A 70529-nucleotide genomic window follows, 5' to 3' on the forward strand; every position below is an offset into this window, starting at 1 on the left:
GTGCCCAGATGCGGGAATTTCCCGGTGCCGGCACAGCCCGAGTCGAGGAATTTTCTGGTAAAGAAAGCCAAAACCTTGCAAATACCTGGTGCTGGCCCCACCCAGATCTGGTGTTTGCTGGCACTGCCAGTGCTCAGATCCAGCAGTTTCCCAGGGGCAGCACAGCCCAAGTCCAGCAGTTTGCTGGCACAGAAAGACAAAACCCAGCAATTTTCTGGTGATAGCACCAGCAGCACCCAGATCTGCGGTGAGCTGGCACCGCCAGTGCCCAGATCTGGCAATTTCCCTGTGCCAGCACAGCCCAAATGCAGCAATTGTCTGGCAAAGAAAGCCAAAACCCGGCACCTCCCAGATCTGGTGTGTTGGGGTTGGTTTAAAAGAAGAAGGAGACCTTGGCTTAAGGCTGTGGGAAAACCCTCTTTAGCTGGGGTCAGCAGGAGCTCCCGCCCATAATCCTCTTGTTCAGTTATGCAGATTGTTACTAGAAAGTTCTGAGTTATCTTTGCTACCATTGGTTAATTTTACTGCAAAAATTGTAATATTCATAATCCTTCCTTCCTCTTGGATCCTTCCCTCAGATCCCACCTTAACCCCTCCCCATATATAAATGGATAAATATCCCTGCAGGACCCTGGGCCCAGGCTTTTTTCTGCTTTGCTCTGCGTACTGTGCACGCCGTCCTGTTTGTTGTGTTTGCCTGCATTAAAGTTCTGTTTCCAGACAAGCAGATGAAAGCAGTCTCTGTCTGTAAAGTGGCCAGAGCTGGTTCTCAGGGAAACCACTGGCCAATGGTCCGGACGAGGACCAGAAGGTTTCACTGGTGTTTGCTGGCACCGCCAGTGCCCAGATTTGGAAATTTCCCTAATCTGACACAGCCCAAGTGCAGCAATTTGCTGGCACAGAATTCCAAAACCCGGCAACTTGCTGCTACTGGGTCTGGCACTGCCCACATCTTGTGTTTGCTGCGCCAGTACCCAGATTTGGAAATTTCCTGGTGCCAGCACAGCCCAAGTCCAGTGATTTGCTGGCACAAAAAGTCAAAAGTTGGAAATTTGCAGGTTCTGGCTCCAGCACCATCCAGATCTGGTGTTTGCTGGCAGCGCCAGTGCCCAGATTTGGAAATTTCCCAGTGCCTTCACATCCCAGGTCCAGCAATTAGGTTTTATCTTGCTTAGGCAGAGAAGTTCCTGGGACTGTGACTTTCCTTTTTCTTGCTCTGGACTGAAAACCCAGAAAAACACCTGCAGCTCACACCTGTGGCCCACCGAGGTCTGGGACGCTGCATTCCAGCACCAGAGGGACTTAGAAGAGACCGAGTGAGCCAACTACAACCCACAAGAAAGGACTTTCTGAATTTGCCATCTCTTCAGCACTGTCAGAGGTTTTATTTAGTATTATTCATTTTTCATGCTTGTGAATACTTTACTTGATAAATAAACTGGGGTTTATTAACTTTTCCCGAGGGAAGTCTTTTTCTGAACTAGTAGGAGGAGAGGCCACTGGAACTTGCTTTCTAGACTGACCCTTTTTGGAGGTTTCCTCCCAAAATTTGCCCTAAACCAGCAAAACAGTCACAATGGAAACTTCACCAGTGGCATAATTCCCTGGTGGCAAATCGTGTGACAGAAGCTTGACCTTGTCCTCCAGGAGAGATTCTTGGCAAGAGCAGACAGGAGAAGATTCCCGGAAAACTGAAACAGCTTTCCAGAAGCGAAATTAAAATGAAAGAAACAATCCAAGATATTTTTCTCTATTTATTTCTATGCTCCCCTTTTCCATGGGGCACTACTTCTCCATCCCAGTAATTCCAGGTGCACTGCACCTCTAAGATCAGTGGCTTAGTGATTTTTAGACACTCTAAAATACCATGAGCCACACACAGTTTTCCTTCCCCTGTTTTTACTGGAAGGCAACACTGGAGATTAAGTGCAGTGCTGGGCTCAGATAGGAATCCTAGCCCAAGGGAAGGTGTCCCGCCAGTGTTTGCCCCTCAGCCAGGCCAATGCAGAGCAGCAAGCGAGGGGATTGCTGTGCCAGTGTGCAGGAGTCAGGGCTCTGCACCTGGGCTCAAGGCTGCAAAGTTCCCGTGTTTGGACGGACTCAGGGGCTGTGCCCGGGGCGCGCGGGGCTCGAACGTGGGGCTCGTGGGGCGAGCGGGGAACGGACACGGGGACGAACGGCCCCGGTGCTTCAGTTGCAGCGGCGGCAGCGGCGGCAGCAGCAGCAGCGGCAGCAGCAGCGGCGGCAGAAGAAAAACAGATAGCCTAGAACGATCTTTATCGTTCTCTCTTTCTTCCTCTTTTTCTCTTTCTTTCTCTGTGTCTCCCTTTCCCGCCGTCGGGCACCCTTCTCCCGGGGTCCCTTGCCCGGCGTCCCTCTCCTCTCCCCGCCTCCCTCTCCTCTCCCCGCCTCCCTCTCCCCCTGCCGGGCCGGGCCATGCCCCCGGCCCGCCCCCGGCCCCGGGCGGGGCTGCCCCGTGCCCGGCCCCGCCCGTCCCGCCGCGGTCTCGCCTCCGCCCGGCTCTGGCCCTACTGGCGGTGGCGCTGCTGGGCGGGCATCAGTGCCGTGTGCGGGGGCGGCATCGCCGCCCTTCGCCTCCGCCTGGCCCGAGCCCGGCCCCGGCCCCGAGGCAGGCTCCAGCCCCGAGCCCGGCCCCGGCCCCGGCCCCGGCCCCGGCCCCGGCCCCGGCCCCGGCCCCGGCTCCTCCCGAGGCCCGCGGAGGACACAGGCGGCGCGGCCGCTGCCGCCGCCTCCGCTGCGGCTTCCCCGGCCCGAGCTCCGCCGCTCGGCAGCGCGGCCGCCGGCCCCGAGCCTCCCGTGCCGCGTTGCGAGGAGCGAAGGCCTGGGCATGGCCGGCCCGGGGCGGCTGAGGGGCGCTCGGGGGCCGTTGCTGGCCCCGGGCCGAGCGCTGACAGCCGCGTCCCGCCCGCAGGGACGGCGCCCGAGGCCCTGCAGGAGCGCTACCGCCTGGGTTCGCTGCTGGGGCGCGGAGGATTCGGCAGCGTCTTCGCGGCCACGCGGCTCTCGGACGGCGCCCCGGTGAGCGGCGGGGCCGGCGGCGGGCGCAGGACTAGGGGGCGGAGGAGGAGGAGGAGGATGGGGCTGGGCAGGGCGGGCGGCGAGCTGAGCCCGCTGGTGTCCTTGGCTTGCAGGTGGCCATCAAGAGGGTGCCACGGAACCGCGTCCGGCACTGGGGCGAGCTGGTGAGTGAGCGGGGCCAGCGGCAGCAGCCGGGGCTGCCGGGCGGGGATGAGCCGAGGCCCGGCACGGTGGAAGCCGCCAGGACGCCTCGAGGGGGAGCGGGCGTGGGCGCAGCGCAGGGCGCAGAGCATCCCGGGCTGGCTCAGGGCTTCCCCAGGCCTGGCACGGCATCGGCCCCACTGAGGGCATCGTGCTCCTCCCGCAGCCCGACGGCAGCAGGGCCCCGCTGGAGATCGTGCTGCAGGCCAAGGTCTCCACTGGCTTCCCCGGCGTGGTGCAGCTGCTGGAGTGGCTTGAGCTCCCCAACGACATCGTGATGGTGCTGGAGCGGCCAGAGCGGTGTCAGGACCTGCATCGTGTCATTCGGGCACGGCGGTTCCTGCCCGAGGAGGTGGCACGGGAGCTGTTCCGCCAGGTGCTGGAGGCCGTGCGGCACTGCACCAGCTGCGGGGTCCTGCACCGCGACATCAAGCCAGGGAACATCGTGCTTGACCTGGCCACCGGGCAGGCCAAACTGATTGACTTTGGCTGTGGCACCTACCTGCAAGAGACAGCCTACACCCACTTTGCAGGTGAGCCCATGTAAGGGTGTACTCCTGGTCCCGGGATCTCATGGCCCAACATCTCCCAGCCCAAGCTGGCTGTGGCAGTGGGGATTCTCCCTTTTGCTGCCAGTCAGGGGACTGAGTCTTCAGCTGAGTTGCTTTAGAGCGGGGCTGGGTGGGGAGCCATCTTCCAGCCCTGCTGGCAGCCTTTGCCAGCCACTCTGCCCAGGACTGGGGCTGGGCTGGGGCAGCCAGCCCGACCAAAACCCCTGTGAGTAGGGGTAGCCGAGAGGGGGGTGGAACCTGTGCCCCAGCCAGTTTGGTGTGCAGGCAAGAGGAAGGGCTTCCACTGCTCCACTCGCTCTGTTTGCCTTGGCTTCCTAATATTTTTGGGGCAATGCAGACATGGAGGATAAGGGCATGTTTTCCCCAGCACAGAGAGGGTTTTTCCTTTGCATGTCATGGTCAGGCTTAACCGGGGCTTCCTCTGCCCTCTTCTGACACCAGTGGCTTCTTTTCCAACCCTAAGTTTGTGCACAAGTCCCAGGTGCTGGCAAGAGGGCAGTGGTCACCCTGTGTGCCACTGATGCAGCCCCCGCACACCCAGGGGTGCTGGGGCCAGGCTCTGGGAGCAGCAGCATCCCCCTGCTGAACTCCATCTGTATTCCATAGGAACACCGTCCTACAGCCCCCCGGAATGGAACGACTTTGGCTGGTACCATGGCGAGGCAGCAACGATCTGGTCCCTGGGCATCCTGCTGCACCAGATGGTCTGCGGGGAGCACCCTTTCAGGAGGGGCCGGAACCTCAGCTGGGGCCAGCTCCCGCTGCCACAAGGGCTCTCTCAAGGTGGATCCTCTTCTCTGGGCACGGGGGGAATCCCAGTGCTGGGAGCCAGCAGCGGGCTCGTGAGCATCCTGCTCTGGCAGCTGCTGAGGAAGTGGCACATGTCCTGCTCTCCTCCAAAACAGGGAATGGATGGGAAAGTTTAGGCCCAGCCCTGAGCGCATCCAGAATGGCCTGGGCATGGCAATAGTGGGGCAAAGCAGACAGGAGCCTTCTCTGGCTGACCGGCAGTTTCTGCTTTCTCTGCCCAGAGTGCAAAGATCTGATCAAGTGGTGTTTATCCGTGAACTCCTTGGAAAGACCCACATTAGAAGACCTGTTCTCTGATCCTTGGGTGCAGGATATTCCTCGGCCGTAGAAGAAGGGAGAGAGCCACAGGCACACTTTGATCCAGGGCCCTGGTAAGCTGCAGCTCCACACATGCCTTGGCAATCAGAAGCAAAGGAACCCAGACCTTTTTGTGCTGCCTGTGTCACTGCACAGGGTCATGGGATGGGCACACGCAGCCCTTGTGCTGCAGCTGAGCTGCTCTGCCCAGCACTGGTGGCCGCCATCCAAGCTGGTTTTGCTTGTGCTGGTTCCCTGACAGCTGGGGCCCTGGGCAGAGCCCTGAGAGCCTGGTGTCCCCCCAGGGAAGGAGCAGGAGCTCCTGGAGAAGCTGTACCGGGTGGGGATGCTGCTACTACTGCTGCTGCTGCTGCTGCTGCTGCTGCTGCTGCTGGAGACAGCCAGGATGGCATCAAGGATGAGAAGCTCTTCCTCAGCCTGGCCACTGGAGGCTGAAGGTGATGGACTTTGATTCTGGCACCTTCTTCAAAGCCAGACTCCACAGGGAATTTGCAGGTGAGTCCCCACGCGGGGAAATGCTGCCAGATTTGGGCATGGCCCAGCCTGGCTGGGAAGCAAAGGTTCCCCCTGTGCTGGGGCAGATGCAACTCATTCTTCAGTCGCTGCCCAGCTGCTTTTTGGCAGGGCTGGGGCATGGGCTGGGCTGGGTACAAATGGGAGTGGGCTCCTGTCCCTGCCAACAGCCCCCAGCAGCCACCGTGGCCTGGGCTGGGGCTGGGGCTGGGGCAGCCAGCCCGACACAAACAAAGCCCCATGGTGGGAGCAGAGGTGGGACTCCAGAAGCTGTGCAGGGGCTGCTTTGCTCTGCAGGCAAGGAAGGGCTGGGCTGCTGCACTGCCCTTGTTTGCTTTGGGATGACCGTGATTTTGGGGGGCAGTGCAGGGTGGAAGTGAGAAAGTGTGGGCTTCCCTCAGCCATGGCTGGGTTTTCCCTACCATGTAGGAGTTGGGCCTTCCTCAAGGCCCTGACAGAGATAAGATTTTTTCCCGTTTTTCTTGTTTTCCCTTTTTGTCTCTAATCTCTTTTCAAGAATGTGTTGTTTGTTTTTCCAGAGGAAGCGTTCCAGGTGGTCCAGTGCAGATGGGGAAGTGCTTGGGAGCAGCTGTGGCGTGGATGGGCGGTGGCCTTGGAGAAGGCTGAGGCTGTGGTTTGGGAGCAGCTTTTCTTGCAGCCGTGGCTGGCGTGAGGTGGGTCCCTGTGTGCTTGGCAGGGTGGGATCAGAGCTTTTGGGAGATGGCAGCGAGCACAGGAGCATCCTGCTCTGGGCAGCTGCTGAGGGCTGGATGTGCCGTGGCTGGCTGCAGGCTGGGCACATGTCCTGCCCTCCTGCTCTGCTGCCAAAGGCAGCAGGGATGGGCAGCTCTGGGCACAGCTCTGGGCACAGCCAGCATGGCCTGGGCACCGCAGGCCTTGGCACAAGGGCACAGGAGCCCTCAGCTGACGGGCACTTTCTGCTTTCTCTCCTTGCAGCCGGGCTCTGCGGCTGCTGAGGCTGCTCTGGGCTCTGCCAGGGCTCTGCTGGGCTCAGCCCTGGGCCCAGCTGGGCTGGCTCTGCCCTCACATTGCTCTGACAGCTTTGCATCAGACGAGCCCCTTGCGAGCACAGCGCCTGAGCTTTCTGCTTTGGCAGCTGAGTGAGACTCTGCTGCAGGCCCAGAGATTGCAGCTGGGGACACACATCCAATTGGCAAGAACCCAAACCCTCCACAGTCCCAGCTGAATGCCTGGATCTGCACAGGGTGTTTGTCTGTCCCATTCTTCCTTCTTGATTGGCTGGAATTGTGCAATTGCACTTTCTTCCTCCTCTAGAAGTGCCTGAGTGGGCCAAAGCTGGCGAGTGGGCCGTGTTCCTGAGGCAGTGCAGTCTGGAGCTGATGGATGGAGAATTGCCCTTCTGCACTGCCAAACCAGAGCAAAAAGCCCTAAGTGGCACTTTGTGTCTCTAAGAAATCCCTGACAGTTTCAAAGGGAATGTGCAGCTCCTTCCCAGGCTGAGAAGGAAGGGCATCTTCTAAAGGATTTGGGCTTTGACAGAGTTTCCATTCCCAGTCCTGCTTGGAGCGGGAAGGGCACAAAGCAATTTCCTCTTGCTTTGAGCACAATTTCAAATGGCAATGTTGAAACAAAGCCCAAAATCTTTTAAAAGGCTGCTGGGGTCAGGAAGATGGATCCATGCCATCAGCACATTTACAATGTAAATAACTGAGTTCCCCTTTAAAAAAGATCGTTTACCTCTTAATGCAAAGTTTCAGAAGTTTTTCACTAACACTTGGGTTTTGTTTTAATCTTTCACATTTTATATAGTTTTTCTTCTTTTTCCTTTTTTTCCTTTAAATAGAAAACATGTCCTACAAAAGGAGTGTCCTTTGCTCCTGGTTCCTGTGTGGAGCAGCTCCCTTGCTGCTGGCTGAGCTGCTCAGGCAGAGCCCGGCAGCTCCTGGCCCTGCAGGGCTGAGGCTTTTCCCCGTTGCTGGGCACAGACTGATGGAGCAGCACTGCTGAACACGGGCACACACAGAGGGCCCAGCAGCAGCTGCCTTTGGCCACCTGAGGCTCCAAGGCCCAACCTCTGAGCAGCCAGGGCTGGAAGAGACTGGCAGCATCTGATCCCTGACTCTGGGCCAGGGCTGCACAAATGACCCCACAGCAGCAGCAGCAGCAGCAGCAGCAGCAGCAGCAGCAGATGGAGCTGACTTTCAGCACAGCCCCTGGCCCTGTTCCCTCCCGTGTGCAGCGGTGTCAGAGCAGCCTGAGGCACCTGGGAGCCCCCAGTGCCAGCAGGGACTTGAGATGGCAGCCCTGGGCTCCTGGAGGCTGTGCAAGGAATGGAGCTGGGCACTCCCTGTCCATGGGGAGCTTGCAGATGGAAAAGGCTGCTGTGCCCAGGCAGCTCCAAGGGCACAGAAAGGAGGCTCTGGAGCACTGGATCAGTGCCAGTGCCACAGTCCTGGGCAGCAGCCAGCCAACCCTGGGGGAACAGAGGGCACAGCAAGAGGGACAGAAGCAGGCAAGGGCAGAGACTGGGAAGAGCCAGGCCCACGAGCAGGAACAGCTGCTCCATTGCACTCTTGGAGAAAGCTCTTGGCTGCTTCAAAGTGCTGAAAGGCGTGAAGGGCAGAGAGGAGGCCACAGCAAACAATGCTCCTGTTTGCACAGCCTCCCCTCTGCGTGTCCCAGAAGGAATTGGATGGACTGGATTCGTCTCTCCGAGTGCTCTCGTTCAGCATGAGCAGCTCAGCACCAGGAGCTGAAGGAGCTGAAGCCTCAGGCCACAGGAGCTGGGCAAGAGGGAACTTCTGGAGCAAAGTAATGCTGCTGAAATAGCCCCAGCTGAATGCAGCCGATATCATCATGGAATCACAGAATCCTTTCTGTTGGAAAAGCCCTCTGAGCTCACCCAGTGCAGCCGCTCAGCCAGCAGTGCCAAGCCCAGCACTAAAGCACGTCCCTGAAGTGCCAAGGCCTGGACAGCAGCCCTGAGTGAGGCCTGGACAGCAGGCCCTGAGCCCAAGGTGGCCTCTGGAGGAACCTTCCAAGCAAAGGTTATCTTTGTATCTGCTCCCTGCTGAGATATGCATGGTCATTAGCACTGTGATAGATGTAGCCACTCCTTAGTGAAACATGGATGGCCCTTTGTGTATTTAGAAGCCAGAGAAGGCCATGAAATCTGACATCTGGCCTTGTGTGGGGCTGAAGGATCAAAGTCAGCTGCCTTGGCTCCTCCTTGAGGCCTGGCCAGGCTTTGGGAGGGAGCCAAGAGGAGGATGAAAGCAGATGTTGGCACACTAGCAGTGCTGTCAGTTTGTTCATGCAGCACTGTCAGAGCTGGGCCCTCTCCCAGCAGGCTTGGAGCCTCAGCTGGGGCTGGAGGCACCTGCAGGAATTGCCAGTGCCCAGGAGTGGCTCTGCAGCCCTTGGCTGTGACAGCTTCCCCAGCTGCTGTGTGCATCTGGGGGATGGCAAAGGCTGAGGGTAAATGCTGCTGCATCTTTCTTAATCACTGCAGGCAATCTTTGGTGGGGATGATTGGGTGCATTGCTGAGCTGCTCCTTTTGTGATTCTTTGCTGCTCTGAACTGCAGGAAATGACACTGATTCCTCCAGTTGGAGTCTGTGTCTTTGGTGCTGACTTTGGCCACTGGTCAAACCAAACTGGCCCAGTCTGGCCAGATCCCAACCAAATGTCACTTGTTCAATGTCAATGTGAGGCATCAGTGCCATCAGAAATTCCCAGATGGGAAGCCCTTCCCTGGAGTTCCCTGGCTCTGGAGTGGGCTGAGGTGGGAGCCCCGTGGGAGCAGTGGGGCAGTCGGGTAAAAGAAGCTGCAGCCCTGGATGTCTTCAAATGCATCCAAAAAGTGCACATGGAAAAGGAAAAGGACTTGTGGGTTTGGGCAGACAAAGATGAATTTGTTAAGAGTCCATTGGAAACAGCACCTTCAGAAGGAACAATTATTGTTGGAATGCTCCCACATGGAGCAAGAGCAGAAGGTTTTAATCTTGAGCTCAGCTGCATTTGTACCAGTGAAATATCAATATACTAAATAACTATATGTATTTATTGTATAATAAGACCTTAATATACTTATATATAGTTGTGTATTTATATATATATATTATATATATATGTCTGTATTTATCTGTCTATATGTATATCAATATATATATCTACATATGAAATAATAATAATGTGAAATAGTGCTGACAATACTAATTTGGTAGCTTTGGCTGCTCAGGGATGTAACACTAAATACCCTACAGAACAGGATTGGCCAGGACCCTACTGTCAGTGGTCAACTATGTGAGATTGTATACAATGTAAAAAGGAGGAAGGGATGAAATTGGCTATTTTCCCAGGGTTTGGTGATACTGTGATGCAGAGGGCTTTGTCTGTTGCTGTGAAAAATACAGGGATGAAGCCTGCAGGGTTTTCCATGTACCAGACTATGCACAAGCTGCAGGATTGGTTGAACGGGTGAAGGGGTTGTTAAAAGAGCAGTTGAAAAAATGAGGAGATGGGAACCTTTGCCCATGGAGAACCCATCTCCCAGATGTGCTCCATGCCCTGAACAATGGCCCACGGGGGAAATGGAAACCCCCTGGCTGTGCACGGCTGCCCCCAATTTGCAAATCCAACCATGGGCAGTGAGACTTGGACTGCCTGGGAAATTGTTCTGGCTGTGATGGCCCCTGGCAGGGCCAGCCCAGAGGCTGCAGGGCTGGGCCTTCATGCATTGGAATTAATGAGGATGAATTCAAAGCAAATGAGAGCCATCAGTACTGAAACAGGAATTCAGATTCCTCCAGGACACTTTGCTTTGGTAACTGCTCCCTTGGAGCTTGGCCTTGCAAAGTGTTCATGTCATGGCAGGAGGAATTGATGCAGAATATCCAGGAGAAATTACAGTAATTCTGTGAAACAATAGTGACCAGGATTGGATTATTCAACCCCGTGACAGGGTAGCACAATTATTGATATTGCAATTTTGAGAACGATTGTGAAAAAAGGAGCTCCAGCTGCAATCACCACCGTTTGTGGAGATAAAGGGTTTGGATGCAGCAGTCCTAATAATGGAGCCAGAGTGTGGGTCCGGAGGCCAAATGGCCCTCCTGAGGCAGCTGAAGGAGCAGCTCCTGGGAAAGACAACTCGGAGTCCTGAAAGCTGGGCAGGAACAATGGGAATGTGTCCCTGCAGCCAAGGATTGTGTGTGAGAGCAAGTAGATGTGACAGGATATTGTTTTACACATGCTGCCAGACCAAATCTCCCTGTTTGCCCCAAGGGCCCCTTTGGCAAATGCTCTGATCCACGGGGCTCCATGGGAAGGCTGCTGTGACACTGAGGGACTTGCACAGGAATTGCATCCAGGAGCCTGGGAGCCCCTCAGGGACTGGGACCCGGCCCCTTCCAGCCAGAGGGGAAAGGGCCCCCCAAGCCTTGTTAGCCCCAGACAACATGGTAAAGCTGAACAGCAAAGGGCCTGGGGGCATTATTCTGGAATTAAAAAGGCGCCAGCTCCATGGACAACAGAATTCTTGTTCCTAACTCCAAGGAGATTGAGAAAAAAGAATGAAGAAGGGTGTCACTGAAGTACTGCTGATGTCTGTAAGGTGTACCTTGATAGTCAGCCAGAATCTTTGTCTGCCACAAACACCTCTAGTGTTTGACCAAGGGGTTAGTCATCAAAATGTAATGATGAGTTCTGATGGATTGCTGAGCTTATCCTTTTGTAATTCTTTGCTAATGATGATGTGCTTTGCTGAGCTTATCCTTTTGTAATGCTTTGCAGCTGTGCATGATATAAATGCCACAATTCCTTCAGTTGGTGTCTGTGTCTTTGGTAGTGACCCTGCCCGCTGGTGAAACAGGGCCCCCTCTTGCCTAAGTGTTAGCTGGGAAGGCAAAAAGCCTCCCTCCAAAATTCCCCCCTTGCTCCTTGTTCCCCCCCTTCATAGCCTGAGCATGATGTGCTCTGGTCTGGGCTGTGCCCGGGGTCAGCTGGGGTCACCTGTCCTGGCTGTGTCCCCTGCCAAGCTCCCCCGCAGCCCCAGCCCCTCCCCAGCGTGGCTGGACGAGGGGCAGGACAGGCCTTGGCTGTGCTGCAGCTCAGCAAGAACAAAACCATCTCTGCGTGCTCAGCGCTGTGCTCAGCACCCGGCCCAGCAGTGTCTCAGTGCCAGGGGCTGTGCCCTCAGTGCCTGCCAGGGCTTTCCATGGCAACTGCCAGGCCAGGTGCCCCAGGTGTCCCCCCCAGTGCCGGTTGCCATGGAAACAGTGCCCAGCCCTGCCCCTTTCTGTCTGGCTGACCTGGCCTTTGGCCCTGGCAGTGCCCTTGGCTGCTGGTTCCTGGTGCCTGAGCAGCCAGCGCGGCACAGGGCAGGTGGCCATGGCACAGCCCCCAGCAAGGGATCCCCTCTGGCTCTGGGCACTGACACCAGCCCTGAGCAAGGGGCCCAGGCCAGCTTTCCATGCCCACCAACCATCACAAGGCTTTTGCCCAGAAAAAGGTACTTGGACATCCATAACTCTTTGTTCTTATTGTCTCGTATTCTCCTAAATCCTAATTGTCCAAATTTTTATTACTTTAATTATATTGCTGTTTTATAACAATTTAATTACTATTAAAATTTAAAAGTTTAAAAACAAGTGATTGGTGTTTTTCACACAGTGCCCAACACACAATATCCCATGTACTGATGTTTCTGGGGGTGCCATTTACAACACCGCGGGGTCACATGATGTGAAAAACGCCAATCACTTGTTTTTTGAATTTTTAAAAGTTTCATAGTAATAAAATGGTTAGAAAATAGCAATATAATTAGAGTAATAATAACTTGGATAATTTGGATTAGGACAATATGAGGCAATACCAAGAAAAAGTTACGGACATCTGGTACCTTTTTCTGGGCAAAATAAGCCTGAAAAAAGACACACTTTAAGAGAGGATTCACCCTTAAAAACAATAACCTGTTGCATATTCATACACCTCATACATGATGCATAAATTTCATTCAAACCAAGGAGTCTGTTCAGTGTCAACTTCTTCCTCTGAATCCTGACAGCGTCTTCAGGGCTGGTCAGGCAGGAAGAAGTTCGTTTCCTCTGATAGGAAAGCAATAAATTCTCTTTCTCTGAAAGATTTAGGTGTTCTGTGGCTGCTATCTCGCTGCAAGTCCTTTCTTTAAAAAAAAAGTATCTCACATAGCATAGTTTTTATTTTAACATTATGTTATACCCTAAAACTAGATTTAACACACTACTTAAGAAAATTAATACAGCATAACTTTCTGACATAAACACATATAATATTCATTTGAATATTTGCGAAAAGCCAATCATAAAATACACATTTTTCACACAGGAGGACTGGGCTCCCCCATTTATTCCTTGTACAGACGGGACCTCCCCTTCCCCTCAGACCTCTCCCGCCTTCCCCGCGACGGCCAAAGTCCCGCTGTGCTGCCCCCGGCCGGCGACCACGGCGACATCGCCAACCCGCCCGGGCCCCCGGGCTGCCCCGAGACCTCTCTGGCGTCCACGGGCGACGAGCAAGCCCCGCCGATGGCCCCGATGGTGCCGATGGCCCCGCCGATGGCCCCGCCGATGGCCCCGCCGATGGCCCCGCCGATGGCCCCGCCGATGGCCCCGCCGATGGCCCCGCGGCCGCCGCTCTGTCCGGCCGGGCCGTGCCCGGGCCGTGCCCCGCGAGCTCCGCTAGGCGGCGCCCCCGCCCCCGCGCTGAGGGGCCGCTGCCGCTTCCCGCCCTTCGCGCCCGCCCTCAGCGGCCGCCGGGAGCTGGGGCCGCTCCGCCCGCCCTTTTATCGGAGCCATGGAGAAGGAAAACCGCTTTAAATTGTTCATGCCGCCGCGCCTGAGCGCTGGGCAGGTGTCTGCGGGCAGATCCCAGGTGAGCGCTCGGCCGCGGGGCCGCTGAGGGCGGCCCCAAAGCCCCCCTCCCCGGCCGCCCCCTCGGGCTGTGCTGCTCTGGAGGCCGCGGCTGAGGAGGGGACGGGGGGAAAGCGCTGGGGCCCTTCCCCGGGGACACGGGGACCGTGCTGGGCCCGGGGAGTGCCCGGCAGAGCCCCGGGCTGGAGCACACACACACCTGCCCCTTGCCCCGGCACAGCCCCGGCCTGGAGCACACACACACCTGCCCCTTGCCCCGGCACAGCCCCGGGCTGGAGCACACACACACCTGCCCCTTGCCCCGGCACAGCCCCGGGCTGGAGCACACACACACCTGCCCCTGCATGGGCCGGGACGGCTCCTGCCTACTCATTTCTGGTATATGCACAGACATCTTCGGTTTGAATTTCAAAGACTTCTGTTGTTGTTTTCTATCAAAACTGAAGGGAATCATCTTCTCGAGCATCTGCTCTGTGCTGTAAGTCCGCGTTTGATGTGGGTAATTGAGCCCAGAGAGCGAGCAGGGCTCTATCGCCGGCCGGGCTCTGTGTACAAATCACAAACGGGACGGGACTGCTGAGGAACTGCCTTGAGCTGTTTTCTTTTCCAGCATCAGTCTCATTACATGGTGATGACAATGGGAAGATGCCAGCAGCTCACATCCCAGGCAGCAGACCAAGAACTTAATGTTACAACTTACTTTCAAAGTTTTTTGACCAATCACACAAAGCAAAAGCATATTGACAGTAGTTCTATCCAACCACTGTAAGCACAGGTACCTTTGGTTCAAACAATGCTTGCCTTTTTTGAATACAATACCTGCTGCTTGTAAGCCTTAAAACACAATGCACAGAGCTCCATTATTAAGCTTAGAACTTCCTAATATCTCCCTAGATAAACTTTTCTGTAACTTAGGGAGTTATTCTAGACAAGCGTTAATACACAGACCATTGTTCTATTTGCCCTTTTCTACTTTTTAAATAATTTTTCTGCTGACCTATCTCATGGCTACTGCTTGGCTCTAATCACAGTTCTGCTGTCTCTGAGGCTGCCTTTTGCAGCTTTCCCAAACCCCTCTGATTTGATGGATTCCCACAGGCCCTACTGAGATGCTCACACTGGTGTTGGTGTCTTGGTCTCACCAGATCAGGTGTGCAGGGAAAATGTTCTGTCCCCACACTGAGTTATGGGAATTCAACAAGTTATTTTTTCATGTTGAAGCTCCTTATGAAATATGTTGAGATTCAAATGGGACATTCTGACAGCAGATGAGTTAGCTGTTTACAGGATGAACCTCTGTGACTTAAAAACCTTGTAAAAGGGTATTTTCATGCTGAAACATAATCAAATATGGTCTAGAAGTGCCCTTGGAAGCAAAGCAAGAAAGAAATGTCAACTGCTGGTCTTCAAAAAAGTAATTTGTCTCCTTGAGTCCTTTGCCATGCACCAGGGCCCAGCCAGGCAGGAGCTGCTGAGTTCCCTGCATTGAAAGCTCCCCTTTGGCCACAGTCTATAAATCAAACTGCAGGACACCAACAGTTTGATCAACCACTGGGCAGGAAGAAGTGAGTTCCAAAGCCATTACCAATACCTTGGGCTTTGAAATTTGTAGGCAGCTGTTTTATTAATGACCAATTCTATTTTCACATCATCTGTAGGGATTTTTTATGGATTTTATAATTCTTTCTTTACAAATCTACCCATAAGGAACTAATGTTTAAATTTGTGCAGGGTTTGAACAGATGCTCAGATGATGACTTTAAGCTGCCATTTGATGTGTCGAACCGTGGCGAAATCACTGATTCAGGTACGATTGGAATATTTGCCATGCACCTTCTTTAGATTTTTATATCTTGTCAAGGTTTAATTTTCATGAGTAGTCTCACAGTTTCATATCTGTAACTGTTAAATACAGTTTCACTGTTACTTTTATTAGAAAGACATTGATCAAAATCTCTTCATGTTTCAGATACAATTTCACAGCAAGTGAAACTTTGCTCTGAAGTAGATGAAGAGGTCAGCTAAGTATCAACTCTGCACATCTAATTCCTTGGGGTCTTTTGAATTTGTTCCCAAACAGTGCCTAAAGCATAATTCAGTAGATATTTCAGGGCTAAAGGAAGTAGTTAAAAGGGAATAATGTTTTCTGTCTCCTGTTTAAAGCTGAATCACTTAGAGGAGATATTTGTGATTTAGTGAACATGCCTGGAAACAAATCTTTAAAAATTAAGGTGATTGCAATATTGCTGTTGTTCTTTCTTTGTTTGAAGTGCCTGTGAAGTCCATGAGCTTTAATTAGAGTAAGATTTAAACACTTAAGTACCCTTGTGGAACTGGTTCTGAATATTCTGTTGAGGGGCAGAAGGGTTGAAGTCAGAGTATTCTTTGGAAAACTGAAGTAGATTATCCCCATTGCCTTGTCTGGCTTTGTTTAATCTGTAAAACAATGAATTCAGTGGTTTCCTCAAGCACTGGATTCTTTTGACAGTGTCTTTACCAGCAGATCTCTGCTTTAGCACAACTCAGTCCAGCTCATTTTTTTTGCAATAGCTTCTGTACTTTGCAGCTACAAAACACTCTTTGCTACCACAAAATAAAACACATTTCTTGCACTCTCCCTGCTGATTTTCATATCCCCGACAACTTTTTAGACTTTTTTAATCCTAAGCTATTAAAGCACCATCAGGACTGGAACAAAACTGTGATGCAGCCAAAACAAGGATGGTGTTTGGGGGTGTTGTAAGTGAACCAAAGGGCCCTTTGGGCTCGTGTGTTGCTCCCCCTGCCTCGACCACTGGCCCAGCACTGCTTGTAGGACACTTTCAAGGTGTTCTAAGGGCACAAGGGTGGTGGTTTTCCTTCCTGCTGCGTGTGTGAGCAGAGAACTGCTGGGACACTTGGGTATTTGTAAATCCCTGGGTCCAGATGGGATCCATGCCAGGGTGAGGAGGGAGCTGGCAGATGAGCTTGCCAAGCCTCTCTCCATCATTTATCAAGAGTTGTGGCTCACTGGTGAGGTTGCAGATGATTGGACACTGGCCAGTGTGACACCCATTTACAAAAAAGGTAGGAAGGAGGATCCTGGTAATCACAGGCCAGTTAGCCTGGCCTCAGTGCCAGCAGGTGAGATAATGGAGCAGTTCATACTGAGTGCTATCCCACAGCACTCACAGGATGGCCAGGCTATCAGACCCAGCCAGCGTGGCTCTACGAAGGGTAGGGCATGTCTGACCAACCTGGTCTCCTTCTGTGACCAGGTGACCGCCTGGTGCATGCAGGAAAGGCTGTGGATGTTGTGTATCTGGACTCCAGCAGGGCCTTTGGCACTGTCTCCCCCAGCACACTCCTGGAGAAGCTGCAGCCCATGGCTTGGACAGGAGCACTCTGTGCTGGGCTCAGAACTGGCTGCATGGCCGGGCCAGAGAGTGATGGTGAATGGTGCTGCATGCAGCTGGCAGCCAGGCACCAGTGCTGTCCCTCAGGGCTCTGTACTGGGACCAGTTCTGTTCAATGTTTTTATAGACGACGGGGATGAGGGCATCGAGTCCTTCATGAGTAAATTTGCAGAGGACACTAAGCTGGGAGCTTGTGATGATCTGTTGGAAGGAAGGAAGGAAGGAAGGAAGGAAGGAAGGAAGGAAGGAAGGAAGGAAGGAAGGAAGGAAGGAAGGAAGGAAGGAAGGAAGGAAGGAAGGAAGGAAGGAAGGAAGGAAGGAAGGAAGGAAGGAAGGAAGGAAGGAAGGAAGGAAGGAAGGAAGGAAGGAAGGAAGGAAGGAAGGAAGGAAGGAAGGAAGGCTCTGCAGAGAGACTTAGATCAGTTGGATGGATGGGCAGAGTGCAGCAGCATGAAGTTCAATAAGTCCAAGTGCTGAGTTCCACATTTTGGCCACAAAAATCCCCCACAACGTTCCAAGCTGGGGACAGTGTGGCTGGACAGTGTTGAGGCAGAAAGGGCCCTGGGGGTGCTGCTGACAGCCGGTTGAATATGAGCCAGCAATGTGCCCTGGTGGCCAAGAAGGCCAATGGCTCCTGGCCTGCATCAGGAATGGTGTGGGCAGCAGGAGCAGGGAGGTCATTCTGCCCCTGTGCTGGGCACTGGTGAGGCTGCACCTTGAGTGCTGGGTCCAGTTCTGGGCCCTCAGTTTAGGAAGGATGTTGAGGTGCTTGAGCACATCCAGAGGAGGGCAACAAGGCTGCTGAGGGGTTTGGAGCACAAGCCCTGTGAGGAACGTTGGAAGGAGCTGGGCTTGTTTAGCCTGGAGAAGAGGAGGCTTAGGGGTGACCTTATTGCTCTCTCCAACTGCCTGAAGGGAGGTTGTAGCCAGGTGGGCTCGGTCTCTTCCACCGGGCAGCACTGACAGAACCAGAGGACACAGTCTCAGGCTACAGCAGGGGAGGGATAGGTTGGATATTTGGAGGAAATTTTTCACCAAAAGAATAATGAAGCACTGGAATGCTCTTCCCAGGGAGGTGGTAGAATCACCATCTCTGGATGTGTTTATAAAAAGACTGGACATGGCACTTGGTGCTATAGCCCAGGTGTTGGGGCAGAGGTTGGACTCGATGATCTGAGAGGTCTCTTCCAACCTCATTATTCTGTGACTCTGTCATTCTGTGTGTGTTCATGGCAAGATCACAGGTACTCTTGGGCAAAGTCTCTGAAGCTGCTTTTACTTAACTCAGCAGTGTCTGTCAGAAGGAGAGGACAGAAATGGTGTGAAGAACCTGCTAGAAGGAATTTTGGCTTCACTGATAATTCTGGCAAAACTTTTATTGATTTTGGTGGACTGCAGTTATCCATGTCTTTAAGCCCATCTATTTGGTGATGTCTGAAGGGGGTTTGGGATATTTCATTGTATTTGTTTCTCCTGTGTGCTCTGTAAAGCCTTTTGATACATACATAGAGGATGCACAAAGATTTGTGCATCCTGTGCATAAACTTGGGCTACTGATCATATATCAACTTATATCACCATCTGTAGAAAAATATTACTCTTGTGATGTTTCTAAGAGATAAATCCATTATCTCCAACAGTATTAATTAGATATTATGTACTATTAATTAGATAGTATTTGAGATTAAATTGTGGAACCTGTTTCAATAGAATACAGGAACAATGAATGAATTGTTCTCAAAACTCTACAAAGAGGCTGAGAAGATCAAGCACTGGAAACTGACTGTGGAAACTGAATTAAACCAGAAAGAAAGAAAGCTCCAGGAAAATAAAAAGACTATTGAAGCACAGAATAAAGCCATTCAAGAACTGCAGGCCAGTATTGTATAGTATACATTCAATAAACAAAGTTAAGCGCTTCCTGATTCAGTATGACACTATTATTGATACAATTAAATCTTAAAGACTGTTGCAGTTTGGTTTGTGCCTTGAGAAAATGATTATTTTGAGAAGTTGCAGGCACCTGTCCTGTGTGAGTGTTTGTCTGAAGAATATACCTGTAAGTGTCTCATTTGCTGCTAAATTATTGTTCATTAATTATTGCATCTTTCATGCAAAAGATGACTCAGCATGTAATACCAGATAAAACAGACTTCTGTCTACTGATGCCCCAAATTACTTTTTCATGAGGGATTTGAGAAGTCAAAGTGCATTTCTAATCTATTTTTCAATAACAGTGTCTTTTTGCATTTGTTCCCTATGAAATTAGTTTGAAAATGAAAAACTCCATTTGAAACTGGAAGATGAGATATGTGAAAATAAAGATCTCTTGAAAGAGTAATAATAGAACCAAGTATATATTCTTGTGGTGGAAATAATCAGTTTCCATGTGGGCAGTTTTATGTAGCTGTTAAATTTTGAAGGTCATTTCCATTGTTACTCCTTAGGTACACAAAGTACTGTGCACTCCTGTGCAAACAGGATATTTTTTCCCTCCTTTAGAGCTGCTGCTTCGAGGCATCTGTGTAATGTGCTCAAGGAAACCTGCACTCACATCACAGAGAAGACCAGCAAACGTAAATGCTTTTTTAGCTTTTATTGATCAGAGTAAATGTACTTCTAGCTTGCTCTAAATTCACAAACAGAAGAAAGAAGAAGAAATTTCTCGTGCTGTTCAGAGAAGTTCTCCAGTTGGGATCGACTGGATGTGGCTCTCAGAGTGAAAAGTGAATTTTAAGTGGCTCACAAAATTGGAAGTGAAGCCCCAGGTCTAACAGACTTTTGGTTTGTAATGCTGAATGCAGAGGGCTTTTGAAGCCAGTGAAATTGTTTGCTGAAAGGTGCCAGCCTGGGAGCTCTTTGGGTGCCCAAACAGTGACCCAGGGTTGAGGCTGTGCCCACAGCCCTGACTGGCCCTGGCAGCCGCTCCAGAGCAGGGCAGGGCTCCTCAAGGCTGCTCAGCCCATTGAAGGTTTGCAGGGCCATCCACACACTGGGAATATATTAAGACAGAAGAAGTGACACTTCATGCCTGTTTTTAGGCAGTAGAATCTACTCTAAATTCCCAGCACTCTCTAACAAATTTCCAGAGCTGACATTTCCTGTTTTCAGCCATCACACATTTATGGGGAGAAAAGGTCTTAACCCCAAGGTATAATGAGTAACTGGAATTCTTCTCATGAAACTGAGCAAGCCAGAACAGTTGGATAACTTAATGCAGTTTAAATTCTTGAGGTTTTAAAATATGTTCTTGATTGGAAGTTCTACTTTATATGCAATTTAGAATTGTTATTCTAACCATTAGAATTTTACTAACTTGATCCTGGATACTTAAGAAGTGTCTATTTCTTTTTAGCCTTAATTCTAGAAACACTTGTATATAGATGGACTGTTCTTTTTTGATAGCTGTTTCTTTTACTGTTCTCTTTTTAATTGTTTTCTTAGGAAAAAAATAATATCAATTACAAAAGTGAAAGAAGGAAAATATGGACATGGAGTGTTGCAATTTTCTAATGACAGCTCTGTGGTTATAGGTATCTGCTGATAGGAAGAAATTCAGTGCTAAACCCTAGATTACAGTTTAGAAATACTAACAGTGTTGATACATTATTATTCAACAGCATTAATGCTATATTAATTAATATGGTCACATCAACTGATCCAGAATTAGACTTTTCACAGAAAGAAATATCTTAGGAAGGAAATTTAAAAGCTGAGCTTGCTTAATGTTTCAATGAAATGCACATTTTCCCTAAATTCTGTAACTTTTGGCACCATGTTTCATAAGGACTTATTTAATAAGAATGGAGCTGATAATTCCTTTTTTAATTCATTTTGCTGATTAAGTATAATGACTTGGACAGCTGGCATTCTTGTTGAAAAGAAAAACTTTCTCATATGTTCTTGCTTTGATAGATGAACAGGAAAAGGCAGAAACAATACAACTGTATGAGGAACTTCATAGCAACATAGAAGTAAGTGACCGAGCTTGATGAAAGGAATGTGAGTTATGTGAGCTGAGCTGAGTTCCATGTTTATGTTGGGATACTGTTTGTATCCATCATGTGTGGGTATCATGTCATGTGTGATGCAGGAAGTTGGGTTTTCAGTCCCTTTTCAAGAATGATTTTTGTGTTCCATAAAACACATTCAATGGAGAAAGTGCAGCAGTGTGTGGGATGTGGATCCCTGTGATCTGTGGGATGGGTGCTTAGTGCTGGGTCACTGCCACAACTTCTGGCTTCTTTCTGGGCTCTGTTTCACCCACCTGCTGGTTCCTCAGAATGGCTGAGGTGGGCAGCAGCCCCTGGAGAAGTTCCAGGGTTTCCAGTATTGAACTTCAGATATTAAATTTTGTTTTTAGAGAATGACAGCGGCATTTGAAGAGCTTCGTGTGCAAGCAGAGAACGACAGATCGGAAATGAGTTTCAAATGTGAGAATTCAGTTTATTGTGTTTATGCAGCTGGCTCAATTTTGTACTTCATAGCTTGTGTTCCACATGCAGGGCCAGGGCAGACAGATGTGAAGGGCTGGAATGGTGAGCAGGTCACCCTGAGATACTGGGACCCTTCTTTTATTCATGCAGCCTTTGTTCACTGCCTGGCCCCTTCTGTTGCTGTTCCACTGGGCCAAATTTGGAACTTTATTTTTCAAACTGTCACTCAACATTGAAGTTTTGTCTGTGAAGTACAGTCTAGAGATCAATACCTATTTCACATAGTTGGTTTATTTAAATGATAATGCACTAGTGTATAGCTACAGAAACTTTAGCTAAATGCTCTCTCTCTGTATGTATAGCCTGGTGTGTTCCTGTTTCATTTTCACATGCTCTTTTCTGTTTGTATTTTGATTATAAAATCAAACATTGCCTCAACAATTACTCTTGGGAAACAAAAGGTACAGCTGTACAATTCCAAGCAATCTTAAAGTGGAAGTTGTATTGAACTTGGAATATATTTCAGCTAGAATGTTAACTGTGGATGTTACTGTATCTCAAAAGTAAAAGAAGAAGCAGAAAAAGTGGACAAGTTTGAAAAAGAATGCAAACTGGAAGTCAGTCAAAAGGAAAAGCAGGTTTGCTCATTTTACCATCTCATATGTAGAGCTTTATTTGTGACTAAAGGGGCAATGCAAGAGCCAAGAAGTGTTTCTGGGTATTAGTAAAAAAGACAAAATAACATCTGAAGCTGCATTTAAGTCAAATTCTGCTAAGTTTAGTGATCTTTCAGTACCTTTAGTCTACTGGAATTTATGGTTTGATTTAGAATTGGAGAACTTTTTTCTTTAGAGTAATGTGACTTGATCAATATTTGGCTAAGATTATATCTAGCCAAATATTTTCTATCTGTCTGTCTGTCTGTCTATCTATCTATTTAATCTAACTTGAATGACAGCAAAATGTCTGCTTATCATACCTGGGGTACAAATGAAAATTAACATCTGTCCCTTTTCCAGACTTCATGATGATATTTCTTGCATTTTTCTAGATTTCAGCTCTCACCATAGAGAGAGATGAAAAAGATGATGTCATAACAGACATCAAGGCTCAGCTGCAGACGTCACAAAATAAGATTGCTGACTTAATGGAAGCAAAATGTAAGAGTTCTGCCTGCTGTGTTTAAATGTAATTGTTTATAGAATTTAAATGTAATTGTTTATGATTGTTTATTTATGATATGTAATTGTTTATAGAAGCATAGGAAACAGGGTCATGATAGCTTTATTCTGTTGCTGGTTGGCAGCAGAATTTTGGGGCCTTGAAGGCCTTATTTTTGTTTGGAACAGGAGCTGCTCCTGTGGGAGCAGGACTGGCAGGGTCGTTTTTAGGGTGAGTCAAGCACTGAGAGCTTTGGAAGATTGCAAGGGGAAAATATGTTGCTTCAGTTTTGCAAATTTACAGTCAGGCAGATGTCACTGAGGAAACTTACTTTTCAGAACTTGATTTTCAATATTTTTAAGCCATCTATATTCAAATTTTATCTATTATTTTATACTATATGATGTCAGTACCATTGGTCTTTGTTAAATTCTTTAAATGTATGTAATTTTCCATTTTTGGCAGTACTTTTATATACATATATATAAATATATTTATATATATTTTTAATATATTTATTTATATGTATATTTATATTTGTATTTTATATATTTATTTATATTTTTATATAATATATTTATATTTATATTTATATATACTTTTATAAATATCCTATTTTTAAAAATATTGACATCTTTTTTTGTTTAGTACATAATGAAGAAATGTTAAAGGAATTCCAGGTCAGTAAAGAACATTTGAGGGCAGAGCTGGAAGAGGCTAAAATGTCATTGCAAAAGGCAGAGGTACCCCTTGCTTATAGTTTTACAGTAGAAATAGACTAGAGGAGTATTTGCATCAATAATTATGGATACTTTAGACATGAAACAGCTGTAGCTGTTTGTTGCAAAACATGTTTAGAAATGATATCATGTCTTGAAGGTTACTCAAAAGAACTTGGAAACTGAGCTCCAGACTAGAGTGAAAACATTAATTCAGGTTACTGGAGAAAAGGAAGAGCAGGAGGAAGAATGTAAAAAAATGAAGGCTTTGCTTGCAGCCCTGACAGAGGAGTTGGAGACTTCTGTTGCCAATTTGAAAAGCTTGCTGCAAGAAGAGCAAAATAGGTAAATTAATGAGTTTCAATTCCAAGAGTGATCTTACAGGTTGCAGTCTATGACAAAATCAAGAACCATTGGAAATGAAGCTGAAATTTGGAGGTTTTTTCCACACAGTGGTCTAAATGCAGAGAATTGAATGTAAATTTTTTTGTTGGTGATAGTTGATACTGGTCTATAAAAAGTAAATTTTTGCCCCCTCCAACTTTCCTAACTCTGTCTTTAAGAAATAGAGATTTCTGTAGGTATATATTTGTTTACTTTTATGTCTACTGTTCTGAGGTTGTAAAAGTGTAATTTGATATGTGCTGCAGGCAGATTCATCATCTGCCTGTTGAAAGGTAAATGTTCTTAAAGTGCTTGTGCTAAGACTTTGTCTTATTGTCCTTGAAGTTTCAAATGCAGTGAGTGCTTTGTACCCTACATTTGGGGTTTTTAATTTACCATTTTCTTAGATTAAAGAAATATGAAGATGATTCAAAGCTGCTTACCTTGGAGCTCCAAAAGAAATCTGCTGAACTGGGTAAGGCTTGTAGAAAGGCAGAAAATGAGCCAGGCAGTAATAAAAATGTTTTCTGCTGTTGTCTGGAAATGGACTGTCTCTAGCAGGTGGAGAAATGATTTTACAGTACCTGTACCTATCAGGAATGCCTGAATTTATTTTGACTCAGCTGATCCCTTTTCTTTGGGGGTCATTGGTACTGGCAGCAGCCAAAGGGCAGTGCTGTGCAGAGCTCCAATAGTGAGACCATTCCTGCATGAATTCTTCTGGAGGTAATTTTGGTTTCCAGCTAAGAGCAGCAGCACTGCAGGTGCCAGGAGTGACTTCTGTAGCAGAGATGAAACCCTCCCATTGAGGTTTCTGGGACCCTCCCCGTGCTGGAAGTGGAATGATGCTGGCAGGGGTTGTCTTTAAATATCATCAATGTGATATCCTGTGCTTTCTAGGGATGTGCTCCTTAGTCCCCAGAGTGAGAGCTCTGCCTTGCTGCTGAGAACTTGCAAAAAATACCAGCACTGTCAATGTGCACATAGAAACCATTTGGAAGTCAGTAACAACTGGTTTCCTTTCTCAGCAGATCCATGTGGTACCTTCAGCAGTTCAGATTTTTTTCTGGAACAATGCAGGTGCATCAATACTTGCAGAATACTCTAGTCTTACAGTCCATGGTTATTTGAAGTTATAGTTGTGGGAAATAATAGGCTCTAAACTTTATTCAAGAAAAATATTTAGTTTCTCTTCAGATAGAGATTTGCTAATGTCTGACTCATTTTTCAAGTCTACATTTAGATTAAGTCATAAATTAGCTTTTCAGCTTCTTAACTTAATCCAACAAGTTTTGAGAACTGGGTATTCAAAAGGGGTAAATGTTTTATACTGCCTGCTAAATATGAAAAATCATTTCTGTTCCATTAATTTTACATTCCATGTGCTGTAGAAGAGATGACTAAAGTAAAATGTGATAAAGAAGTGCACCTTGAAGAGCTGTCAGAAACTCTGGTAAATATTCATTTTATTAATCTCATGGCATTTGCTCTTCATATGAAATTCCTCTTGCTTTGTAAGTATCTTAAATGTCATAAATAAACACCATCTAGTCTACCTTAACATTTCTACTAAACTTTCTCACACACAATTTCAGTGTTTTCTTTGGAGAACTTTTTTATTGCCACTGTTTTTCTTGTCTCCTGTGCTTTTAGTTTTTCTTGTCTCCCATGTTTTTGGTTTTCCTTCTCAAGGTTTTTGTTATTTCCTTCTTTGTTCATGCCCATTCAAATGCCACTCCCTGTGGATATAAAGTTTTCCCGTTTGTTCTTCCTTACAGGAAGGTAATTAGCTCTGGCCTCTGTGAACCCTGCTGTACTGTGACACAGGCCCATTTTCTGTCACAGAAGTCTCAGCTATATGAAATACACTCTGAACAGAGGTTTCTTTTCATTATGATTTTAGATTTACAAGCCTAACAAGAATCCATATCAACTCAAGTTAAGATAGTGGGAAATCAGGTGTGCATTTCACTGTGTTTGCTTGTTGTTCTAATCTGTGCATTGAGTGTTCTGAACTGAGTTTCACTCATTTTCTAAAATGGGCAAATTGGAGGACTTTGACTGAAGAAGAGTCTTGAGGCTACTGTAGAAAATATGCAGAGAGAGAAAAATGTGGAGAGAGCAATGAAAATGCTCTCCAGATGAGAGAGGTCTGAAGTAGGGCAATAGTAACATGTTTTTAGAAATAGTGAAGGTACACATCATGACTTGTACACAAGTTTATGCATAAGGAACAGCACCCAGAGCAGTGTCCCACCCTAATTTTGCAGCCCAGGTAATTAAACTCACAGCAGGGGACAGACATGAACAGCACTGGTGTCACAGTTCACTATCTCACAGCACTTCCAGATCCCAGCAGAGACTGGAAAGATCCAACCTGGATAATCCATGCCATGGATGTTGTTGGGTTCTTCTGAAAGCCTTGTGCTCTTAGTTCATGTCTGATAACCTCCAGCAGTTGGAGTTTGCACATGGATACTCAAAACTCTTCCTTTTCATTTTGCAGAAAGAATTCCAGGATTTGAAAGCACAGCTGACAAGTACAGCTGAGAAGGAACAAGATTATTTAAAGCAGCTTGTGACTCTGAAAACAGATCTTGAACAAGAGGCGTATGACCATCGTGAAAATATAATATTTAATTCGTTTTGGTGGAGTTGCTTTAATCCACAGTGAAATGAACTAGGATTGTTTTCTAATCAAACTTTTGAACCACATATATGCCATTAATTCTAGACTTACATTTCTAAATTCCACTTTCTCTATTTGTATGTATTCTATGGCATATGTAGTTGTTCCATATCTCTTTGACTTATTTAACAAGAAGAGAAAGTTTCTGAATTCATGGTTAATCTTGCTTTGAACTACATCATCTTCATTAACCATGAGATTTATATAAAAGTTGACTCTGATTTTCTTTCCTTCTTCTGTCACCTTTTGACATCTCTCTGACTCTGCTGCAAAGCTTATATTTGTAGATAAAGGCCTGGACTTCTTTCAGCATGGAATAAGACTTGATAATGGGTATGTTTAATTTAAAAGGAGATTTCAAAAGGCATCTTCTTATTCCTCTTGGCCATTTGTTTGAAATTAGGTTAAGGAATGAACAACTAACAGTGTATCTCAGTAAGCTTTCACTAGAGAAAGAACAAACAGCACAAGAGAAAAATGCTGTGGCTGCAGAAGTCAAGAAACTGCAAGAACAACAAGAGGCAAGTTGTAAACTTCCAGGTTTCATGAAAGGGCAATACTCAATTTGACAAATTACTCAGTTTTACAAATTAGATGATGAGCTGCAACATGACTTGGGTCTGTAGAGTACCTGAGCTGTTTTTTGTGTTTGAGTTGGAAAGGAAGTGTATTTACACTTGTGAGCAAGGCAGGTCAGTGTGCTTTGGATGTCTTTGAATTTTTTAAGAAGTCACTTTGAATTTTATTTCTTTGCTGACACATGGGTCTTTATTTAGGATAGTAAGAAAAAAGAAGAAAATACAAAGCAGTTAGTTGAAAATCTAGAAGAGGCAAATAGCCAGCTAAGGCAAGTAAAAACAAATATTAATAACTGATATTGTGAAAGGAAGTAGACTCAAATAGTTAATTGTGTTCAAATGCTGCTTTCTGGGATTTTTTTGATTAATATTTTTTCTAGATTATATAGCTAAACAGAAACTATTCAGAATTGCTGTTGGCCAAGTAGAAATTTTCTCAGATTAGAAATACCAATTGCTGCAGGAACAGTGTTTGCCATCATTTTGTATTACATAGTAGGAGCTGTCTTGTTGTGCATTAGACACCTCAGGTGAGAAGGCAATGAAAGTGGAAGGTGAAGGTTATGGATTAAATGTGACAAGGCAAAACTGGGTAAGAGTTACTCTCTGTATCACCAGTTCAATAGACAGGCAGCTCCCATGTTTCACAGCTGCATTGCAATAGTCCAGGTGAGGATGTATTTTCCTTGGCTTAGCTGGAACATCTTTTCCTACTTCAAAAAAGTATGGACAGTTCACAGATTGACTTACTGGGCATGCTGCTGCATTTTAAGAACATTTTCATTGTGCAGCTTATGAAGTTCCCATCAGCATTAGCAGCTCTTTTTAGAAAATAAAAGAAGGGTTTCTTAGAAGTACTGAAAATAAGTTAAAGGCAAGAAGGAAATATTTACTAATGCTTGTTAATTTGGCACTTAGAAATGAACTGGAGTCTTGGAAGGAGAAAATGGCAAAGACAGGTGAAGAGATGAGAAGTACACTGGATGAAAGAGAAGAAAATGTATGTCCTGTGCCATGAAAATATCTTACAGAACCTGTAGGACAGCATTAAATGTAAAATCTGTGTTGGGATTTTTCTGCAAAGCTCTGCCTGGGGGATGTGATCTCTGCCAGAGGTTTCTTCTCTCTCAGCTGCTGCCAGCTGTGCCATTGTGTGTGCCCATGCTGAGCCCTGGTATTTCAAAAGACAAGCACAGTCACTGGGATCTTCACTCTTTGCTGCAAGTTTCATATGAAAGATTTGGTTCTTTTCAGGCAAACAGAGAACCTGCTTTTCTGATTTTTCATATACCCACACAGTGATGGATGGGCTCTGGATTAGCTTTTTATATGTAGTGTGAGTTTTAGCTTAAATAGATTCAAACATTTTTACTTTTCTTTCTGTTGGTTCAAAGCAACCTGGGGTTTTTAGCAAATTTCAGAATTTCATTGTAACAGTCAAAGATTTACAATTGTCATTTCAGGTTAAGAGTACTGAAAATGAAATTTCGAGAAAGGAAAAGCCATTGAAGATTCTAGAAAATAATTGGGAAATTTATTTTTTCATGGATGTAGGGAACTTCCTACAAGTGTATTTTTAAATTGTGAAGATATTGGGGTATTTTTCTTCTTCTTTCCTAATTCCATAACCACTAAGGAACTGGTTCACTGCTATTAATTAACATCTTGTGGTACTTTATGGCTAAAACTCTGATTATTCTAACATGTCAGCTGGTGTTGCAGTCCCATTGGAACAAACCAGACTGGTGCAAGTGCAGGTTTGAGAACATTTACAGGAATTGCTCACACAGGGAGTCATTTGTAGAACTTACTAATGAATGTCTGAAATCTCTCTTTCAGATGGACAATTTAAAGCAGCAGGTGGAAAATAAAACCAAATGCATTGAAGAGTTGCAGCAGGAGGTGGGTAGAGATTTTCATTTCACAAATACATAAACACATTATATTTTGGGTTGCCTTTTCAGCAGGTTTGTGTCTGCTGTGATGTCTTTAGATACACCTATGTAATTTAAAAATTCTCCTTTCTTATCCTAACCCTGAGCAAATTAGGGAGTCATCTCAGGAATCACTTGATTTGTTAAATGTGCCTTTATTTGAAAAGAGCAATTACAAAAATAATACCTTTAATGAACTTCTACTCTTTTTCATTTAGTGCATAGTGTTATTTTTGTACTTGTAATAAGTATCTCAGTTACCACTTGTAGAAAATAATTCTGCACTGGCACAAACTGTAGTAACTTCACTGTAAATATAAAGAACTTGTATTTTTTGTCATGACATCTTCACACCTTCTGTCAGCAGCATCTTAGTTGTAATTCCCATTCTGCACCTCATTTGTTATTCCCTGCTCTTGCTCAGGAGGAGCCTTTCTTAAGGTCATGAAGAAACAGTAATTATCACAGAAATTAGTTGAACATTCATTTGTTTGAAGAATTGTTCTGGAACCTGAGCTGCACAACAGAGAGTTATTTGCCTGATGAAAGCTGGAATTTCTTGATGCAGTTAAACCATTACATAATTCTATTTACTTATTAAGGCACAGTGCTTGTTTTGTTTTATTTCACCAGAATAAGGTGCTGAAAAAGAAACTTACTGCAGAAAGCAAGAAAAGCAATACTTATGAAGGGAAGGTAGGTTTAAATAACATCCTGTAGAAGATGAGGTGAGTGTTTTTAAGTGCCACTGTAAGTAATGATAATACTTGTTCAATACGTTCTGAGCTGCTTTGGGATCTGGGATACAGACTTTGCAGGAATGAGCTCACAGTTTTTAGAAGATGCTTCCATTTGTAATCATTGGGCACTGACTGTTGGACATTTAAGAGATGGATTCACATTGCAATTAATGATGTTTCTAATCTGTTCCTTTTTTTTTTTCTTTTGTTGATAGTGGACTGAACAGGGTTCAGCAACCTCAGTAACAGAAAAGCATTTAAAAGACATATACATATATGTATATATATTACTTTTTTAAGGCTGTTCTTTAAATGTGCTCTGCAGTGGCAATCCCTCTGATGGGAATATTGTGTCCAGCTTTGGGTACTGCACTTGAAGAAAAGTGGACTTTTTTGAGGATATTCATATGATAACCTTAAAAGGAAAAACTGTAATCAAGATGCACAGCTGGGAGAAAAATGTACCATAAAAGCTGTGAAAATCTGATACAGATTTACAAGAGAGGGAATCAAATCTCCATCTGTATTTGTTTTTTTCTGAGGCATTCACAGCATTTAGGGTGACTGCTTAGGGCAGTCTTCCCCACTGGGCTGTTGCCATTCTTTCTTTGAGTATTTTCCAACTCACTTCAGGCCAAAGTTCAACTCTTTATTAAAAAAAAAGCTGAACTTTTAAATAGGAAACACTTTAATCATATACCTGAACAGTAACAGTGTGTTTGTGCTCAAAAACAAGAGGTAAGAAAAAATCATTAACACAGTAATTCCTAAACAAATAACAGCAGCAATTCTGCATTCTCAAAAGGTGAATAAATTGCAGTTAGAGATGGAAAATATGAACAAGCAACATAAGGAAGCAGTTGACACCTATCAAAAAGACATAGAAACAAGAAAAGGAAATGAAAATAAACTTCGTGAAGAGGTGAGAGGTGTTAATTTTTACTGCAATTTAATTTTTTTTAATTTAAAATGTTTTTATGAAGCTTTATTGGCCAGAGTCCTTGCTCTTCCATTTCAGACATGAATGGAATTTGTGTATGCCTGTGAGCAAAGCTTCAGTACATGAGGTGCTTAGGCTGACGTATTTGAATATGTCTTTGAAAATAAGAACTCCATTAAAACTTCTTGCTTTCAAGATATAGTTCAAAGAAATTCCACCCTTGGTATAAAGTCAGCATAGTTAAATTAGACTATAACTTCTCCCATATTAGTATTTTTCTGCCCACACTTTTTTTATGATGGCAATGCTAAGAAATGTTAGGGCAGAGTGCTTGAAATGGCCTTTTGGTTTGAAGTGAACTTGCCTGCCATGGCTGTACCTTTGATCTTGCCCATTTTAACAATCTGCAGAAAAGATGAGGGATTTGAAAGGGATCTGAAAAGCAAATAAAGCCCAAGTGGGACTGCAACCTTTGCACCCACAGGGGAAAGAAGAAATTAAGATTTAAAAGAAATATATGGTTATGTTGATGAATGAAATGCAATTTATTACTGACAGGTAGAAAAGATGAGGTTGCTTTGTGATGAAGCAGCAATGATACAGAGAGAAACTGATGCCAGATGTCAGCACAAGCTAACTGAGATGATGGCACTGATGGAAAAGCACAAGGGAAGAGATTTTCCTGCTTGCTGTGGTTTGCAGTGTGTGATACCATGTTAACAGCATGTTTATAACTTGTGATACCACGTTCATGACCTTTCCAAAGCAGAAACAGGCCTGAATCTGGGAAAAGGAAGCTGAACACATGCTGGACTTTGCATCATCTGAAATCAAATTCATTTGAAGATTTTCAAAAGATTCCTATGGGCAGATAAATTCCATTCATCTAAACTTCTGGGATTTTTAGATTTTTTTCAGTTCAGGCTTCCTTTGATACCATCTGAGTGCAATATTTTTCAGTATCAGTTTAGGCTCTTTCTCTGAGATGCCTTAGTGACTGTCAGCAGTTTAGCCTGACACATTTTAGTTTTCCTTTCTGTTCCTCTATTTTGCAATATCTTTAGCAGATACATTAATAAAGATGGCACAGCTGGCTCTTAGTGCTGAGCACATATTGCTGCACAGAAATCAAGCACTCTCTGCCAGTCCACAAAATAATACTTGAATTGAACATTTTCTGGTTTACAGTTTCTGCAGAAGCATCAATGAATCTTTTCTTTCTGAATCTTAAGAGCCTGGTTTGAAAAAAATTATGTTTTAAGACTGGATAACTCTATAATTGTAACATTTAGTCACATATTTTGAGTTTGTTGTTGGTTTGGTTTTTTTAACCCAGAATGAATATGATAAAATGGTTGAAGAAAAAGATGCAGAGTTAAAAGTCTATAAAATGAAACAGCAAAAGCAGTTCTCATCAGCAAGAGCACTGGTAAGGAGTACTTTCCAATGTGCAGTAATTCAGTGAAGGGGCTGATGTCATTGTGGAGTGGTTTTATGCTGGCTAAGGGCCAGGCACACACAACAAAAACATTCACTCATTTTTCTCTGCTGTAGTTGAGCAGAGGAGGGGAAAGAAAAATTCAAGTTGAGATAAGGATTAGGAGAAAAACACTTTGAGGGTAAAGCAGATTCAAACTTAAATAGCATCAAAAGTTTTATTATTAATAGAATTAAAAATGGGTAATGAGAATTAAAATAAACCTTTAAAACACCTTTTTTCCCAATCCCTGCCTCTTGCCCCCCAACAGCACAGAGAGACAAAAGATGGGATCTTCAGTCAGTTTGTGACTTCTAAAAATCTTTTTTCAGGTTGCTTAGAGAGTTTCTTTTTCCTGCTGTGCTCTGGGGTCTTTCCCACCAGAGACAGTTCTCTGGGAACTTTTCCAGTGTGGTTTTAATTTTTGCCAGTAGCAGTCCCACCCAAGCTGCTGCAGCAGATCTTATTCTGGGCACTAAAAACTCCAAATGTTTCTAGAAATGAATTGGAGTAGCAGTGTGTTTGTGTCTGCTCTTGCAGACAGTGTGTCATGTTCTGACTTCCCACTTGGAATAGGAAACTTTTGTTGTAAATATTTCGATTGTGCCCTCCCAGCCCTGTTCTCCCAAGTGTTTTAAGGTCTTACCTTGAACATTTCTGATCAAGTCCCTGTTTCTTATAGTGCTTCAGTCTTTTTTAAACAAGCTAAAGCAAAGCTTCAAGTATAGGGCTGAAAAGCAAATAGAATTCTCTTGTGTATCTAATGAGTGTCCCTGTTAATTACTGTCTCACTTGGGACTGTTTTCTTTTTTCTGGGCTGTGCATAGTTAACCCTGTCCTTTATTTAATGGTTTGTAGGAAAATGAGCTGTCATGTTTGAAAAGTGAACTGGCCTCCCTTAAGGAACAACTGAAAGCAGAAATTGAAGAGAAGGTGGAGTTTTTTATTCACTGAGCAGTGGGGGTGAGAGGTGTGGCCTGGGCTCGTGCTGTGGGAGGAGTTGGATAAGAAATGAAACTGAACAGAAAAACAGGGACTTTTGAATGCTGGGGTTGTGCTAAACCTGGTCATATATTTGTGTGAACTGTATAACACTCTGTGATTATAGATTATATATAAATTAACAAACAACAAAACAAAACTCTCCTTTAGTTTAGTTAATTTTAACTAGCTAAAGCAAAAAAGTTCCCTAAACTGTAGGGGTTTTTTCAGTGACTTTTGAATACTGGGGCTGTGCTAAATCTGGTCATATTTTTGTGTGAGCTTTGTAACAGTCTGTGATTATAGACTGTGCTGTGTAATTACACCAAGAAGATTTTTAACAACTGAATTCAAAGAAATATTTCCTTGCTGTCACATAACTCTTTTGTAGGAGAATCTTGTAAAAGAGCACTCTCACAGTATGATTCCTGAAAGTGAAAAGAAACACAAGGTAACTTCAACTTTTTAGTTGCTTTTAGAATTTGGTAGTGTTTATATGTGTAGAATCAATTGAAGTGCCATGATAATTTATTTGCATTCAACAAAAGACATTGGAATGCTTTGGACTTCAAACTTTTTAAATTATAGAAAATAAAAATTTATGTTCCTGGGACTCCTAAACCTTGTTTAAATCTATACAGTGAATCTACTCATGTAAAAATAGAAAGTCTCCAAATTATATTCCTAAAATAAAAAAGATAAAAATAAAAAATATCTCCTTCAGTGCAGGAAGCCCCTTGGGCAGTCCAACACTGAAGTTTTGTAGCTCCTAACAGTGAATTTTTCTTGTTGCATTTTTCTGCCTGTATTTCTTACTTCTCTGTAGATGATTTTTTTTCCCTGGGATAAGAAGGGATTTTAAAGGGTCCTACCATTCCATGGAGATATTAGACAGCAGTTTCTGGAAGGGCTCCCACTGTGTAATTTTTCTTGCTCAGTTGTTGATTTTTTTATGTCTCTGGAATTGTTTTACTCAGTCTTAAAAGTGTCCATTTGTAAAGGCACTTTTCCTCTATGGAAGAGAACAAAGCTGATCTAGCTGTAAAAATGGTCAAAGTGTCAAAGTAGTCCTGACTGCAGAACTTACCCTTCTTCCCTGTCAGGAGTTCACTTGTGGGTTTCATATTGGAGCAATGGAATCCAGCACCACTTTGATGTTATCTGTCTGAAAAAGGACTGCACTGGACCATTCAAGGCTTCTTAGTTTAACTTCTAGTGAAAAGACTATTTTAAGTAACACCAATCTTGATATAGCTATCAATCTTTCTCTGAAAGCCTTTCCCTGCAGTTTTGTTTGTTCCCATTTTCTTTGATGTTTGATATGGTCCACATGTCGTGGCTACAGTTCAGAATAACCTGAATTTCTGCAGATAAGCATGAAGAACTGAAATACAATGTGCCATGAAACTCAGCTCTTCCATAGCTTCCCCTTCATTCTCCTCATTTGGCAACAAAAATAATACAAAAAATGCTATTTCCACCCCACCCCACTTTGTTTGGGTCATTGCTTCGTGTTTGGATGGAAAGAGAAGAGTTCCACCATTTCTCTCAGGTGAATTCTTGGACACTCAGACTGTAAACTGGCTCCTGAGTTTGGCTTTAGATTCCATTCTTGCCCCATAAAATAAAATCTAAAAATAGAAACGTTTTCTTTCCCAGACATATGCTATCAAGACTCCTCCAATGGATAAAATGCACAGTGGAAGAAGCACAAACCTGCCTTCAGAGCAGAGCAGCAGGAAAAAGCAGAAAGTGCTTGTGCAGCTGGACACTCAGTCAGACAGCTCTGAGCACACTGACCTCCTGGTAAGAGTCAGAGAGCAAATCCTGTGCTGAGCACTTCTTTGTGCTCACTGCTGGCTCTGAGAATGAAAATAAACAGTTTGGGCTTCCACATTCAAGCCAATATTTATGTGTATATTTTTAATTGATTGGTTCTTTCTGGAATTGTATGTACATAATTAACATGCTTTTTATTGAACTGTTTTGCCTCATAATGACATCTTAATTTTTTTTATTTTTCATAGTTTAATATCCCTAGGGGGAAAGAAAAAGTAGTTTTTAATATAGTGTGAGTAAGTAACTTTTTCATTTATTAGAGCATAGTCTCGGAAGAAGAAATGTTTAAAAATTTGTACAAAGATTATCCACAAGCTTCACAATTACATTCCACAGCACCAAAAAAGGTATGTTAGCCTTTCCTAAGATTAAAGCAAGCAGTTAATCAGATTGTTTACAGAAACTAAAGGATGGCTTTATTTTCCTTCCTGGACCCCAGCTCCATCCAGTGTGAAATCTCCAGGCTCTGCTCTGAAACTCAAAACCATGAGGAGAATGCGCGAGGCGGGCTGGGCTGCGCTCTCCAAAATGGACAGGAAAAGGAAAATTAAAGATGTTGTAAAGTTCTTTGCTTAAAATGCAGAAATACCCAGTGCCCTGGCATTGCTTGCAGGGTTGTTTTTCTCTCAGTTAGTGCTTTGTTGCATTTTTCTGTCATACTCAGTGTGTTCAATACTGTGTTCATTCCTTTACACATATGAACTTTATAGATCTATAACTGCAACCTCTGCAGAGCCTTTTCCACCTTTCCTCCCTTGTGCTTCAAAATGTTGGGACAAAAATTGGCCAATTTTAAATTTTGAAATAAATAGAACTGCATAGAAAGTTGTTTCAAAGCTGTTTCTGGCATTAGAAAGTCTGGTTTTAAAGAACTTCTGTTCTTTTAAATTTACTCCATTTTTTTTAACACATAAATACATAGTGGAAGAAATGTTGCTGTTCAATGTATGTTCTTTTACCTGAAGTCCTCTTGCTTTTTCCTGCATTTTAATGGCTGTTAGACCTGTCTTTTTAGACTGTTTTGTTTTCAGTATGTTAAAATGGTTTTGAAACTTCTAAAATTGCAGTAGAATTGCTTGTATTTAAAAAGATTTCAGCTTCACAAGGAGTAAAAGATGCACGGTATAAGATCGTGAAAACAATGTTCAGATGCCATTAAATTGTTTATCTGAAATATCAAGTATGGGACTATTTGTTATTGCTTTAAATATTTGAACACAGACAGAAATCACCCACCAGCCTCCCTAGGGACCAGCAGAAGTCCAAGGATAGATTAGAACATCTATTTCTGTATTAATCCTTGATTAATCTTGGTTTCACAACAGCGACAAACCCTACTTCAGAGCCTAGACATAACAAGAAAACTACAAGTACATGTTAAAATATAATGCAAAATCAAAAATCCCAAATGCAGGTGAAGTGGGAAGCAAAATAGATTTGTTTTCTTCTTTTTGTGTAGTCTTAGGGATAGGCCAGTAGTTTGGGTTCCTTATGTTGAGCTGTTGAGCAGCGATGTAAATGAGATTTGTTATTGTATGTAGCTAACAAATATTGTGCAGAGATCTGGAAGAATCTGCTGTGCTTTCCCCATGAGCACTTGAAAGTGAAAAATGGAAGTTTGTACTGCCCACTTCTGGACTCAAACAGTAACTAATCAACTAGAGCCTTGGTATTTCCTAGGGACATGAATCCATGGGATATCACATAATTCTCCTGATCCTGTGAGTGTGTCCTGTGAGGTGCTGTGTAAATCACCTGAAAAAGTACAAAAATATTGCCAGCAACACTGCAGAAAGCTTGCAGGAAATGCAAGCAGCAGGGAAGGGTGTAAAATCCCATCTGCCCGTTTCTGTGCCTGATTTTATTTATGGACTGAGGGTGCCCTGCTTGCTGCCATGGCCACAGTGCACAGCTCCATCTCTCCTGTCTCCTTCTCTGGCCTCAGGCCCAGTTCCTGGGAGCACCCCATGGGGGAGAATCCAGGCAGTGAGAGAGACAAAGAGCCCAAACTCCTGGGCTCAGACTCAGACAGGTCCATGGGGGAAGGAAAAGCTGTGCAAGGAAGCAAAACCAGGAATTCATTCCCTGCTTCCCACGGGCAGGTGGGTGTTCATCCGTGCCCAGGTGAGCAGGGCTCCAGCCCAGGCAATGGTGACCTGGGGACACAAATGCCATCACTGCCAGCATCCCCCCCTTTCTCTTCTTCCCCCTCTTTCCAGACTGATTCTTCTTCCACATGGTCTGGGAATGCCCTGGGGCCAAGTCAGGTCACTGTCCCAGCTGCGTCTCTGCCCCTTTCTGGTGCTCCCCAAGCCCTCGCTGCCAGGGCAGGATGAGGAACAGGAAAGGCCTCGGCTCTGGGCAGGAACAAAACCCTCCTGGAACCTTCCCTCTGTTTCCAGGCCAAATCCAAGCCCTGCCCCAGAGAAGCCCCTGGAAGGAAGTTCAGTCTCCCCAGCCCAAAGCAGTCCCCAGTGCCCATCCCCAGCACCAGGCACTGCCTTCCCCAGGGCGTCTCCTCTAGGAAAGGGATGGCTCAGCGAGCACCAGGCCGATGGCGATTGCAGCTCGGGGGAAAACAGGCAGGAGGGGATCCCTGCTTGGAGTTTCAGGGGTGCTTTATGGGCCAACACACCCGAGGGGTCCAGGCACCAAGAACCAAGAACAAAGCAGGGTCCAGGCTTTTATATGGGACAAGGGAGGGGGAGCTTTGGTGTCGCCATGATATTTTCTGAAACTGAGAAGCTGAGAAGCCTCACAGGAAAAGAAAAACAAGAATTATCTGCTGCTGTGGAATGCAACAGGTGCATCTTTGATTGGTCCATGTTGGTTGTTTCTAATTAATGGCCAATCACAGTCAGCTGGCTCGGACTCTCTGAGAGTCATGAGCTTTTGTAATCATTCTTTTCTATTCCCTGCTTGCCTTCTGATGAAATCCTCTCTTCAATTCTTTTAGTGTAGTTTTAAGATATCATTTTCTTTTAAGATAATATATATCATCAATAATAAATCAGCCTTCTGAAACATGGAGTCAAGATTCTCGTCTCTTCCCTCGTCCTGGGACCCCTGCAAACACCAGCGCACTTTGGGCCTGAGGGCCAATGGGCAGAGGGAACAAGGGTGGTGCAAATGCGGGACAAAAGGGCAGCAACCAACTGGGATTCAGGGGAGGAGCTGCAGGCAACGGGAACCAATAGGAAAGCGGGAGTGGGGAACGTTCTAGAACTGGGGAGGAGAACAAGGATGATGGAACTTGGGTCATCAACATGTAAGGGACACGATGCCACCAGGACACACACCAGGGGACAATGTCACCACACCTGTGGGGACGCTGCCACCAGGACGCCTCCAGTGACAACCAGCATGGGCCCACATGGCCCCTGTGGGTGACACTGACCCTTGCCCTGTCCCCAGGGGCAGTTGGGGTCCCCTGAGCGCGGTGGCCCTGGGACACCCTGGTGGCTGTCACTCACTCCTGGGCCACTTGTCACCAGCTGAACAAGTTCCCATCCTGCCCTGGTGGGTGGTGACATTCAGCTGGGACACCACAATGGTGGCAGGGGGGATGTGGTGGCAGGAACTGCATCAGGCAGCGCCATGGCTGAGATGAAGGTGCTGGGGCACTGTGGTGGCACAGGTGGTGGCCTTGATGCTGTCCAGTTCATGTCCCCATCCATGTTCATGTCCTCCCATGTCACCATCCATGGATGTGTCCCCCCCATGTCCCTGTCCATGGCCACTGCTGTTGGATTGGCGGAAGTAATGTGGCACCCAATATGAGTGATCAGCAAGTCTCGAACTTTATTGAGGATTCACAAATATTTATATTGGTATTAATGAAGCTTATACATATTGCAAAGCTGAGCTCATTATTGGTTAATTACTTATTGGTCAACCACACCTACTTCTATATTCTTATGGTTATTTTGTTACTACTTCTACATTCTTGTTGTTATTCTGCTGAAACTATCCTCATATTTTTGGCAAAAGATCCTCTCCTCTATCCTGTTGTTGCACCAAGGGCACAATGTCCTTATCAGTGGTTAGACACTGACTGCTGAATCCTAGACTTGCCTCCTTCTAACTGAGCCAACGGTATTATGTCGACGTGACCTTTCTCAGCTAGCCAACTGTCCACAAAGCTCTCCACATTTCCTCTGTTTTTCTGTTGAACAAGCATGGTCTGATTAAATGCAGCAGATATCATCTTTTGCACCATGTTCTGTAGGCATATGCAAAAGCACAGCAAAACTAATACTACTAACAAAGCTATAATGCCCACTATAATGCTGGCCTTAACAATAGAGCGTAACCATGATCCCAGGCCTAAAGATTTGAGCCATCCATCAATACCAAGGCCCGATTCTACCTGTAGGTTTCCAGTTAACTTCCACAACTCAGAGAGTTGTGAGTGAATGGACTGTGAATGATCAGAAAGATTCATGCAACACATGCCCTCAAATTCTTCACAACCATGGCCTTGTGCAAGTAAAAGAAAATCAATTGCAGCTCTATTTTGAAGCATTGCATAGCAAATAGAATCAACATCAAGCAAAAGACTAGAAAGTGCTAAAGAGGTGGCATTGGTTTGCTTAGCAAGCCAACATCCCAACTTGTTTAAAATAGCATGAGCACCTGCTGCCAATACCCCTAGAGTCAAGAAAGATGCTGCAACTCTGGCCTCTGGGGACCAGAATTTTACATCATCCCTGCAGTCTGCAGCAAATGCATGAGCCATTCGTTTATTGCGACGATGACAGCGGCTCATGTTAAGTATCATGGACGTGTTGGGTGTGAGTAGAGACAGCCGTCTGTTGCAGTGTGTCGCCATTTCCTGTTTCAACTATCCAAACCTCCTCAGGTGCCCCAACCTTTCCCCCTCCACCTTTTGCCATCCTGCCTAGGAGCTGCCCATTAATCTTCACCTTCCAGCAAGGCGTCGTGTGATTGGCAGATGCCCCCCAGGCCTGGGCTCATTGGTTTGTCCTAGCGTCCACATCCCCTGACCCTTCCCCTGCTCACACCTGGTTGGCCCTCACCTGTCCGTCCCCTCCCCCTGTCCCCGGGGCTTAAAAAGGACACGAGACCATGTGGCCGGGGTGTCTGTCTGAGGCTGTTACCACATTCAGAAGTCTACAATAAAACTCTGGATCTAAGCTCCACAGCAGAACCTGCTCCTTTTCTCTTCACCGTCGTCTGAACCTTTTCCACCAAAGGTAAACTGAGTTCCTATTTTGCCTGGACTTGTTCTGAGCGCCCAGCTGCAGCACCCAGCCAGCCAAAGGCACCTCTGCGGTGAAAACACCACAGCTGCCGCCTTTAGTCCAGCAGCGAGGCCTGACAAAGCCAGGCAGGACACACCCCAGAAGCATTCGGGGTCTATTATTTAATAGAGTTCCAGAGCAAACAGTCAAGGCAGTGGCCTGAAATGTTTTCCCAGCTGGGCCATAACACTTCTCTGATGGATGCACATTGTCCCTGGGGAAAGAGATCTGCAGAACCCTTCACTAATGCCCTGGAATGTCAAACAGGAATCACAGCCATGGACAGCTCTCAGGAACCACTTCACTGTGGATTTTCCTTCCTGGAAGCCCAAGATGTCTGAATGTGCTCCTGGTGCCTCAGGGCCTGGGTAAACAGGGCTTGTCAGAGAGGCTGGCAGGGCACCAACACCCCTCCTCCTCACAGGGCACCTCTGTTCCCCCAATTAGCTCCGAGTGGCTGCCTGGGGACAGGTGCCCACTTCGCCATGTGCCTGGGATGGGCACATCCTGCTCAGGGCCAGTGCTGGCCTGGGCCCAGAGCCAGGGCCATGACCCAGGTGCTCTGGGAGGGCTTGGTGGCTGCAGGTGTGACAGGATGAGGGGCAGGGCAGGGCATATTCCCCTCGGGACAGTGCTGTGGGCATGGAGCTTGGTGGGGTTTGGCATCTGCAGGGAAAGGGCTATCGGGTTGTGTGGATGTGGGAATTGTCACTCCTGAGGCAATTCCCCAGGCCTCAGCCTTGTCTGCAGGTGCTCAGCATTGCCCAGTGCTCCCCAGTGTCTGCAGTGACTGAGATGCCAATCAGCCACCTGATCCCATGTGCCTTGTTCCCCTTGTTCTCCCACATGTTGGGTTTGGGGCCGGGCTCAGCTCTGGGGTGTCCCCCAGGGAAAGCTCTGGGAGGGGAGGGGCAGCAGGAGATGGGGGATCTGGCACTGGGGGCTGTTGGAGGATGGATTGTGTTGGACTGGGGGCTGTCCCCACAGGGTCCCCAGGTGCCTTTGGCTCCCTGCCTGCCCCCCTTGGCCCCCCAGGTGCCTGGGCCCTTCCAGGGGCAGCTGCCCCGTGCAGGAAGCTGGAGGGATGCCGGGCAAGGGGGCTGGATCCGTGCCACAGGTGGGGTGGGGTGGACTCTGTGCCAGGGCTGGGCTTGTGGCCAGGGCTGGGGGCTGTGCCAAGCCAGGCTTTGGCCTGGGGGCTGGCAGGGAGGGTGCAGGGAGGAGTCCCGGCAGGGATAAAGGTGCTCCTCACCTGCTGCAGCCTCAGGCAGCGCTGCCCAGAGCCAGAGGAAGATGAAGGTGGCTGTGCTCAGCGTGGCCCTGCTCTTCTCCATCCTGCTGTGCCCCCCGGCACAGGCCAAGGTGAGGCACCAGCCAAACGCTGTCCCCACATCCTGCCCTTTCTGGCCTCCCATCCCACCCTTTTGGTGCCTCCTCTGTGTCCCATTCAGGGTCCCCAAACGCCCTCCCACTGACCATTCCTGAGGCCTTTCCTTCCATGTCCCCCCTCAATCCTTTGCCTTTCTTCCTGGCCATTGTAGCAGGGTCCTCCTATAGAATTCCCTGACTCACTCCCCATACTCCAATAATCTCCCAGTCCCGTTGGTTTTGTCCCCACCTGTCCTCATTCTTCTGTCCCTACCAAGTCCCTCCCTTGCCCTCCCATGTCCCTACACCTCAATTCCTTTTTCCTCCCCTGTACCTCACACCCTGCTCCTTCCATAGCCCCAGCCCTGTCCCCTGGGCCCTCAAGTGACCCCAGATCAGTGTCTTTGGGTGTCCCCCCACCTCAAACAGATCTCCTTGGAGGCCCTGAATTCCCATCCCTCTGCCTGCGCCCTGCTCCCTGCACCCGTGTCCCCCCCAGCCCCACAAGGTCCAGTCCAGACCCAGCCTTTGTTCTCCTTTCCAGGCACTCCTGGAAGGAACCCAAGATGATCTGCGGGAGGTGAGTGGGCTGCTGGCATGGGAGGGCATCCCCTCAGGGCATTGGGGGGCAGTGGTGTCCCCCCATCCCTTGCTGGCACCGGGGACATCCCAGTGACCAGCGAGGTCTCCTGGTCTCTCTGCAGTTGGATTTAGACAATGTCGTGGTCCTGGAGACGCCTCTGGTGGGTACCACGAGTTCTGCCGCTGTCAGAGCCTCCCCTTGCCTGGCCAGCACAGCCCAGGCCATCCCAGTCTGTCCCAGCAGAGCCCAGTGCACCCCTCCTGACAGCCCAGACAATGCCCTGCCCCAGGGCTGCTCCCCAGGGAAGCCTTTGCCCAGGGCCCTGCTGCATTCCCATCCCTGTCAGCCCAGGAGCCCCTGGATGAGCCAGGACGCAGCCCCTGCCCCAGCTGTGCCTCTTGGCCAGGAGCCCAGTGCTTCTGGGCAGCAGCACAGCAGCTCCTGCACCCCATTGCTCCCACAGCCCCTTCCCCAAGGCGCCCCTGCTCTCCCCTGCCTCCCAGTGCAGCCCAGTGCCCCCAGTGTGTCTCTAACGCTGCCTTTGTCCCCAGCCCCCTGTGGCTGAAGAGCTGCGGGCTCTCCTGCGGCAGAAGCGCCTGGCTGCCTCTCTGGATGCCTAGGTGAGCCGTGCCTGCAGGGACAGGGCTGGGGACAAAGCCCAGCCATGGCCCAGTGGGCTCCAGAGGTCACCTTCTGGGCTTTGTCTTTTAGGCTTGCAAGGACCAGTGTCCTTTTTCCTCTCCAGTGGCATGAGGAGATGATCATCCCTGCAGGAACCCTCTGATCCCTTTGAGCCCTAGGCCATTTCCCCTGAAGAATAATCAATCAATAGTCAATAAACCCTTTGAGCAAAGCTTTGCTCTGTGTCCGTGTGTGTGTCTGTGGGTCTGGATTTCCTCCTCTCCAGTGGTCCGGGGAAGTCAGGCCAGGTCTGGGCTCTGCTGCCTTGACACAGTCTGTGCTTCCCCCAGACAAATGGTGTGTTGGGAGTTGTGCAGAGTCCAGGGGGAGTGGGTTGGTTGAGTGGGGGGTGGCTGTGCAGGTGGTGAGAAAGGCTGTGGTTCACTGTGAGCGTGGTAGGAATGGCCTGGGTTTAAAAGAACACAAATAAATTCAGAACAACTTTCTTTTAAAACTTTTTCTCCCTGTGAGAAATGACTGCTCACTGCTCAAGAGTTTGAAATGTTTATTAAAACCTTAACAAAACTTACAACCAAAGGACTAAATGAGGAAAAAGTGACAGTGCTGGGAGCCTCCCCCACTTTGTGGCTGGTAACCACATGGCTGGCTCATCCACACAATGGCTGCTCTCCCTTTTATATCCTTGCTGTTGCAACAGGCAGCCCTAGCTCCTCCCAAAGGCTGTCTCTTGACTCTTGGTCGCTGTCCATTGCTGCAGACTGCTTTCTTGGAACTGGATTGGAGCTCAGCTGTTGCTAAGCCGAGCCTCTTAGGAACAATCTGCCCCTCCCCAAATGCCCGCACTACCAAGATCATCCTGGGAGAACAATGCTGGGCGGGGGGGACACATTGCAGTAACAGAACTCTACATCTGTACAACTTCTCTTAACATACTGATCATGTTCACCCTTTAATTGGGAGAGCCAACCATCTCATTACTCATGTCTAACAATGGGGCATTCACATTCTCTGAAAAAATCCCTCCGCCCATGATTTTTCTCCTAGGAAGCTGAGAAGCCTCAGAGAAAAATGAAAACAATGCTTATCTCATTTGCTTCTCCTGTGTTGTGCTCATGTGCAGAATGTGTTTGGAGATTGTTTACCCACAGGTGATTGATTAGTCACTCAAACCCCTGGTGTGTAAGTGCAGGAAAAGTTGTTTGTGAGAGATAGTTTTCATTTTTCTATCTAAGAGTGAAAAAACAGTTTATGCAGGTGGCTAGTGTTTATCACAGTCTTAGAGCTCTTTCTCAGGAAAAACAAGTTGTTTTTCACTGCTCCACAACTCTGTTCTCACAAAGAGTTGTCAGCTTTCTCATGGCTTCTGTCAGCTCAAGTCAAGATTCAGTTTGTCGGCCTTTGGCTGCTGTTTCACCACTACAGAAAACATCATTCCTGTCCCAAAAAATAAAAGCAGCTGAGACTCAGCCCAGTGCCTTCTAGAAGGTGAAAAGGGATGCAGGTGCCCGGAGGCCCAGCAGAGAAATGGCCGTATTGAAAATGTGAGAAGCAAAGTTTTATTCATAGAGGCAGTGCTTGACCTCAAGGAAGACCTTTCCTACCAATCAAGACTTCCTTAGGGAACACCCTGCTTCAATATCAATTAGAAAATAATGTTATATTGCTTCTTATGAAAAGAAAACTAAGGAGAGAAAATCCTGAAAATGGGAAAAAATCATTTGAGGTAATTGCTCATTGAAATCTTTTTCATTAATTCCACTCCTGACAAAATTAATTCTTGAAGATAATTCTGGTCGAGGTGCAGCTCCTTTAGGCTTTGTGCACTCTGAGGAGACCGATGGGAGATTTGGTGCCAACTCCATGAGCCTCAGTTCCTCAAAGGAGATGTCACAAATGTCCAAGGAAAGGAAGTGCAAAGCAAAGGCAGAACACACCTTCCAGGGCCCAAGATAATGTTCTCCTCCCCACTGGATTTTTGCCCTGGTCAGATGGGACTGTGCGAGGGTGAGGGAGACTTCCTGAGCAATCCTTTGCTCTCCGGGCACTGATCAGCTTGATGCCTGGAGAGGCTCCCTGGAACAGAGGTTGGGCAGAGTTAAAGGAATAAAGTAGGGATTTATTACAAGGCCTTCAAAGGATTCACCTTGAGCAGGACAAGAGCCCAGCCAAGGCTACACTCAAAATGGATGACTGCTCAGGGGTTTTCCCACTTTTATAAGGTTTGGTCCATTTAAATATTGGGGTTAAATGTCCAATTACAGCCTCAGGTGATGCAGTCCCATCCTCCCAGTTTGCTCTCCTCAATTTGCTGTTGTTTGCACTTTTGGGGCCTGAAGCTGCAACAGCATCTGGTTCTGGGGCTGGAAAAGGATTGTTTTGTCTGACTACACTGTGAAGAGAACTTGCTAACACTCTGTATGAAGTCCAGAGTTACAGACTAATGCAGTACAGAATCTGGAGATATGACAGCTAAAACTGAAGGCATCAGCCTGTTCCATGTTCCCTTGGTTCCATGGGGATCCACAGCGTCACAATGGCCACTTGTTCCCATGAGGTTCCCCAGTGTCACCGTGGTGTCCTTGGACCCACCTGGTCACAACCGACCCATGGTTCCATGAGGTTCCGCGGTGTCACCATGGTCACTGTCAGAGGCTGGATGAGATCAATGTCCTGAGACACCGTGGGATGAGCTGTCAATCAGTCACACAGTGGGGACAGTGCTAACCCATCCCTGATTGCCTGAGCGATCAGAAATCCCACCTGGGGGCAGGCCCACAAAGGCCCGGGGGCTTAAAAACACGGAGCACAAGGTCAGCCCCTGGTATGGACTCTGCCTTCTCCTGGGGTTTGTGTCTCACCCACACTGGAACCCTAGGAGCTGTTAGTCATATGCGTGTCTTTCTATAGAGCTTCTGTCTTTCTGTCTCTCTCTCTTTCTTCTCCTTCTAATGCTCTTTATATGCAACATTTTTTGGGCACCTCAGCGGCTTACGTGTTCAATGATTTCTAGGTTAAATGAGCTAAGTTAATGAAGTTACTGCTATGATAAGTGTTTTCTGTGTAATTGGATGTTGCATTAAATCCTCTTCCAAAGTTTCTTGTGTTTTTGTACTTTGCCAGTATAATTTTGTGTCATCTTGACCTCTTGAGAATATCTGGCTGGTGTTCCTGCTGTGCACCAAACTCGAGTAAAGGAGCCTTTGGTTACCTGCAGCATTTCAGTGTTCTGGGCTGTTACACCCCACAGGCTCACAATGGCCTCTTGTTTCCACACTGGCCCCTTGGTTCCATGGGCCCCAATAGTGCCACAATGATCCCCTTGGTTCCACAACCTCCCAGAATGTTGTAGAGAATACATTGTTAAAGGAGTTAATAGAAAATTCCAATGATAGATATAGATTGTTTGTTTAATGTTTTATAGTTATGTAAAGTGCCAGTGTTAGTTTTAATTGTTTTTTCAAAAGGTTTTATAATTATGTAAATCCCCTTACTGTTGGGTATTCCCCCCGCTGCTCCCACTCTCATCTAAAATGGCAAACCACCCGAGACCATAAAGAGGATGATTACATCATCTAATAAGCAAATATGAAACTCCCATAAGACTAAGCAGAAAAGGATTACATAACAAAAACCCCTAGAACAACCAACCACCATGCAAATAAAGAATCAAAATACCACCTCTAAACACAGAGAACATAAGACAATATCAAAGACCCTGGTCACAACTTTTTGCCTTCATCTACCTAACCAGAGCGGGCCAAGAGCAGTATAAAGATTATGAACCTGAAACCAACAGGTGTCTACTCAGAGACTCTCGTGAGGAAAGAAGACCCAGCTCTGCTGGAGGACGGAGCTGACCTCCTCCTCCTCCACGCCGTCTGGGGAGGAGCGGTGGTGTGCGCACACCCCATGGGTCCCCTGCCTAGACTGTTTCCAGTAAAGCTGAAATCACTAAAGAGCTGCTCATGTGCCATTCATAACAGTCTGGGGGACTGGTCCGGGACAGGCCACACCCGAAGAGGACTGAGGGCCTGCGGGATATCTGGCCCTATCTGGAGAGGTCGGCAGCAGCCTAGGAGCAAAGAGTGTGGAGGAGCATGGGTAAGTAAAGGCGGTGTCAGGAGTAGGAGGCAAGCGAAAGAAGTGTGTGTGAGACGGGGCCCGGCAGCTCGGAGCCCCGAAGCAGCTGTGGGCCTCCGAGTACCGCGGTTCCAGACTCCTGCCAGGGGACCGGCCAGAAACGGAGGGAAGCAGGAGAAGCCGGAGTGAGTGAGACGCCTCCCAGGGGGATAAGGTGGGCCCCCCTCCGGGCGTGGGAGGAATAGAAATGTGAGTGGCACGCAAGGGGTCGGCCTTCCCCCTTCAGGCTTGGTAGGCGCCCTCAGGGCGTGCTGAGGGTGGCAGACGAATTGGTGAGTTGGCACACAAACCCCGAACGGAGCTCCGGGTGCGGGGAGGATCGGGGCAGTGTGAGTCACGCACAATCCCTGGAGTGGGGGGACACGGGTCCCTACCGGGGTTTGGGGTGCCCCGAGTACAGCAGCAGCACTGAGTAGAGCCAAGAGGGCCCCAGTGCCCAGGCTTGGACGGCGGTGCTGGGGGTTCAGTGTGCCGCGGTTCAGGTAGAAACCGTAAACCCACTGGAGGCCCCTGGGGGCATTGGGGTCACAGGGCAGGGCAAGACTGGGCTTACAGGGCAGGGCAAGGCCCGACCTGCCCCTTCCTCCCCCACACACAAAATGTTTGGAGCCAACAATCTCCTCCAGTCTGTCACAACAGGCAATGTTGGAAGTGCAATCCCAATTGTGGCCATGGGCACCTGGCTGAGAAGGACAGTTCTTTTCCATAGCAAGGAAAGCACAGAGCTCCAAGGTTTGGAAGGCAGGTGAGAGCCTCAGTAGGCCAAGGCCAGCCAGACTTGTCAGTAATAGAAGATTTTGTATTTAGGGAATTTTGGAGGTGGAAACCCAATCTCGGCCATGGGCACCTGGAGAAGCAGGACAGTTCTTTCCCATGGGAAGGAGAGCATGGAGCCTCCCCCAGTGTTTTGGGGACAGATGAGAGGTGACCCTTGTGAAACCACTGCCAGCCAGACTTGTCCTGGCAATATTCCTATGGGAGCAATCCCTGGGCTGAAGGAAATTTGGAGGTGAAATCGGAATTCTGGCCATTGGTGCCTGGAGCAGAAGGACAGTTCATATCTATTGGGAAGGAAAGCACAGAGTCCCACGGTTTCAGCAGCAGATGAGAAGTGACCCTCAACATGCAAAGGTCCCTTGGACCAGTCAGGCAGCCCATGGGAGGCCAAACCAGCCAGAGCTGTTCTGTGTTCCCTTGGTTTTATGGGGCTCCAGAGTGTCACAATGGTGCCTTGGATCCATGGGGCCCCGCAGTGTCATAATGGTGACTTGATTCCATGGGTTCCAGCAGTGTCACAGTGGCCCCTTGATTACCAGAAGACCTGCAGTGTCACACTGGCCCCCAGGTTCGATGGGGTCCCACAATGTCACAGTGGCCCCCAGGTGTCATAAGGCCCCGCAGTGTCACAATGGTCCCAAGGATTCCATGAGGCCTTGCAGTGTCACAATGGTCTCCATGGTTCCCCAGGCCCCACAATGTCGCGTGACTCCTCTGTTCCATGAGCCCTGCAATGTCACAATGGACCTTTGGACCCTGGGGCTCTGCTGTATCACAATGGTCTCCTCTGGCTCCACAGTGTCACAATGGACCATTGATGACAGGAGGCCACTCTGTGTCGCCCTGGAGCTTTGGTTCCATGCAGCCCTGCAGTGTCACAATGGTCTCCTTTGGTTGCCCAGTGTCACAATGGAGCACTGATGACATGAGGCCCTGCAGTGTCACAATGGACCTTTGGTTCCATGCAGCCCTGCAGTCTCACAAAGGCCTCTTGGTTTCACAAGGCCCCACAATATCACAATAGTCCTCTTGGTTCTGTGGGGACCCCCAGTGTCACAATGGTCTCCATGTTTCCATGGTGCCTCTCAGTGTCACCAATGGCTCCTTGGTTCCATGAGGCTGTAAAGTGTCCTAATTGTCTTTGCATGGTTCCATGAGGCCTTGCAATGTCACAATGAAGCTTTGGTTCCATGGAGTCCCGCAGTGTCACAATGGCCCCTTGGTTCCATGACACCCCAAAGTGTCATAATGGTCTCCATGGTGCCATGAGGCCTTGCAATGTCACAATGGTCCCTTGGTTTGATGGGGCCTCTCAGTGTCACAATGATGCCTACATTCCATGGAGCCACACAGTGTCAGTACAGTCCCGTTGGTTCCATGAGGCCCAGCAATGTCACAGTGGTCCCTTGGTCTCACAGGGCCCCACAGTGTCACAATGGTGCCTTGGTTCCATGGCCCTGTGCTGGTGCATTCCCCCCTGCCCTTCTCAGGCCGCCCTGCCAGCTGAGAAATGCTCCTTGGGCCTCGGCCTTGGCCAACAGCCCCTGGGCTCAGCTCCTCTGCAGCTCATCACAAACACTGTCTGCTCCAGGCACTGCTGCTGCCCAACCAGCTCCTGGTTCCTTTAGCAGCAGCCCTGGGAACTGTGTTTGTTCCCTCAGTGGCACAAGATCCCTGTTCTCACCCTGCCAAAGAAAGCTGTTGGTGCCCAGTGCGGCCATGATGAGCCATTGCTGGGGCTGAAGCCCCTCTCTTGGGGCCCTGCAAACAGCGCTCCAAAAGGAGCCCTTGGAGCTCTCCTGGGCCAGCGACTCCCTCTGAGCGGGGCCTCTCCCAGCCGGGAACTCTCCCGTTTGCTGCACTCGGGGATCCTGAACAAGCACAGAGCCTGGGCCGATCCCCCCACTCCTCCAGGCTCCCACCGGAGCAGGCTGTGGCGCCTTCCCCTCCACGTGAACAAGCGGCGGCGACTCCGCTCCCATGTGAGCAACCGCTGCTGCCGACCCTTCCCAAAACTGAAGAAAAACAGGTAACCATCCCCAAAGTCAAATCTCCCTTGGCCTATTGAATGAGGCAGCAAATGAGGAGGGCAACCACGGGAGACAGTGAGGATGAGGAAGAGAAGCCCCGTTTCTTCGCTTTACAGAAGGTGCCGAAGGCTCCTGGAGTTATTGGCTTTGTACACGCCCCGATAGACACCAATGATGTGCGAGCGTTCAAGAAAGAGATGGGAAAATTAATGGATGGTCCTTTGGGGGTGGCAGAAAGGCTAGATGAATTTCTAGGGACCAGCACCTACACCTAGGAGGATCTCCAAGCGATCATGAGATCGCTGTTCAACAATGAGGAGAGGGACATGATCAGACTAGCCGTGATCAAAGACTGGGAAAAGAGAAACTCCAACAGGGAAAGCGGGGATGAGAGATGGCCAAACCAAAAATTGTCCTGGAATGCCCAGACGGAGCAGGGGAGGCAGAAAATGATAATTTTAAGAAATATGATAATTCAGGGTATCAGGGAAGCAGTACCCAAGGGACAAAACATGAGGAAGGTACTCAGAGAGTGCCAGGGAAAAGATGAAACTCCCACGGAATGGTTGGAGAGGCTCCGCAAGGGCTTGAGAATGTATTTGGGCATGGATCCCGATTCTCCGATCCGGGTGGTTTTGCTAAAAACTCAGTTTGTAGGAAAATCCTGGGAGGACATTTGGAAAAAGTTAGAAAAGATACATGGGTGGCAGGAAAAGGGGTTGCAGGAGCTGCTTCAGGAAGCCCAGAAAGTCTACATGAGACGAGACGAAGAGAAACAGAAGATCCAAGCTAAGGTATTGGTAGCTGTGGTAAGGGAAGCACAAAAACAGGAGCAGGGCAGAGACACGGCAAAGAAGGCACTGGCAAAGAAACAGAACTCTTCCCAAGGAAAAGGATTGAATGATCAGAGGAGAGATTTCGAGTGCTATTACTGCAAGCAAAAGGGACACATCCAAAGGAATTGTCCCAACAATGCCAAGGACCAGGCAACGTTTCAAGAAGTTTACGGGTGTCAGGGGCTTCTCAGTTTGGGGTCCGGAACACCGAGGGAGCCCTTGATAAAATTAAAAGTAGGACCCCACAGGCAGGAGATGTGGTTTATGGTAGACTCGGGGGCGGAACGGACAGCGGTGCAGCAGCTGCCACAAGGGTGCTCTCTGAGTGACGACTCACTGATGGTAATCGGGGCAAAAGGGGAACCCTTTGAGCTTCCGATCATAAAAGATGTAGAAATAGAAACGGAAAACAAAAGACATACAGGACATATATTAATGATACGGGATGCGGATTTTAATTTACTGGGGCGGGACATGATGGTAGCCCTAGAAATCGGCTTGGCAGTGGAGAATTCCCGGCTCAGGGTGAGAATGTATAAACTCACTGTTCAGGAAGAGGAGAAAATAGACCCGAAGGTGTGGTATGTTGAAGGGGAAGCTGGGAGGTTGGACTAGAGCGGATTTGTGTCGAAATTGGGAGACCAGAAGACCCTATACGGGTCAAACAATATACGGGTCAAACAATATCCCACCGCCATGGAGGGGAGAAAGGGATTGAAACCAGTGATTGACGAATTGATAAAGAAAGGAACGTCTGAGCCATGCATGTGTCGGCACAACACCTCAATTTTGCCTGTGAAAAAGACAGATGGGAGCATTAGGCTGGTGCAAAAATTAAGGGCTGCGAATCAGAGCACTAAGACTTTGTTCCTCGTGGTCTCAAATCCTTACACTTTGTTGAATAACATTTCTCCTGAGGACACGTGGTACAGCGTGATTGACTTGAAGGATGCTTTTTGGACCTGTCCTTTAGCAGAGGGCAGCAGAGATTATTTTGCATTTCAGTGGGAAGACCTGGAGACAAACAGAAAGCAGCAGCTCAGGTGGACATTGTTGCCTCAGGGCTTTGTGGATTCCCTGAATTTATTCAGGCATGCACTTGAGCAGGTGTTGAGTCATTTTGTACCAACAGAGGGGACAAAATTGCTACAATATGTAGACGATTTGTTGGTTGCAGGCCCAAGGGAGGAGGTTGTAAGGGTGAGCACCATTGAGTTTTTGAACTTTTTAGGGGAAAAGGGGTTGAAGGGGTCGAAGTTGCAGTTCACAGAGCCCGAGGTCAGGTACTTGGGACACTGGTTAACCAGGGGAAAAAAGAAATTGGATCCAGAGAGGGTGGCAGGGATCATTGCCTTACCACCCCTCAAAAAGGGAGGTCAGACAGCTTTTGGGGTTGTTTGGATATTGCCAGCAGTGGATTGAAGGGTACAGCGAAAAGGTGAAGTTTCTATACGAGAAACTCACCACAGACCGAATCAAATGGGTGGAGAAAGACAAAGAAGAATTCAGGGGAGTCAAGGAAGCACTCACAGCAGCACCAGTGCTGAGCCTCCCTGATGTGAAGAAACCCTTTCAGTTGTTTGTGGACGTGAGCAGTCACGCAGCACATGGGGTGCTGACACAGGACTGGGCAGGGGTCAGGACACCGGTGGGTTACTTGTCGAGGCTTTTGGATCCGGTCAGCAGGGCTGGCCCACCTGCGTGCAGGCGATTGTCGCTGCAGCATTGCTGGTGGAGGAAGCCAAAAAGGCAACCTCCGGCGCACCGTTGGTAGCATTTGCACCGCACACCGTGCGGGACATACTACAGCAGAAGGCAGACAAATGGCTCACTGATGCTAGATTGCTGAAGGATGAGGCCATTTTGATTCACTGGCAGGATTTGGAATTGAGAACAACGACCGCACAGAACCCTGCACAGTTTTTGTTTGGGGAAGCTTCAGAGCAGTTGTTCACGATTGCATGGAGGTGGTTGAATTAAGCAGGTTGGATCAAGCAGGGTAGTTGATGGGAAAAGGAAATCAGGATACGCAGTCGTGGATGGACAGACGGGAAAAGTGATTAAAGCAGGTGCCCTGAGTGCGAGTTGTTCAGCACAGGCATGAGAACTGTATGCAGTTCTGAGAGCCTTGAAGGGACTGAAAGGGAGAAAGGGAACAATTTTTACAGATTCTAGGTATGCCTTTGGAGTGGTTCACAGTTTTGGGAAAATCTGGGAGGAAAGGGGGCTGATCAACACAAGGGGGAAGGGACTGATGCATGGAGAATTGATCCGGAAAATCTTAGAAGATCTAAGGGGGCCGGAGGAAACTGCGGTGGTCCATGTGAAGGGACACCAGGCAGGAATTCAGTTCCGAACTGGGGGAAACAATTTGGCGGACCAGGAAGCCAAGACCATGGCACTGATGATGGTGAATACGCCGGAGATCAAAGGGACTGAGGTCCCAGATGATCCTCCACAGCCCTCTCAAGAGGAGATTGAATGTTATGAGAAGATTGGAGGAAAATTGAAAGAAGGTAAGTGGAGATTACCTGATGGGAGAGAACCAGTTTCTAAAGGTTTTACCAGGAGGATTTTGTGGAAACTGCACCAGCGAACACACTGGGGGGCACAGGCCCTGGCAGAGCAATTTTTGAAATTTTTCGAGTGCAAGGGAATTTACGAATTGGCCAAACAAGAGGTACAAGGATGCCTGATTTGCCAGAAAGTCAACGACAAGGGCAAAACAGGCCATCCTGGAGAATCGCCCTGTAGCGTACCGAGCATTTGAAAGAATTCAAGTTGATTTCACAGAATTGCCAAAAGTGGGGAGATTCAAATTTGTCCTTGTGATCGTGGACAAATTGACCCATTGGGTGGAGGCTTTTCCTAGCCCATGGGCAACGGCTCAGACAGTGTCCAGAAAATTACTCGAGGAAATTGTACCCCAATATGGGGTGGTGAATTGCATTGATTCAGACCAAGGAACACATTTTACATCAAAGATTATTAAGTAGATGGCTGATGTGCGAGGCATTCGGTGGGAATACCACACTCTGTGGCATCCCCAGAGCTCAGGACAAGTGGAAAGGATGAATCCGACCTGGAAAGTGCAGTTGTCTAAATTAATTTTAGAAACTCAGATGTCTTGGTTGAAATGCCTGCCTCTAGCATTGCTTAATATCAGGATGATGCCTCATTCAGAGACGGGACTCTCACAGTTTGAAATGCTGTATGGGATGCCATATAGACATGGGATGCCGGTGGGACACCCCAGGCTTGAGACTGTCAGATTCAACCATATTTGGTTACAATCAACAAAAATTTGCAAGAACTCAGGAAACAAGGGATAATTTCTCAGAGTGCTTCTCTGGGATTCACTATCCACAAAATCCAACCGGGTGACAGAGTGCTTGTGAAAGTGTGGAAAGATGTACCCCTCTCTCCTCACTGGGATGGCCCCTTTCTTGTGCTCCTGACAACAGACACAGCCATTCGGATGGCGGAGAAAGGCTGGACGCACGCATCTAGGGTGAAGAAAGTTGAACATCAGGAGGAAGCGCCCGAGTGGAAGGTCACTTCTTCCCCAGGAGACTTGAAACTCAGACTCCAACATCCTTGTAAATGACCAACAGTGATTGGACAGGTTGTAGACCGTCTGACTGTGTATGCTATCTGTTTGTACATTTCAAATGTGAATACTGTCAGGGGGTGTTTGTTGTACACTGTAGAAGGGGACAGAGGCCAAAGGGGTTGTGCACTCAGTGTCTGGAGGAGGAGCTTGAGCTGACTGACCAAATCCTAACTCTAGCCACAAATCTAGGAATCATTGAATTAGATTCACAGGAGTGGTTTCAGATTTTTCAGAACGGCGTGCGTGGAAAGCTTAGATCAAAGGCAGAGATTCTGGATGTGGAGTGCCGGAAATCAATCAAGGTACCGTGCAGCTCAGATGCCGTCAAGGTTTCACAGTGAGGCGCCTTTAAAAGGAGGCATGCGGCTAGGTCAGAAAATGTGTTCCCTGAAGAATACTCCTGCTGCTGCGAAGATGGTCTGCCCCACCGCTGGTGGCACCCCAGGGGGAGGAGGCAAAGGCAGAGGAGTACGCCTGGTGGGAATCCTGATTGGCCTGAGCCTGGCCATGTGCAGGACGCAGTCTGCACATTGAGGTCCCGATGAGAGGCGGAAACGAGAGCTCTGCAGATGAGTGTGGAAGTTGCCCTCAGGTGGTCCCAGCTGTGCAAGGGGATGGGAAACCCTCAGCATACCAAGCCCTGGAAGAATGCATCAAGGAGCCTGGCAGGTACTGTTGGGTGAACGGCACAAGGGTCAAATTATGTAAATTGGACAAGGAGATTTGGTGTATCAATTCTGAGGCAGGGTCAAGGAACGGGCAGTCAGATGAGCACACGCATCAGATACGGAAACAGAGTGCAGAAATAATGTCAATCCCCATTTGTAACCAATGCAATCGAACCATGTGGGTTGGGGGAAAAACTGAATCGATCTTTGTCGCGTATCACCATGTGAACCCATTGTGTTATGACAATGCGAGGCTGGGGATATGCACGATGAACGGGAAAATGTATTGGATGGGAAGAATTGTTAAATTTGATAGCAAGTTTACCTTAAGCAGAGAACCAATCATATTGGATTTGGCACAGGTGAATGATGATAGGGTGTGCCTGCAATATGACTGGGTTGTCTGTTTCATGAAAAATAAAGATGGTGAGGATCCTGAGGGAAGAATGAGAGAGATCACTCAGGAATTGAAGAGAAGGGAGTCAGAACTGAGGAAGAAACGAATTGAATGAGAGAGATTAAAAACTCTGGAAGAACAGAATGAATTACTTGAGAAAAAATATGCTGATGGGGAATTGCCTTCCCCGGACAGAAATCTATTGATTTGATGCAAGAAATTGCAAGTGAACTGGGATTGTCAAATTGCTGGATTTGTGAGGGGCTGAAGTCAGCAGAGAAATGGCCATGAAAAGGGGAAGGGTTGGCTCCGGAACAGCTTCTGAAATGGGACAGTCCAAAAGTCTCAAAGTTGGCACAGAGGCCTGAGGGGTAGATTTTGGACCAGAGGGTAATTGGAACTATTTGCATCAGTCAGGAAGGAAAGGAATATACTGAGATGGTGGGATACACTCCGTGTGTAACTACCCTGACGGTAGATTCAAACAACAAGGGCAAGGTCTGGCAACCAGAACCCCTACGGGGTACTGGAGCTGGAAGAATGAGACCAATTGCGAATGGAACAAAAGGATAGGACTGTGCTGAGTCAAAAATCCTGGAGCCAACCCTTTCCAATCCTTGGAGGGCCTGAGAGAATACTGGGGACACCCAGGGAGGATGAATATCAGATGGAAAGCCCCAGATGGAATTCATTGAATTTGCGGGAAAAAGGCATACAGTGAGTTACCCCTGAGGTGGAAGGGATCATGCACTCTGGGCATGATCCAGCCAGTCTTCCTTATTCTCCCTCGAATGAAAAGTAACCTACTAGGGGCTCCTCTGTATGAGACCTGAGGAGGGAGAGGAGAAGCTTGAAAAAGATGATACCTGTAACAAGTGGTAAACAAACCTGGGGGGAGGAAGAGTGGCCGGCTGCAAGAATGATTGATTATTATGGACTGAGCCCGTGGGCTCAAGATGGAAGCTACGGGTATAGGACTCCGATTTACCTACTGAGCCGGCTGATTTGGCTGCAGGCAGTGGTGGAAATTGTATCAAATCACACCTCTGAGGCCCTGGATTTACTTAGTCAGCAGCACACCCAGGTATGGGCATTTGTGTACCAAAATCGAATAGCTTTAGACTGTTTGCTGGCCGAAGAAGGGGGAGTGTGTGGAAAGTTCAATGAATCAGAATGCTGTATTGAGATTGACAGTTATGGGGAGACCATAAGAGGATTGGCAGCCAAAATCAAGAAAGTGGCCCATGTCCCTGTTCAAATATGGAATTCAATTTTGCAATCTTCATGGTGGGACAAATTGTTTGATGGGGTCTGGTGGAATACAATTATGTTCTTTGTGCTGTGTTCAGTAGCTGGAATCCTATTCCTGCCATGTGTAATTCCTTGTTTTATTAGACTGATCCACTCCGTCGTACAGGGGATGCAGATAGCAATAGTGCCCGTGGACCCGGAGTTGGCTTCCGGAAGCAACACACCTAAGATCATGAGCCTGGGAGAAAAGAAGTATGCCAGCAATGCTGCCGAAGTATTGGCAAAATTTAAGAAACGAGCGAAAACAAGTGTAAACAATACTGAGTATCAGGGTATTCCCCAAGGGGAGTACCGAATAGTTTAATAAAGGTTACTGTCTTTGTGAAAGACCCTTAATGGTGGCAAATAGAAGTAGATATAAAAAGAATTTAGCAATTTGGGCTATAAAAGAAGCATGAATTAAATTAATGATATAAAAGGGGAGGGATTGTAATATATGGTAGGGATAATTCATGCTATTAATGTATGGTAAAAAATATTATGAAATCCAAAAGCATACCTTTGACCATGCCAGCCGGGAGCAGCTGTCTATTTAGATTCAACTAGTTCCCGGACACACGTTAAGATAACGATCAATGCCTTAACGTAAGGATAGAAGCATCCAGGGCGATGATCACCGGTTTCTCGAGTCCTCAGCAGCCACCCAAGAGCGATTATCGCCTTGCCAATTCATCTATCAAGACAGTCAGCGGCACCAAACTGATACATCTGCATACACGGCTTCCCCAGAGCCAATTGACACCAATGGCACACCTGGACCCGGCTTTTGTCCAGCTCTGCACATGGAAAGAAACAGCGATGCGTGTGAAGAGTTACAAAGGAAATTTGGTCATCTTTGCCTCGGGCACAATGAACTGTATAAAACCTCACTGCCAGAAGCAGCGTGCGTGAATGGGGGAGACTCTGACACTCGAGGGGTCAGGTCCAGGTTCACCCAGCGCCAAACTCGGGCTCGGCGCTGTCTCTTTGGCTGTGGTGGTTTCGAACATTGGAATTCGGTCTCGCAGACAAATTAATAAATCTTTGCTAAATTTTTGATAATTTTGGCTCACGATTTGATCATTTATAACAATGGGAAGCAAAATTCCAACTGTTCACCTTCTCAGGCCATCCCAATGAATTTGGGAAGTTTGCAACTTTTTGGAACTCCTTGAGTTCAGCAATGGGAAGTAAAGCTTTTCTGAATTGAGAAGTCTTAAACCCCTGATTCTTCTGTGGCTTCAGTAAGATGTTTTTGTGCTGAAGGAAATGACTTCAATGAGAAAATAATTTCAGCAGGGAGTGAGACCTTCTGACAGAGACCAAGTGTTGCCAGCAGTTGCTCCAGGTGCTGCTGCCAACAGCCCCTGCAGGAAGGAGCACAGCCCCCAATGCACGTGGGCTTTGTCTCCCTGTGGCACAGAAGCCCCCCGGGGGCACAGGTCTCTGGGGCAGGAGATGGGCACCAGCGCTGCCAGGGCTCAGGGGGTGGCAGCTCTGCTTGGGCAGGGACTCTGCCACACCTGCTGATGTCAGCACTCCCTGGGCCCCAGGGGTCAGAGCAGCATTCATGCCCTGGCCCACACGTTCCCTGTCCATGTCATACCCGCAGGTTTAGGATGGCCACCAGCTGGGACGTGTCCCAAGGAGGCTGTGCCAGCTTCTCTGGAAGGTCCTGTGCCCTTCCCAGCGCGGCATCAGCAGCCCTGGGGCTCATCCTGCTCCCCTGAGGCTGCAGACCAGGGCAGCATTTGCTGATGGTGAGAGCTGGTCCTACAGACCCTGTTGGGCTGTCTTAGACACCTGGTGCCAGGCATTCCTTCCAAGCTGGGCCACTTGGGCTGGGCTGGGGGCAGCCCCAGGGCAGAAGGCAGTGTGTGCAAGGGCCCTGGCTGGCACGCTGCAGCACGCTCACCGTGCCATAGAACGGAACCCGGTGACCAAGGCCCCTTTGTGACACGTAGGAAATAGAAGCTTGCCCGGCTGCTGGGAGCATGCAATGGGGCAGAACAGGACAGAGCGGTGCTGTGAGGAGCCCCCGCACAGCGCACTCGTTCCAGTCTGACCCGCAGCCTTTGTGAGGCCTTATTCCTGCAGCTGAGCTCCAGGCCAGGCCACAGGACTTGGTGACGCGTGGCCTTGCCGAGACTTCTCTTCTGCAGGTGCTCTCGAGGGCAAAGCGTGGGACTTGGTGCCCCAGAGGCATCTCCCATCCCTGCCACCAGTGCCCTCGAGGCCTGACCACAATCGTTGACACCTTGAATCCGTGACCCCTCCACAATCCAGGAGTCTCCTGTCCTTGTTGTAGGAGCCCTCAAGACCAGAGTGCAGGACTTGCTGTCCTGTAGCCTTGCCCAGGCTTCTGTCTTAAAGGTGCCTTCCAGGCACAACTGCAGGACTTGCTGACTCGGAGCTTTTCCCAGGCATCTCTCCCGCAAGTAGCCACAAATCCAGGCACTAACATGGAGCAGAGACCCCTGAGAGCGCCCAAGGTGGCCTGGGGGGAAGAGGAGGAAGAAGGCCCTGCAGCTGCCCCAGCACAGGAGACCAAAGAGGTGCTGCCATTTGAGCTGCCGCAGGAGGGTGAGTGGCAGAGCTGGGCCACAGGCTTGGTGCCTGCAACCAGCTTGGTGCCTTTGCATCCCATCCCATCCCATCCCATCCCATCCCATCCCATCCCATCCCATCCCATCCCATCCCCTGGGCCATGCCCATGGACAGGACAAAAAAGGGGCCTGGCAGACACCCCGCAGAGGCTGTGCTCCATCCCCTGGGGCATCCCGGGGCTCTCCCTGCCTGGGCAGCGCAGGGCTGGGCCGTGTTCTCCGGCCTCTCCTGCAGCCCCTCAGCTCTGGCTGCGCTCGCTCTTTGCCAGGTGCAGCCCTGGAGCGCACACAAGAGCAGGAGCCTGCCTGTGGCCTCTTCCGCAGAACAGCGCAGGTAGCTGCAGCCATCCCCACCTGGGCTGGGCCTGCTGGCACCGCGCTTGCAGCATTGCCTGCAACATGCCTGGCTTCTTGCCCTTCTCCTACAGCTGGTTTGCAAATTCATCAAGAAAATTCGGGCGGAAGAGACCAGCACCATGGGCACTGGGCTCAGAGCCTATTCGCACATCTTCAAAACCAAGACCAGTGCTGCTCTGCTGGATATGCTCGTAGAGGAGGGCTTTTCCAAGCCAAAGCAAGTAAGCAGCCTGTGGCCAGGCTTTGATCCTGCCAGGAATTGCTTGCTCTCCCAAGCCATGCCTGCTGCTCACTGGAACTCTTGGAGGCCATGGCAGCGTGGTGGCAAGGGGAGCACTTGTCTGGAGAAGCTGGGGACATTCCTCCCTCTGGCAGCTTTCCAAGTCTCCCTGTGCCTTCTCCAGGTGCCCGCCATGGTCAGGTACATCCACCAGTGGCTCCTGGCCAATCAGTTTGCTGAGCACAGGCTGAACAGGAGCCTGCTGGATCTGACGGAAGCACAGCCCGCTGACGTAGTCGTGACGCTCCTGCGTGTGGCCCCGTCCTGTGACAGGTATGGGGCCCACGTGCCCAGAGGGGCTCAGGGCTCCCCAGCCCATCAGCCTGTACAGCCTGGCCCAGGTTGGACAGGTTGTAGCCTGGCGTGAGCAACAGACAGTTCCAGGGCCCTCTGGCTGCTCCCTTTGCCAGCCCTGGCACGTCAGCCCCCGAGCCTGCTGCCATGCTCCCTCGCTGCCCCTCAGGGGCCTGTCCCCACAGGCCTGGGCTGCCTGGCTGCTGCTGGCCAGTGGCATTGGGCAGAGGCAGAGCTGGCAGCCAGCTCAGCTCCCCACTGCTGCCCAGGCCCCACTGCTGTGTCTGAGACCCCCCTGAGACAGAGCTCTAACCCCACAGAGCTGCTTTCACCATGTGGAAGAGCATCATGTGCTCGCCCAGGACTGCAGAGCCGGCGCTGCTGATACTGCTGCACGTGCTGGGGAGCTGGCCCAAGCACAGCACGTGCACCGCCGATGGGGACAAAACGGGCGTCTTTGTCCTGGCTGTGAGTTTCTCTAACTGGCCTTTGCTGGCCCCAAGGCCGCCTCTCCAGCAGCTCTCCATCCCCCTTCCCCCAGTGCATCTCCCTGCCACAGGCGCTGGCCTGAAACCTGGCCCAGGGGCAGCTCCAGGCCCAGCAGGCCCCGTGCTCCTGCTGCCTCTCTCTGGGCCTCTCCCTGCCAAGCTCGGGCCCTGCCACACGGACACCTGGGCACTGAGCGCTCTCTCGGGGGGCTTTGTCCTTTGCAGGCAACCGTGGTGATGTGGAAGATCCTCCAGGTGCCCTGTGTCCCACATATGGTGACGGTGCATTTCCCCCACCTCTTTGTGCATCTGCTCTCCCAAGTGTTCCTCAGCACTCTGGATATGCCAGAGGAGGTCGATGCCTTCTGGAAGGGGATATGCCAGGAGGAATACGGCCTTGCCACCAGCCCCAACAGGTGCTCCATCCCACTCCTCCTGTCCCTGCCATGTCCCTGGCCAGGAGCCAGTGCTCCCAGCATGACCTGGCCTTTGCTGTGCACGCAGGTTTGCAGTGCAGACCCTGAAGTCCCTGCTCTGCCGAATGCAGCACGAGGATGTGGTGGTGGCAATGGAAAGCCATTGTGGCTGGGACACGCTGCTATGTGCTGACAGCCACCACTATGCTGTGGCTCTGCTGGCCAGGTGAGAGCCCCTTCTCCCCACAGCCTCTGACATGTGTGCCCAGGGAGCTCCACAGAGTCCCTGAGTCGTGGGCCAGAGGGCCTTGTCACCGAGGGATGGCCAAGCAGACTGGAAAATGCTGGCACAGGAGGGTGCCCAAAAGAGCTGCCTCCCAAATAGCCCAGGGCCTCTTGCAGGATGCTGGGGAAAGAGCAGAGCTCTGTGAGTCAGTCCTGGCAGAGGTTTGTCCCCCTGGCCGACAGCCTTGGCTCCTTTTTCTCCTGCCAGGGAGATGTGCTGTGTCTCCATCCCCTTGTGCTCCCGCATCGCTCGCTACCTGCTGCGGCTGCTCAGCACACAGGAGCCACGCTGGCAGCTGCCTGCCCTGGCCTTCCTTGTGGAGGTGAGCCTGATGGCCAGCGCCACCTGCCTGAGCTGCCTGCCAGCTCTCTGCCCTCTCGCAGCCGCAGCTGCCTGGGACGGTGCCCGCGCCCTGTGCTGCTGCCTGGGCCCAGCCCTGTGCGGCTCCGGGCTGCTGCTGGCCGGCTCCCCTGTCACTGGCCTGTGCCTTTCAGGTCCTCCAGTTCCTGGACTTGAGTGAACGTGGTGCTAAAAGAGTCCTGCAAATCTTGTCAAGGCAGCTGCAGAGCCAGTGCAGAGAGAGGCGTCGCCTGGCGCTCAGGGCCCTTCTTGAGCTCATTGAGGAGCCCTTCATGGTGAGAAGGGGGCAGTGGCTGAGGCTGAGCTGGGCAATGCAGTCGCTTGGGCTTGGCAGGGCTTTGGGCACTGGGGCAGCTGCTCCCAGCTCTCCTGCCTCCCACTTCAGCTGCCACAGTGCTTGGCGACAGGCCTTTGGCCTCTGGGCCCTGCAGCAGCAGGATGGCATTTCACCAACTTGTCTTCCGCACAGACCAAAAAAATGTGGAGCCTGACTGAAAGTCTTGTGCGCTTCCTGTGGGATGCAGATGGAGAGACAGTTTTCATGACAGTCATGTTACTCAGCTTTATCATCTTGGACAATGCCACGCTGATGCCCGGCCCCATCACACTGCAGCTGCTTGAGGCGCTCCTGCCACTCTTGGACCACGTAAGGCTCACTGCCCCCAGCCACGGCCACTGGCTGCTGCCCGGACACTTTGTGCCCTGTGCATTTGCAGGCCTGCGCCAAGCTGAGCCCCGTGCAGCCGCAATGCTGAGCTCTTGTCTTCTTGCTTCCATCCAGAACAATTGGCAGGTTCAGCTGATCTCCATCCTGCTCTTCCGAACATTGGTGACTCTTCCACAGCAAAGGGAAAAAAAGGCCCTGAAGACAACCCTGTGCCAGAGCCTGCTGCCCCTCTTCTTCCACTGCCATGATGACAATCGGCTTGTGGCACAGGTGAGGACTCGTGGGCTGCTGCTGTCCCCCTGGCAGGGGGCTCGGCTGCCTCCTGCCCTGGCGCCTGCCGGGCTGCAGCCTCCTGCAGGCCTTGGCACAGGGACGCGGGTCCTGCGCCCTGGGCTGCGGGGCCATCTGCGCGGCTCTGCTGCTCTCCAGGCTTCTCAGGAAACGCTGCTTTGTGTGGCCAAGTTCCTGAAAAGGAGGGATCTTGAAAGACTGCTGAAGAGCCAGAATCTGTGGAAGTTCAGCAAGTGCCTGGTAAGGACGGCCTGCAAGCCCCAGCCTCAGTCCGGAGAAGCCCCCTGAGGGCGGTGCTCAGAGTGCGGGGCTGGCAGCTGTGCCCCTGCCCGCTGCTGCAGCCAGAGGCCGCGCGGGCTCTTCTCCAGGCTCCCGTGGGCCCGGCGTTGCTGCGGGGCGGGCCGGCCCCGCCGCTCCCCGGGCAGCAGCCGGCGCTCTGCCCTCTACGCTCGGGAGCCCGGCACCGGCGGCTGCTGGCCGCGCCTCAGGGCTGTGGGGCCAGGGGAGGCCGGGGCTGGGCGCAGGCAGCGCCCGGCCCAGGGGCTGAGCCAGCGCCAAGCCTTCCCTCCTGCCGCTCTCTCCAGCTGGCAGAGAACAGCAGCAGAGCGGCCGAGCACCTGCGCCGGGCCCTGCCCTACCTGCAGAGCCCACAGGAGTCCCTGCGAGCGGCGGCCATCAGCTTCATGGGTGAGCCACGAGCCCCGGCTCCCTCCCCGGCCCGGCCCGCCACAGCTCGGCCCCAGCCCCGCCTGCTGCCCTGGCAGCGCCAGCCAGGCCCGGCGCCGTGGAGCCCCGCCTGGCCTGGACATTGCTGCTGCCGCCCTCTGGCAGCCGTGCCCTGGGGCGGCAGCGTGCGCCAAGGGCCGGGCTGAGCCCTGCCGGGCCAGCAGCCCGTGTGGCCGCAGCGCCGGCAGCGCCGCTGGCAGGGAGCTCTGCCGCTGGCGCCGTCACAGGCTCTGTGTTCACAGGCACGGCTGCGCGGCACCTGAGGGGGAAGAAGGAAGAGCTCCGGCTCATCTGCAGCGGTGAGTGAGGCCAGCGGGGGCTGCCGGGGGAGCTGCAAGCCCTGCCCCGGCTGCCGAGGGCTCTGCTCCCTGTGCGCACCAGAGGCGGCGTGGCCAGAGCACACCGAGATTTCAGGGCCACCCGGGGCATTTGTGGCCAGCAGCGTCGGGCTGGTCCCCTTGCTCCCCGCTCCCTCCTGCCCATGGCTAGAGCCGGCTGCCATGGCCCTGCCAGGGGGCTCTCCTCGACTCCCCGCAGATCCGGGATCTGACCATGGCTCTGTCCCTCTTTCTTTCAGCCCTTCAACACCTGACAGAGGACACCAGCAGTGCCGTGTCAGACGTGGCACTTCCAACATTGGATGTCCTCCAGGCACTGCAGAGTGAGCCATATTCCATCTTCCAGAGGCTGCAAGATCAGCTCCGCAGGGCATGGAGGACTCGGCCTCATCTGTCCAGGCTCGGCTGGCTGCGCTGCTGCAGCTCTGCAGAGAGCTGATCGCAGAGGCTCTGTCTGCTGGGGCCACCTGAGCCAGGGGGAATTTTCCATTTCTCTAAGATTGTTCTTTTCTTCTTTTTGGTTTTTCTTTCTTATATGAATATAGAGTGTGTTATAATACCCAGACTCCCAGGAGCTTTCTTTTGCTACCCAGGCTCTGCAGGGCATAGGGGAAGAGGGGGAGAAGGGTGCCTGGGCTCAGCCAGCTGTCCAGGTGTGCAGTGTTGCAGGGAAAATGGCCAGAAGCCCCTTGGCCTTTGGTGGTTGTGCTTAAGCCTTTGTGCTGGTGACAGAGTGGCTGGGCAGGGCCCGGCGCTGCGGGGATCCCTGTGAGAGCGGTGCCTGGAGATGGCCACAAGCCCTGGGCCAGGCAGGAAGCGCCCTCTGTGTCCTCCTGCCCATCTGCTGCTGGCTGCATTGCTGAGGGCTCCCGGGTGCCTCTGGATGGGGCTCCTCTGGAGCTGCTGTGGGGCTGCGGCGCTGCTGCTGGGCAGCTTGGCCAGGCTGGGGCAGCCCCTGAGGGGATGGGGCCATGAAGGGATGAGGGGCTGGGAAGCCCTGACAGGACACGGCAGGGGGAAGGCACGAGGGGGATGTGTGAGGGAGTGGGTGGCTGTAACTTTGGCTGGAGCTGGAGTGGGTTGGAGACAGAGAGAGCACTCACCCCGATGTTCATGTGGCAAACAGAGAGCATTTATTCTCAAGCCCTTCCTTCTAAAGGGCCTTTGAAAAAACCTGTCTGGATAATTTCATTGCTGTGATCTCTATGCCCTGTCAGAATCTGGCCCGTGAAATGCTGCAGCCCTGGGAGAGATGTGACTGGGCGAGGCCCCTGGCAGTCCAACCAGGGTTGGTCCATTCACACAGCACGAGCCAGCCTGCACTGTGACACACGGCAACAGAGTGCAAGGCACAGCTCCGGGTGCTCCCCAGGAACCTCAACTCTGGGAGCGCTGTCTGCCCCAAGCTCCAGGGGCTGCAGTGCGAGCCCGGCTGGGCTCTGCCCTGGGGCCATCCTGCAGGGACAGCTGGACACAGGGAGCATTCCCTTGCCCCAAACAGCCAAGCCAGGGCTGCAGGGCAGCTGCTGCAGCCCGGACTGCACTGTTGTGTGCTGTGCTCTGGGGCTGGGGCTCCCCGCACAGGGCACTGGTCTGGTGTGCCACAGGAGACAGAGAAGCTTCAGCTTCAGCCTCACTGAGGTGGGTGTGTGGGCAGGTTACAGAGCTCATCCTGCTGCAAGGACGAGGAAAAGGGAGAGGGAGCTCAGCAGTGAGGAGAGCTAAGGGCTGGAGAGTGGCTCTGAATGACACTAAAATCCCACTGGACCTCTGAGACATTGCTGCTCCTCAGCCAGTCACAAGATGAGACCCTAAGCCTGGGGCTCTGCCTTCCTCATGGTGAGGGGCACCAAGGAAGGCAACAGGGTGATGGAGACTGCAATGGGCTGGGAACTCACTGGGGGAAAAGAGGGAGCAGTTGGGAAGTAAAAGGCAGGTGGGGGAGAGAACTGTTCAGAGAAGAGCTGAGCTACAGCTTGAGCAAGCTGAAAAATGTCATTTGGGGTCATCCCAGATTGATTTCATTTCAGAAATTACTGAACAAGTTTATTTTTTGGGGGGAGTCACGTTTTCCCTTGGAAGTGTACACTCTGCAAACTTGGGCTGTGCTGCCAAAATGCTCAAGCAAGTCTGTGCTGCAGGTCACACCATTTCTTCTTTGGCTGATTCCGGCCCGGTGCTGAGCTCCAGCAGAGCCCTGGCAGAGCCCAGAGCAGCCTCAGCAGCCACAGAGCCTGGCTGCAAGGAGAGAAAGCAGAAAGTGCCCGTCAGCTGAGGGCTCCTGTGCCCTTGTGCCAAGGCCTGCGGGGCCCAGGCCATGCTGGCTGTGCCCAGAGCTGTGCCCAGAGCTGCCCATCCCTGCTGCCTTTGGCAGCAGAGCAGGAGGGCAGGACATGTGCCCAGCCTGCAGCCAGCCACGGCACATCCATCCCTCAGCAGCTGCCCAGAGCAGGATGCTCCTGTGCTCGCTGCCATCTCCCAAAAGCTCTGATCCCACCCTGCCAAGCACACAGGGACCCACCTCACGCCAGCCACGGCTGCAAGAAAAGCTGCTCCCAAACCACGTCCTCAGCCTTCTCCAAGGCCACCGCCCATCCACGCCACAGCTGCTCCCAAGCACTTCCCAATACAGACTAGAGCCCACCTAGAATGCTTCCTCTAGAAAAAGAAACAAAAAATTATTGAAAATAGATTACAGACAAAAGGGGGAAACAAGGTCAAAACTCTTATCTCTGTCAGGGCCTTGAGGAAGGCCCAACTCCTACATGGTACGGAAAATCCCACCCACGGGTGAGGGAGGCCCAGGCTTTCTCCCTTCCCCCCTGCACTGCCCCCCAAAATCACGGTGATCCCAAAGCAAACAAGGGCAGTGCAGCAGCCCAGCCCTTCCTTGCCTGCAGAGCAAAGCAGCCCCTGCACAGCTTCTGGAGTCCCACCTCTGCTCCCAGCATGGGGCTTTGCTTGTGTCGGGCTGGCTGCCCCAGCCCCAGCCCCAGCCCAGGCCACGGTGGCTGCTGGGGGCTGTTGCCAGGGCCAGGAGCCCACTCCCATTTCGTACCCAGCCCAGCCCATGCCCCAGCCCTGCCAAAAGCAGCTGGGCAGTGACTGAAGGATCAGCTGCACCCGCCCCAGCAAAGGGGGAACCTTTGGTTCCTGGCAAGGCTGTGCAATGCCCAAATCTGGGAGCATCCCCCTGTGTGTGGACTCATCTGCAAATTCCCTGTGGAGCCTGGCTTTGAAGAAGGTGCCCCAATCAAAGTGCAGCATCTTCAGCTGGCCAGTAGCCAGGTCCAGGAAGAGCTTGTCATCCTTGATGTCATCCTGGCTGTCTCCAGCAGCAGCATCCCCACCTGGTACAGCTTCTCCAGGGGCTCCTTCTCCTTCCCTGGGGGGAGACCAGGCTCTCAGGGTCTGCCCAGGGCCCCAGCTGTCAGGAAACCAGGACAAGCAAAACCAGCTCAGAGGGCAGCCACCAGTGCTGGGCAGAGCAGCTCAGCTCCAGCACAAGGGCTGTGTGTTCCCATCTGATGAGCCCTGGGCAGTGACATAGGCAGGACAAAAAAGTCTGGGTTCCTTTGCTATTCATTGCCAAGGCATGTGTGGAGCTGCAACTTACCAGGGCCCTGGATCAAAGTGTGCCTGTGGCTCTCTCCCTTCTTCTAGGGGAGATGAATATCCTGCATCCAAGGATGACAGAGCAGCTCTTCTAATGAGGGCCTTTCCACGTCCAGCATGGATAAACACCGCCTGATCAGATCTTGGCACTCTGGGCACAGAAACTAGAAACCACTGGGCAGCCAGAGAAGGCTCCTGTTGTCTTTGCCTCACTATTGCCATGCCCAGGCCTTGCTGGATATGCTCAGAGCTGGACCTAAACTTTCCCATCAATTCCCTGTTTTGGAGGAGAGCAGGACATGTGCCACCTCCTCAGCAGCTGCCAGAGCGGGATGCTCACGAGCCCGCTGCTGGCTCCCAGCCCTGGGATTCCCCCCGTGCCCAGAGAAGAGGATCCACCTTGAGAGAGCCCTTGTGGCAGCGGGAGCTGGCCCCAGCTGAGGTTCCGGCCCCTCCTGAAAGGGTGCTCCCCGCAGACCATCTGGTGCAGCAGGATGCCCAGGGACCAGATCGTTGCTGCCTCGCCATGGTACCAGCCAAAGTGGGTCCATTCCGGGGGGCTGTAGGACGGTGTTCCTATGGAATACAGATGGAGTTCAGCAGGGGGATGCTGCTGCTCCCAGAGCCTGGCCCCAGCATCCCTGGGCCTGCGGGGGCTGCATCAGTGGCACACAGGGTGACCACTGCCCTCTCGCCAGCACCTGGGACTTGTGTTGACTTAGGGTTGGATAGGAAGCCACTGGTGTTAGAAGAGCGCTGTGGAAACCCTGGCAAGACCCAACCATGACAAGGAAGAACCCACTCAGTGCTGGTGAAAACCATACTGTTATGAATTCGAACGAGGCCAGATCTTGAGAAGGAAACAGGCCCTCGTTTATCAAAACAAACTACAGAGGACAGGGAGTCTGAGATAACCCCAAACTCCCACACAAAAACCCAAAGATAATGATGTGTCCCAAACACGCTGGGTTCTCCCCCATTTAGTACATCCCCCAGAAGGAGAAGAACCCCAACCCAGTCAAAACCCTCATTTTATAACCCCTCTCAGGTCCAGGATTGGTGGGGTTTGGATCCGCACGTTGATTGGTCGTTTTCCGGTGTTCTCATTGGTCCTTATCAATATTCATTCTGGACCAATCATTTTCTCAGGGCATCGAATGATTGGTCAAGTCCCCTGTCCAATCACCTCCCGCCCCCCTTTGACTATCACCCCCACCAAACCCTGGACCTCCCCTCCCCAGGACCCACAACAAACACCCATCAACTCACCCCAAAACAACAATTCCCAACCCAGCCCCAATTCAACACAAATTGGATGTAATAAGTAGCAATACGTTTGTTCATTAATTAAATCAATAGCTACATAATTATACAATAGAAAAGCAATAACTAAATAGCTAAAACTGCTTGATTCTTAAATGTGCAGCCACACATGGTTGCTTGGCTTGCAGGAATCGTATAGTGCTTTGGGAATTCCATGGTAAAGATATACCTTATAAGGGAAAGTTCACCCAGCGGTCACAGAGGAAGGCTGTAACAACAATCCTTAAACTTGCAAGAATTGCTTAGGCTTGCAGGAATTGTATAGTTTTCTGAAAATTCTACTGTATAGATATGCCTTATAAGGGAAAGTTCACTCAGCGGTTAAAGAGGAAGACTTGGAGCCTTCATCCCACGACCACCAGAAGGCAGAAAAAGACCCCCTAGCAACTGAACGAGCAAGTGCAAAAGACAGACCACGTCAGCCCTGAACTTGGGAGAGGAAGGCAATAAAAGGCAAACCTTGGGGATAGGAACGGCGCGAGCCTAGAGGAGCGGAGACTCCCGGCCGCCCAGCGCTGAACTTTGCTTATTCTCGCTTGCATAATAATAAATATAATGATATGATCCTTAAATCCAGTGGACTCGTTTATCACAATTTGGTGCCGTGACTTGGATCCAGAAAACAGGGTTGGTTCGAGAATCCTGGGGGGGCGCCCCACCACCTGGTGGCCCTGGCCTTCTCACCCGACCCCTCATCTGAACTGACGAACCTAAATTCGGGAATAAGCAAGGAAAACACCGGTAACCCTGTAAACTTTGTGCACGAAGATCCGAGCGACGACGCAGGACGCGTGAGTATACGAGGTGAACCGCTCGGTTGGGGTTGGGATCCCAGGGCACAGTGAATGAGACGTCCACCTGCGGAAAACGTGAGAGGGACCCTCTAGTAGTGCGGTTCTCGTAGCCCGCGAGGGAGCGAGCCACGACCGAGGGGTTTTGTGTGTGTGTGTGTGTGTGTGTGTGTGTGTGGAGGTGCCTTGGAAGATGGGGCAGAAGAAGAGCAAGCCTTCTGATCCCATGGGGGAGGGTCCCCAGTTACCCCCAATACCTAAGGACAGTCCGTTAGGATTAATGATCAAGTCTTGGGATGACTTGCCTTCCAGAAAGGGGAAGGATAAGGCAAAAATGATAAATTATTGCATGGTAGTACAGGGAGGTAAGAATCTGGATTCAGGAAGTATATACTGGCCCATTTTCGCATCCTTCCAGGATTGGGTCTGTCAAGCCCTGAACATTTATGTGAATTGTAAAGAGCCAGTGAACCCAGAGGAGAGTGCATATGCTAAATTATGGTTGGTAGGAAGTAATGAGCAAACGGCTAGGTTGTTCCCCCTTAAGGGAAGTCAAGGGGAGGAAGACAAAAAGAAAAAGTCTCGACCGGAGGAATATGTTCCTATTTATCCTCCCCCGTATATACCACCAGCTCCCCCTGAACCCCTCCCAAATGCACCCCCAGTATCGGCCCCTAATAGACAGCAGGTCACGGACTCCCCGGATTGCAGAAGGCATACTTGGAGTCAGATGAGGACAGTAATTGAGGAAGGAGAGAGCAGTGGGTTGTTCCCTCCCAGGGAAATAGCATTAGGAGGACCTCAAGCTGGGATGGGGTTTGTCACTGTTCCCTTGAACTCAGGAGATGTCTGCAAGTTTAAGAAAGAGATGGGAAAATTATTAGAAGACCCCGTAGGAGTAGCAGAAAGAGTGGATCAGTTCCTAGGGCCAAACATATATACTTGGGTAGAGATGCAATCCATTCTAGGCATCCTATTTACAACAGAGGAGAGAGGGATGATTAGAAGGGCAGGAATGAGGATTTGGGACCCCCAACATGTTCAAGGTCCCGCAGCTGATGTGAAATGGCCCTTGCAAAATCCCAACTGGAACAAGCAGGACCCCAACCATCGTGGTCATATGCAGGACTTAAGAACCATCATAACCCAGGGCATACAAGAGGCTGTGCCCCGGGGACAAAACATAAGCAAGGCATTCAAAGAGTGCCAAGGAAAAGATGAGACCCCCACTGAATGGTTGGAAAGATTAAGGAAGAGTTTTCAGTTGTACTCAGGGGTGGACCCAGAGACGCGAATGGCAGCCTTTAATAATAAGTTTGGCTACAAGTTCTGGTGGGGTGGTAACTGTTTGATGTGGCTGGTGCAGCAGAAAAAGCCACTCAATGATGATGATGAGTGGGGTTTTTGAAGTATCATCCCACTGAAAGAGCAGCACATGGAAGTTTGGGCACTTACCAAAAATACC

General features: G+C 49.5%; 2 protein-coding genes across 2 annotated transcripts; both read left to right on the forward strand.

The window, feature by feature from the left end:
* Positions 1-2418: 2418 nt before the first annotated feature.
* Positions 2419-4950, forward strand: LOC139604381 (serine/threonine-protein kinase pim-1-like; the record flags this gene model as incomplete). The annotated part of the gene is made up of 5 exons (XM_071455551.1): positions 2419-3039; positions 3153-3203; positions 3407-3773; positions 4419-4595; positions 4844-4950. Coding segments are annotated over 5 exons (1323 nt in total), but the record flags the coding sequence as incomplete, so codon positions are not given.
* A 23602-nt stretch (positions 4951-28552) lies between these two features.
* LOC139604350 (synaptonemal complex protein 1-like) lies at positions 28553-35798 on the forward strand. Its single transcript, XM_071455533.1, has 5 exons — positions 28553-28609; positions 29275-29337; positions 30187-30303; positions 31658-31750; positions 32657-35798. Exons 3-5 carry the CDS (start codon positions 30208-30210, stop codon positions 32750-32752), a joined length of 285 nt encoding a protein of 94 aa, XP_071311634.1. The 5' UTR covers positions 28553-28609; positions 29275-29337; positions 30187-30207; the 3' UTR covers positions 32753-35798.
* The last annotated feature ends 34731 nt before the right edge of the window (positions 35799-70529 follow it).

Source organism: Agelaius tricolor, unplaced genomic scaffold, assembly GCF_023055355.1.
Source record: "Agelaius tricolor isolate 1412-34295 unplaced genomic scaffold, bAgeTri1.0.p SCAF_50, whole genome shotgun sequence".
Classification (NCBI taxonomy): domain Eukaryota; kingdom Metazoa; phylum Chordata; class Aves; order Passeriformes; family Icteridae; genus Agelaius; species Agelaius tricolor.

What these genes read in the sequence shown, in the direction of transcription:
- LOC139604350 (XM_071455533.1), top strand. Translation starts at nt 30,208, where the DNA reads ATGGAAAATATGAACAAGCAACATAAGGAAGCAGTTGACACCTATCAA. An exon ending in AAAATAAACTTCGTGAAGAG is followed by an intron (nt 30,304 to 31,657) that starts GTGAGAGGTGTT and finishes TTTTTAACCCAG; the next exon opens with AATGAATATGATAAAATGGT. An exon ending in TCTCATCAGCAAGAGCACTG is followed by an intron (nt 31,751 to 32,656) that starts GTAAGGAGTACT and finishes AATGGTTTGTAG; the next exon opens with GAAAATGAGCTGTCATGTTT.